Raw genomic sequence first — 72,089 nt, forward strand, 5'->3', positions numbered from 1 at the left:
CATGGTGTCTGCGGTGAACATGGCATCCCCCAAATAGCATGCAATCTGTGCTGTGTGTGGATTTGTCTCGGGACACCGCCCCCAGAAGGAACAGAAGTACCAAGAGTGAACTGCCAACGTGGTTAGACATGGCATGAACAGCGGAGTGAATGGGATGTCACGCGGCAAGCAACACACATGCAAAAACTGCAAGCAATCACTCGCAAGACTCCCATCACCATGTGTCCCAACACCCATGCAGCTAGACCAGCCACCCTCATGACAACTCACCAATAAATGCCCTACATTGACAGCTTCTTGTTGGGTGTCCTGACCCACGTTTGGACTATTAAGCTGCAACACTTGGTGCGGTGGGCTTAGAAAATCCAAGATGGTGGAAAAGCCCACAGTTGAGCCAGAATCTGGGAAAACCGCGCAGTTTGTGCGCACATCAAAACAGTTGCGTAACGTGCCACCCACCAGTGCAAGCATGATGGGCCAGGAGTGCCATGAGTGAAATGTGTGCCAACGGAAAAACAGCAGTGCCGGTTGGCTAAAAAAGCGCTTTAAAATCAGCTTTGTTTCCCTGAATGCAAGCTCAAAATGCCTATTTCAAACATTGCAGGATATTTAAAAATCTTACTGAACACCAGCAGACATCTGGCAGAATGAAGTTTTGTGTGCATACAAAATCTGGAAAGATGAAGAGCCCAAAACAATGTTTATAACAAAACTGGCTGAGCTGTGGATGCCAGCAGCTTAACTGAAATTGGATTTAAAACCACTAAAATCGAAATGTTTAAATTAAATTGGTGACCTACTTTTGAGTGTCACATAGTTTGCAACTGTTAAATGTCATAGTTTTGAACTTAGAATCAGCGTTCTAGCTGCATGTGTAAAAATTGTGAGTTTGATTTGAATGAAGAAAAACTAGGAACAAAAGTGACATTTAGCTGAAGCCTGGCTTAATGAAACTGGATTCTACCTGACAACTACCCCCGACAGGAGAGGGAATTCAGCAGCTGTGTTCCCAGGCCTGGCTACATCCTGCTGCCCCTGCCAAAAGGAGATGACACCTCTCTGATTGAATTAGGGGAGTGGTACTTGCAGACTGCAGGAAATTGAACAAAGCCCTGTCCTGGACTCAGGCAAATGTTATATTGGGGGGGTCGTAAAATGGCTTCCTCTTGGGAGAAATAAGGAGGGGCACTGCATCTGTGAGCAAGCTGAGCTTGGGGGAAGTGGATAAACCAGAAATTCCACCATGTGCTTTGGAAAACCACACCCCTTTGGGGCCAGAGCATCATTTTTAAAAAAGATGGATAATTCATAGTGCGGACTTGTAAAAATTATATAAATAACATCATCATTCTTGTTATTTTTCTGTGCACCTTTTACGAGGTGCTAGGACCCTGTGGTATGTTCTTGGGGATAGTAGCGGGTTGTTACTCCAAATGTATGCATGTTAAAAATCTGACACTTTATCATCTGAAACCCATATCCCTGGTGCACATTTGTGTAAAATCTGGAAAGGTTTAGAGGTCGCGATCTGGATGAAAAGGGCAGAATTCTGTCATAAGTGGACACAACATCTTACAAAGACAGGGATCGGATGGTTTGGTGCTACAGAAAATATGCTAACTGGACGTATAATGTTAGAAAAATGTTTCATAGATAAATATGTATTTGGATCAGAAATAGATTTGTGTGCAATTTGACAAGGGGAGGATCCTCTGACCATAAACCTACCTCATCACTCTGACTCACAACCCAGCTCCCCAATCAAGGGAGAGAGGAGGACGTGGCCAATGATAGATTGCGAGGGGCCGGCTCAGTTATGTCCATTCACACACCCACTTGTGGAAGACATAAAAAGAGACTGCTGGGACAGGTAGAGACACTCAATTCCCATTTTCTGTGGAGCACGCTGACGGATGAATTCACATCCAGAACTCCAGAGACCTAGACTGACACCAGCTAAACAGAGACCAGAACTTAGAACTCTGACTCCACAATTTAAAGCAAAGGCTTAAACCACAAGCTGAGTTCCCTTCAGCAGGCCGCAAAACCAACCAAACTATTCAACAGCCGGGCGAGCTGTTTGAATTCTTTGCCAAGAACTTTCCAAGAACCTGTAGCAGTATCCAGAAAGTAGTGCTGTATCCGGAACCAGAGAGAACCACAGACCAGACCGTTGTGAGCAGAACCGGTGCCTGACAGACCCAGAGAGCAGAGCTGACCCAGATAGCCGGGACTTCAGGACCACCCGCCGGAAGTCCCGTCCAACCTGACCAGACCTTGATGGCTTATTTCAAAAATATAGTGTGAGTACTCACTGTGCCAAAACCAATCTCTTAGTTTAAAATAATCTAATACAAACTATTTTAACCTATTTAGAACTGCTTCCTAGAATCGTGTCATTCTGTCATCTTTAAACCTGAAAACTGACATCTGTCATTCTGAGCTTTCAAATTTCAAATCTGAAAAACTACCTTTACTAAATCGGCAGTATCTCTGTAACCGTTTGTGATAGAAGCAAGATTTAACTTTTATTTTGAAGCGGAGATTCTAAGTTTTCCAACTAGCCCTAAACCGACTTGCTACTCCTCATACTCCCTCCGTAATTGCGCTCGACGCACATGACTAAATTGCCGTGATTTGACATTTTGCTTAATTTCAGCCACGTGTAAAAATATTTGTCCTTGCTTTCCTTTGCTGAAATTCGTTTGCAACCTGACAAGCATTCATAGAGCATTGCTAACATGATCCTGAATTAATTTAAAGTATCTATCACCTACCCTGAACCTCCTATAGGGAATTTAAAGCATTTTTAGCATATTTTTCACTTAATTGCAATCACATTCAAAGCATTTTGGGCCTGTGTTTAAAACTCCTACCTGTTTTCCGCTAAGCTTGCTAGGGGGGGAACTTAATTAGATTTGATTGCATTCCTGAGAACTGTGTGCTTTCCTCCCATCCCTTTACCTTGCATAAGGGGGGGTGAATTGTTAAAGAAAAGTGATTACATTGTCTTTTGTTGAAGTCATATCAAGTTTATTTTCTGTACTGCATTTTCATTCATCATTGCATTGTCCTTGAAGCCATAAAAGCATTCTCAGCTACTTTATCCTCTCTATATCACTTCTAAGCCATCAAAAAGAGTGTACCACTGTAACTTATCCCTTGTTGATCACTATCATCTTCATAAGTGTGATATCAAATATTAATCTATCATAAAAGTGTGATATATATATATATATATATTGTTTAATTTTCAAATAAACCTTTTAATTTGCAAAACAAACCTACTTCTTGGCTCAGTGGGGTCAGGGGGATTCTAAGAGAGGGGTGTTATATTAGGGTTGTCACCCAGAGTAAACAAACTGGACATAAAAATATATCAATAAGGGTTTCTCTCAGCATCCCAGACTAGGCATTGACTTAGCTGTAGTGTTGAATTGAATCCGCTTACAAAGTGGGGGCTCGCCCGGGATATTCTGGGTTAGATTTACCACTTGTGCAGCTTAATACAGTGTGCCAACTGACCGGATACACATATCCAGTTAGATCACCACGCTGTTTTACACTGTGAAAGCACCCCTCAAAGGAACGCTCTAAGGAAACGGTCTGTTTTGCAAAATAAAATACAAACTTCTGTAAGTCAGGAAGGAACTCAAATTCCAGAATGACGACACTGGTAGACATCAAAATAGCCAGAGAGCACTTCTTACATAAGCTATTTGTGAGAGGTGAATGGACTGAGCAGGGCCAGGATGCGTGGTCGCAGGCAATCACACAACAGGTCACTGCAACTGGGTTAGATATCTGGAGAGATCAGGGTCCCTTACATGTGGCCCTGAGTGAACTATACATGGCTCCTAAAGCTAAAGATGAACACGACAAGATGGTTAGGATAGCAGCATATTTGTATCTATATATGGGAGCCATGCAGGACAAATGTGCTGAAGGCCAAGATCTGGCAAATAGGCAACAGATCGCGTTAGAGAAGGCCCAATCTGACCTGGTTTCTTCGGAGCAGAGGATGCACAGAAGCCAGGAGTCAGAAAATGAGAGCAGACAGTACCTCATTAAAATCAAAGAGGACATGTGTATCCTGCAACAGGAAAAGTCTGACCAGGATACCAGATTTCTGGCCTTGCAGAAGGAGTACCAAGAAGGTTTGGACTCCCTACTGCCAGAAAAAGCTGGAGCAACAATTAGATTTCAATAGGGCATGTGCTGAGCAGGTAGTCACCCTGCAAAGCCACCTAGATAGGGAAAAGGCAGAGAGCAATAAACTGATCCTGAAAGACCTGGATACCCAGGCAGAGTTTGATCAGGAGCGCCAGAAAGCTGGTGCCTTTCAAAGGCAAAGGGACGACCTGGCGGCACAGAGGCAGACTCTTAGTCAGGAAAGGGACACCTTAGGCCAGGAAGTCTGCCATTTAAAAAGAAAAAAAGAAGAAAATCGCTTGGCCCTCCAGGGGCTGGGTGACCTCCAAAAAGAGCATCAGAACTTGTCAGAGCACACCAGGAGGGTGGAAGAGGCTCTGGCAAGAAAGGAGCAGGCCAGTCGGGATGGGACTCAGGAGGTAACCCTCCTGCAGCAAAGACTGGCCCAGTACTCCAGGACCAATCAGGAGGCACAGAGAGAGAATGAGGCTCCCTGCCAGCACAATGATAGGCTCCAGCAAAAGGTAGCCATGCAGGAGAGACTGATAGAGTCTAGTAAGGCCTTAACTGAAGAACTGAAAGCGCAGGCTCTTGCATTGCAACAGGGAGCAGGGGCTGATAGAGATGAGGTTCGCTGGGAAAGGGAAACGCTTGAGCATAACCTCAGGAGCCCTAGTACCAGAGGCCTTCATCTCTCCCAGTCCCTGGACTCTGCCACCCCCATGTCCTCTGGCGCACATGAGCACAGGGCCACAGGGATGGCAGATTACTATCCAGCCAAAAGGATGGGGCTCATAGGCCAGTACCACCCAGGAATGGATGGGAGGGCATCCGGGTATGGGCACCTAAGTACAGTGCAATTTAGTGGGGAACCCCAGGAGAGTAGACCCACTAAGGGCATCCTGAAAACCTCTGCCCAGTTAGGTCAGTGGGGGGGGGCACCCATCAAATCCTGGTAGCAAGGAGGGATCTGAAGACTCCTCTGAGCGTCACAGGACACAGGAGACCAGGTCCCCACATTCTGCCAGCTATTCCCAGGCTCGCAGAATCCGGGAAAACCTGGAAGATCGGACGGGTACCTCTGAGAGCAGTGCTTCTGAATCAGAGGATGAATGGACCAGGGTTACCCGAACCAAAAAGGCCAATAAGGTGAAAAGGGCCTTGCTTAAGGACCCCTTAAAACAGATTAAGGCAATCAGGAGTGTCATCACGCCTTATCATAAGAACGCCAAGTATTCTGTTTGGGAACACTTGGAGCTCTATGAGCAAATGATGGAGACTTTCCATTTGAAGGACAGCAGTAGCTGCATCCAGTACGTCAAATGGACATTCTCCCCTGAATACTCCAGTTTCTTTGCGAGGCTGGAGGACCGAAACCCTTCAAGATGGTCCACATATAGGGCGCCCATCTTGAAACATTTTTCTGTACATAGAAATCCCCAAGAGGCTCGCAAGGCAGCCTACAATTTGCAATGTGGGGAGGATCAGGCCCCAAAAGAATTCATGCAAGAATTGAAGCATGCCTTTGCGCAGACCACCAGAAGGGTGCGCACAGACAGCAGATAATTCATCAACACATTTTTCCATGCTCTTGCCAAGTACATAATGACCCAGCTTGTGAGAGATTTTCACGAGAAAAGATCTTTAGACTGGGTCATTGAGCAAGCCACCCGGATCTATGAGGTGCAGAAGCCCATAGAAAATAAAAGTTATGCGCAGAAAAACCCAAAAACCAACAGCACCACTGCTGCTGCCAAGGTGTTAGAGGTAAAGTTTGCCCCCGTTTTAGATTTGGAGATGGGGGGACCTAAAAACCTGCCTGCACCAAATAATTCACAGCCCAGAAGGCCCTCGGGCCAGTCACAGACAGGGAGTCAAGGAGGTAGTCCCACAAATGGGGTCCCCCGCTCCCCTGACTATGTAAGTCCCCGCTACAAGGGAAACTGACCCATCCTGGGTTATGTGTGGACTCCTCCAGCCCAAGGGGGGGATCCAGCCAAGCACCTAACCCGGGGAACTTCCCTCCTAACTTCCCACAGGAGGGCAGAAATTCACCAAACCCTGGGCTGAACTTTTTTCCCAGGTATCCACAAGGTTTCCAACCCCAAAACCATCCATCCTTCTTTCCCCAATTCCCTTATCCCAGACAACCTAATCCGGGAGAGGGGAGGCCAAGGGTGGAGGGGTATCCAAATCTTCCCAACCAGGGTATTACCAGAGAAGGGATAGCTACTGTTCCCGGGATCAGCCCAGGGGAGAAAACCGGACCCCGTATCAGCCTGAGCGGGTTTCCCAGTTAGAGCGCCAGGTTCAGAACATGGCACAGGATTTGGGCCGCATGCTGAGGGTCCAACAGAACCCTCAGATGGGCATTTCGGCACAGAATGCCCCAAACTCTGGACCTAGTGCTCCAGAACAATGACAGGGGCAGCAACCCGATAACACACCGGTTCCCAGGGAGGAGGCACAAGGGGAAGGGGGTGTAAAGACTTGGAGGAAGCTTCTCTCCTAACTTGTAAACAGCCTCTGGAAAACCAGGAACCGGAAACAAAATCTCCTACCCCTGAAAGTCTGCCTCCCAAGGAGCAGAGGGGGGGTAGGAGAAACAAAGTACCCAAAGAGACCCACTTTGTGGAGGAGGTAAAGGTCTTCCAATTTGAGGGAGAGGGATCCCAAGAGGATCCTGGGGAAAGGATCTTCTCCTTCAGAGATGGGGGAACTCCCCCCAAGGAAAAATGGGTCCCAAGAGATTCCAATCCAGACTGGGTAGATGTGGGCATTGAGCTGTTGCCGCCCATCATCCTATCCCAGAACCAACAATACCAAAATCCCATGGGTCAAACCCATCCTGATGACTGCCTCCAAAAAGGGGGGGGGCGGCCCAGAACCCGAAACCACTTCCAGTTGCCAACTTTTTCTTTCGGATTCCCCAGGCTCTCCACAGAATTCTGCCCAAATCTCTTCAATAGCAATGTCCAAAACCAGAAGATTAGCCCACAAGTTGTCCAAAAATGTGCATTATCTGTGCCCCCTTGAGGAGAAGGAGGGAAGATGCTATGCCCCGGTAAAAGTACAGGGGCAGGGAACAATTTCGGCACTGGTGGACACTGGATCCCAAGCTATCCTTCTGTCCAGAAGGGCCTTTGATGCACTAAATGTAGGAAGGGGGGAGAATTACCGTATTCCTCTCACCCCTCTTCCTGGACAACTGCAGAACTTTGACGGGAAGTACATTCCCGTCGAGGGGACTGCAGATTTGGACATCAAAATTGGGCGACACAGTGTGAAACGCCCGGTCATAGTAGTGACTCCAGCGGGCACCCCTTGTTTACTAGGGAATGACCTCCTGAGAAGGTTGTCACCCCTAATAGATTGCGTAAACAAGGTCCACTGGAACCAGACTAGCCGACCAATAAAATTAAAATAGAGTGTCAACCATGTTAGTTTAAATGGCAACTGCCACATGGTTGAACAAAAATCTGACCAAGTAGAATTTCACTTCCAGAACAACCAAATTCCAGACGTGACAGTAATAGCAGTAGGACAACATACTGGTGATGGGGGGTCCTCTCTATTTCTGAAAATCAACCTTCCTTCCAGTTTAAGGTGGTATTCCACACTGGAAGGAAATACTCTGAAATTCTTTACCAATCCACAATTAGACACCCCCACTCCTATAGTCCAGAAAGATGTGAAATCAGCTCAGCGCCTGGCTGATATTCAGCAAATTGGAGAGCAGTTGTTCATCCCTGTTCAGTTAAATGTTGGGAAGGACTCTGTTCTCGCTCGAGTGTGTGTGAACAACGGTAAGAGCTTCATCAGCGAAGCCATGTTCCGCCAACTCCCAAAAGATACAGCCATTCCCACATTCAAACTGATAGACAAATGGTAAATGGACCTGGAAGCACCTAATTCCAAACATCTCCTGCCAAGCAGGTGTATGCTCAAAATCTCCATTGGCAACAGGAGCATAGTCCATAATTGTTGGGTCGTGCGAGACGTCACTGCCGCCTTTTACTTAGGCAGTGACATTCTCAATCGCTTTGCCATTAGTTTTGACCTAATAAACTTCAAAGCTTGGTCCCGATTAGCAGATAATCCCACCGGCTTTGATGATCCAGAAAAAGCATTTAGGTCAGCTCAATTGCTACCTTAAGCAGTTGAAATTCAGCTTAAAGAGAAAGTCACCATCCCAGAAAGGACCCGACAATTCTCCCTGGAAGTGAAAGTTAAAAGAGGACAAAAATTGAAAAGCCCTGATGCTTATATTCATCTAAATGCTTCTCTCCAACAGCAAGGGTTGGGGGTAAACCCAACACCATTAGTCAACATAGAACATGACACCATTCCAATAGAGGTGGATAACAGCTACTTAAAGAGTATTACTCTATCCGCAGGCACCATTATGGGATTGCGGTTGATGACCGACATTTCTCCATTGATTTAGGAAATTAACTGTTAGGACCCATCCCCAAGGACTGTTTTGACAGTGACAGTGATGACAATACAACACCAGACAGGATCTTTACCCGGCATGGGGGGAACTTCCTGGTGTACACGTCTTGCCCTTATGGTAAGGAAGACATGACTTGTGACTTCAGAAGGGATGAGGTGATTTTGCAGGTCCATGAGGGCTGCCTTTCCCACCTGAAGCCTCCAGTCCAAATCAGCACTCTGACCAGGGACTTCTCCACCCAGCTGGAGGAGGCCGCTGAGATAACAAAACCAGAAGTCTTTCCGGGCTTCAGGCAGATGGTGGAAGAGAGAGTCAACCTGGCTGATGCCTGTGTGACTCTGGAACAGAAGCAAAAGTTGAAACAAGTTTTCTTGGATTTCCAAGATCTCTTTGCGGTAGACTCATATGACTGTGGTCACACCGACATCCACACAACAACAATTCCCACGGACCCTGGAATGACTCCAGTGTTTGTGAAGAAATATCGTTTGCCTCTCGCATCCATGGAGTACCTTACTGAAATAATTAAGAACCTTGAGTCCCGGGGAATAATCCGTCCAGTACACAGCACCTTCAATAATCCGGTGCTGGGAATATTGAAGCCAAACGGCCAGTGGAGACTCTGTGCCGACCTTAGGGAGCTCAACAAATGGGTCCATACTTCCCGATGCCCTACATTGACCAAGGGCTGGCCCAGATTCAGGGGTCACAGGTATTCACAGCAATAGACCTGACCAATGGATACTGGACAGTGCCTGTCAGTAGGGAGGACAATACAAACTGGCTTTTACCTTTGGGGGCCAGCAGTACACATGGACCCGAACTCTGTTCGGATACCTCAACTCTGGCAATGAATTCAACATTTTCCTACATAAGGCCATGCCCGACCTGGATGCGAGGGGTAACCTGGCTTATGTAGATGATGTCCTCATCAAAAGTTCATCTGTGGAAGAACACATAGCAGAGATCCGTTATGTTCTGACACAGTTGAGGGCCGCCAGAGCAAAACTTTCCTTTCAGAAAGCACAGTGGTGTAGAACCCGTGTTAATTTCTTGGGGCATGAGATTACTCCTCAGGGTCTCTGTCCCCAGGAAAAGAAAGTGGAAGCACTTCAGAAACTGAAGGATCCCACAACTCTGCGGGAACTAAGGAGCCTCCTTGGACTGACTAATTACAGCAGAAAGTTCATTGAAGGCTACGCAGAGATCACTAGACCCCTGATTCATCTCTTGAAGGGGGGGTCAAGTGGGAATGGGGTCCAGAACAATCCGAGGCAGTAAGACAACTCAAGAGAAGCCTCTCACAAGCGCCTTGCCTAGCTTACCCTGTCAGAAACAAGGAGTTCTTCCTGGAGACAGGGTTCTCTAATACGTGCTTGATGGCAGTATTATACCAAAAGCATGACAAGGTCAATAAAGTAATCTCCTATGCGAGCAAAACTTTATCCTCTTTGGAGGAAAAATTCAACGATTGTGAGAAGGCACTCCTGGCAACGGTGTGGGCATTGAAGAATTACCGCCCGTTTTTCCAGGGGGAACACGTCATAGTGGAGACTCCACACCAGCCTCTGCAATATCTCCAAAGTGACAGAATCCGGGCCGGAAATGTGAGTAATTCCCGAATTAATTCCTGGGTTCTGTCAATGCAAGGCTTTCCTGTGGAGGTCAGATATGGCCAAAACAAGAAGAGTCCCCTCGCGCAAGGTCTGGCTGACTTGCATGATTGTGCCAGAGAAAACTGTCTCAAGGACGAAAGTCTAAAAATCAAGGACAACATGGAGGCATACCTTAATTCCCCACACAAAGTCTTTGAAGAAGACAAGTGTGAGGGAATGCCCACTGTCTATGTGGATGGATGCTCTTACCATGTTGACAACAACGGGGAGAAAGAACTGGTGGCCGGCGTAGGGAATGCATGGGTGAAGGAGTTTCCAGAACCCTCTGCTGGATACAAAATTGGTCCCCGAAGTAGTCAGGTGGCAGAATTGATGGCTGTGCATCAAGCCATCCTCACTGCTGTCCAACATCAACTCCACGAACTGGTCATAATCACAGATTCGGATTATGTACGGAACGGGTTCGTGGAGCACCTGGTTAACTGGAAAACCAGAGGCATGCTATGTGCTAATAACAAACCTTTGAAACATGGGAAGTTAATCCAAAACATTGATGATCTGGTCACCTCGAATGGGATGACCATCTACTGGAAAAAGATCAAGGGTCATTCCAAAGTAGAGGGACCAGACAAAACTGGAAATGACTTAGCTGATCAGCTGGCCAAAACCAGGGCCATCCAAGGGGATCTAATAGAAATAGAGTCCCTGTTGGGGGAAATCCAGGTCACTGCTATCACTAGGTCCCATACAAATGCTCACTATGACCTTTCAACTGCACAATGGAGTAAGGAGACCCCTGATGCTGATTTAATTACGGCTCAAAAGGGGGATCCAATAATTGGTAAGTTTTACCAACACATTGAGGACCCTGAGAACTTTCCCCTGACGGATACCGATTAGATGGGTAAGGAGGACCTTAGAGTGTTGATGAAATGTCCAAAGATATTCCAAATTCAAGACGCTTTGTTGGTAAGGAGATCCCAAGCTGGCCCTGATCAGTGGTGGTCCCTACCTCATTCCGAAGCCTGATGTTAAGTCACGCCCATGATGCGGCCACGTGCCGGTCATAAGGGGTTTCACACAACACTGGAAATCTTAAGAGAGGTTGCATACTGGCCACACATGGGGCAGGACCTCAACCAATACTTGAAGGGGTGTCTGGTGTGTGCACAACTTCAGCCATCATCCCTCACACACCGTGCACCTCTCCAAAAGAGGGGGATGTCACTGCCATGGTCAGATTTGCAAATCGACTTCGTAGGCCCTGTAATTCGCTCGTCTAGAGGAAACAAGTACATGTTGACTGTCACGTGCTTGTTTACCAAGTGGGTGGAATGTCTCCCGGCCCCAAATTGCAAGGCAGAAACAGCAGCTGCCCTGATGATTAACTACATCTTTTCCCGTTTTGGTCTACCTCAAAGGATTGAGTCAGACAGAGGTAGCCACTTCACCAGTGAAGTAATGACAAAGATGTGGGAGATACTGGGGGTTAAAAGGAAGCTACACATTGCTTACAGGCCAGCTTCTTCTGGGGCAGTGGAACGCTACAACCGGACCATTGTGAGCATCTTAAAAAAGTTTGTGGCAGATTCTGGGCCAAGTTGGGATATTCGATTACCTCTGGTCCTAATGGCCATCAGATCTACAACTTCATCTGCAACTAAAATGTCACCATTTGAGTTGATGATGGGACGCAAGATGGTGCTTACCCAGCATTTGCTCTACTGGACCCAAGAGCAGACACTGATAAATGCCTCCACAACTCATGAGTATGTGGAGAATTTAAGGAAACACCTTCAGCATGCTTTTGCCTATGGTCAGCGGAATCTAGAAAGATCAGCCGAGAGCATGAAGACCCACTATGACCTGAAAACTTCCAGAAAAGAATATGATGTGGGAGACCGGGTCTATCTATACAATTTCCAAAGGAACCAGGCCAAACAGCGACATTTTTTGCCTACATGGAAGGGACCATTTGAAATTATAGACACAATCTCCCCTGTAGCCTACAAGATCCGCATCCCCAAAGGCAGTTTGGCAGAGGGGGAAGATAAGTGGGTCCATATAAATCAGCTAAAGTGTTGCCATCCTAGGCACACTCTGCAACAACTGGAGGAATCCTCTGGAAACCCAGAGGGGGCCGCCCCAGATCAATAAAAGCTCCAACTCTAAAATATTCCACATACCAAAAATATAGTAACCTAATGTCAATATTTCCTGTTATATCTTGTTTTTTAAAAATAATACTGCAAAATGTATTTGGATGCATAAAATGTATATGTTCGCCACACCATTAATAGTGGTGTAAAAATGTCTAGGAATGTGTATTGCCGCTTTGCTTTATCATCCTAGGAGAGATGAAACCATGGACACCGACCAAGGAGGATGACCCGGGAGCAAAGATCTGAGGGGCCCGGGGTACCGCCCAATATTCCCATCAGGACCGGCGAGGAGAACCGATCGATCCAACTGGATGGAGGAAAAGATGCTGAACTGTGCCATCTACGGAATTGGAAGAAGATGATGCGGACATACCAGCGCGTTGATCAAAACATCCTTTGCACCCGACTCCTCCTCGACTCGAAATCAAAGTGCAGTCGGGCAGAGGGGCTTGTTGGATGTCCTGACCCACGTATGGTCTATTAAGCTGCAACATTTGGTGCTGTGGGCTTAGAAAATCCAAGATGGCTGAAAAGCCCACAGTTGCGCCAGAATCTGGGAAAACCGTGCAGTTTGTGCACACACCAAAATGGTTGCCTAACCTGCCACCCACCAGTGCAAGCATGATGGGCCAGGAGTGCCATGAGTGAAATGTGTGCCAAAGGAAAAACAGCAGTGCCGGTTGGCTAAAAAAGCGCTTTAAAATTAGCTTTGTTTCCCTGAATGCAAGCTCAAAATGCCTATTTCAAACATTGCAGGATATTCAAAAATCTTACTGAACACCAGCAGACATCTGGCAGAATGAAGTTTTGTGTGCATACAAAATCTGGAAAGATGAAGAGCCCAAAACAATGTTTATAACAAAACTGGCTGAGCTGTGGATGTCAGCAGCTTAACTGAAATTGGATTTAAAACCACTAAAATCAAAATGTTTAAATTAAATGAGTGTCCTACTTTTGAGTGTCACATAGTTTGCAACTGTTAAATGTCATAGTTTGAACTTAGAATCAGCATTCTAGCTGCATGTGTAAAAACTGTGAGTTTGATTTGAATGAAGAAAAATTGGGAACAAAAGTGACATTTAGCTGAAGCCTGGCTTAATGAAACTGCATTCTGCCTGACAACTACCCCCGACAGAAGAGGGAATTCAGCAGCTGTGTTCCCAGGCCTGGCTGCATCCTGCTGCCCCTGCCAAAAGGAGATGACACCTCTCTGATTGAATTAGGGGAGTGGTACCTGCAGACTGCAGGAAATTGAACAAAGTCCTGTCCTGGACTCAGGCAAATGTTATATTGGGGGGGTTGTAAAATGGCTTCCTCTTGGGAGAAACTGGGAGGGGCAGTGCATCTGTGAGCAAGCTGAGCTTGGGGGCAGTGGATAAACCAGAAATTCCACCATGTGCTTTGGAAAACCACACCCCTTGGGGCCAGAACGTAATTTTAAAAAGATGGATAATTCATAGTGCGGACTTGTAAAAATTATATAAATAACATCATCATTCTTGTGATTTTTCTGTGCACCTTTTAAGAGGTGTTAGGACCCTGTGGTATGTTCTTGGGGATAGTAGCGGAAAAAAAGGTTGTTACTCCAAATGTATGCATGTTAAAAATCTGACACTTTATCATCTGAAACCCATATCCCTGGTGCACATTTGTGTAAAATCTGGAAAGGTTTAGAGGTCGTGATCTGGATGAAAAGCTCAGAATTCTGTCATAAGTGGACACAACATCTTACAAAGACAGGGAACGGATGGTTTGGTGCTACAGAAAATATGTTAACTGGACGTATAATATTAGAAAAATGGTACATAGATAAATATGTATTTGGATCAGAAATAGATTTGTGTGCAATTTGACAAGGGGAGGATCCTCTGACCATAAACCTACCTCATCACTCTGACTCACAGCCCAGCTCCCCAATCAAGGGAGAGAGGAGGACGTGGCCAATGATAGATTGCGAGGGGCCGGCTCAGTTATGTCCATGCACACACCCACTTGTAGAACACATAAAAAGAGACTGCTGGGACAGGTAGAGACACTCAATTCCCATTTTCTGTGGAGCACGGTGACGGACGAATTCACATCCAGAACTCCAGAGACCTAGACTGACTCCAGCTAGACAGAGACCAGAACTTAGAACTCTGACTCCACAATTTAAAGCAAAGGCCTAAACCACAAGCTGAGTTCTCTTCAGCAGGCCTCAAAACCAACCAAACTATTCAACAGCCGGGCGAGCTGTTTGAATTCTTTGCCAAGAACGTTTGTATGAACCTGTAGCAGTATCCAGAAAGCAGTGCTGTATCCGGAACCAGAGAGAACCACAGACCAGACCGTTGTGGCCAGAACCGGTGCCTGACAGACCCAGAGAGCAGAGCTGACCCAGATAGCCGGGACTTCAGAACCACCCGCTGGAAGTCCCGTCCAACCTGGCCAGACCTTGACGGCTTATTTCAAAAATATAGTGTGAGTACTCACTGTGCCAAAACCAATCTCTTAGTTTAAAATAATCTAATCCAAACTATTTTAACCTATTTAGAACTGCCTCCTAGAATCATGTCATTCTGTCATCTTTAAACCTGAAAACTGTCATCTGTCATTCTGAGCTTTCAAATTTCAAATCCGAAAAACTACCTTTACTAAATCGGCCGTATCTCTGTAACCGTTTGTGATAGAAGCGAGATTTAACTTTTATTTTGAGACTGAGATTCTAAGCTTTCCAACAAGCTCTAGACTTGCTACTCCTCATATTCCCTCCGTAATTGCGCTCGACGCACACGACTAAATTGCTGTGATTTGACATTTTGCTTAATTTCAGCCACGTGTAAAAATATTTGTCCTTGCTTTCCTTTGCTGAAATTCGTTTGCAACCTGACAATCATTCATAGAGCATTGCTAAAGTGATCCTGAATTAATTTAAAGTATCTATCACCTACCCTGAACCTCCTATAGGGAATTAAAAGCATTTTTAGCATATTTTTCACTTAATTGCAATCACATTCAAAGCATTTTGGGCCTGTGTTTAAAACTCCTACCTGTTTTCCTCTAAGCTTGCTAGGGGGAACTGAATTATATTTGATTGCATTCCTGAGAACTGTCAGCTTTCCTCCCATCTCTTTACCTTGCATAAGGGGGGGGTGAATTGTTAAAGAAAAGTGATTACATTGTCGTTTGTTGAAGTCATATCAAGTTTATTTTCTGTACTGCATTTTCATTCATCATTGCATTGTCCTTGAAGCCATAAAAGCATTCTCAGCTACTTTATCCTCTCTATATCACTTCTAAGCCATCAAAAAGAGTGTACCACTGTAACATTATCCCTTGTTGATCACTATCATCTTCATAAGTGTGATATCAAATATGAATCTATTATAAAAGTGTGATATATATATATATATATATGTATATACATATATTGTTTAATTTTCAAATAAACCTTTTAATTTGCAAAACAAACCTACTTCTTGGCTTAGTGGTGTCAGGGGGATTCTAAGAGAGGGGTGTTATATAAGGGTTGTCATCCAGAGTAAACGAACTGGACATAAAAATATATCAATAAGGGTTTCTCTCAGCATCCCAGACTATGCATTGACTTAGCTGTAGTGTTGAATTGAATTCGCTTACATTCCCTCAGAACAATCCCCCACAACCAGTGCCCCACTGATTGCCATGCGAAAACAGCAAGCATAGACTCACCAGCCTAAAATCACCATTTGTTCCCACACACATGACGCCAGACTCGCTAACCTCAGAACAATGCCAAAAATTGAACAACCCACACAGTGGTCGACTCCCTGCCACCAACAACACCACAAGTGCAACCCTGAGTGCCTTTGGCTTACCTGCACAAGGTACCCAAGTGTCTTGCATCCACAGCATCCCAGCAGAAACAACATTCTGAAAATTGCAAAGACATGCATTGCATCAAAGTAAAGAAACTGGACAGCCTTGGCAACTCCCATATGGAACAAGGAAATAGCCATGGAGCACCCAGTGTCAAGGTCCAGAAGTACAAATGCCCAAGCGTGAGCAACTATCAACATCTCAACAGCAAAACCGAGAAATCACCTGCAGCAAAGCAAAGAGATTACAAGCACAGCATGACATGCACCATGGAAACAGGTGTCAGTCAGGCATGGGATGCTGGCCCGAGTTAAGACATTGATTGCAGGCATACAAAGTCTGCACACCTACTGTCAGGTGCCACGTCAGCCTTTGTGTCACCTATGGATGCAGGGGAGGAATAGGACACTGAGTGAGGAGGTGATGGTCTAAGGTGTGGAAGTACAAGTGTGGTAGCTGATGAGAAGGATGGCAGAGGGACAGAGGGAGACAGAACATAGATTGGTGAATGTATAGCAGTGGAGTGGAGAGAGGGAGAGAGCGAGAGAGAGAGGGAGAGGGATAGGGGAATCTTGGAGCAAGATAGAGACTGGCTAGTGGGGAGATGAGGAGAGATATGTTGGACATTACAGTGGGTGAGGTCAGAGAGAAGGTGGGCAAGCGAGGAAGACAGAAATAGAAACACTTGGAAAAAAGCGACATGCTTAGAGAGCCTAGAAGGCACATAGATGGAAAAGTAGCACATGTTGGAGTTGAGGTCGGACAAAATTGGGTGAGGGAGAAGGGCAGACTGGAAAAGAAAGGCCACCTGTGAAAGGATAAATTCTGTTAACCACATCCCCATACCCTGCACCAACCACCAACCACCCCTATTGGACCCATTGTAAATGGACAGGAGGATAATATGCAGCTGTACACTCACCCTCCAACAGACCACACAACCTGGACACAACTGTCCCAGTGTGTGTATAGGGATTACAGGGTGCACTAGCTACACCTACAGGGTCAACAGATGAACAGAAGGTGGCGGGAGTGGACGATGTACCACATGCATGTGCACACTGTTAGGAAAGATTTTATATTTGAATGTAATTTTCCCTCCATGTGTCAACTCCCAAACTTTTTTGCTGCTGTTTTACACCCTGATCTAACCTTTGCCAGAGAAGCACAGCCTTCCGCCGCACTCCTCTGGGCTTTCGCTCAATTCTTATGGGGAAACTGACATGCCCTTAAGACAGTCAGGACTGGGAGACTCCATTTCCCTTAGTCCTTTCCCCATTTTGCAGCTTTTGTGCAACATGTAACAAGAGTGCAATGTAACTTACTTTACCGCATCCTTCGGTCTCTAGTCATTCGAAAGGCCCTAGAAACTCTTGCTGGACTTATTATGAATTGTGCAGGTGTGTCACAGACAGGACTGGTGGCAGCTATCGTTTATATTATGTTTTGAACCTTTTTTTGCCATGTTATCCGCACTTACCACGTTTGGCACGAATAGGTGGCCTGGCTCCAAAATGGCCATGCCACGTGGTTCTTTGTCCTGTCCTTTGGCCACCGTGCCCCTCCACCTTCCCCAGGTCGAGCCGACCCGGGTCAGTCCTTATTTGGTCATGCATTTTCCCACGAAACCCAAAGCTTTTGCGGGCTTCTGCATGCCTTGTGTGTGTGCCTCCAGGATGTGAGCTGGGATGTCTGTTCCCAATACACATCCTGGGTGCCAGAGAGTCTGGAATGCCTGGGACCACTGTGGTCCGTGATTGGTCCACGTATGGAGTGAGTGTTTGTGAGCAGATCTCCCATTGGGTCCTCTCCGTTTTGGTGCGAAGGGAACTTTGGATAAGAGGAGGCCGAAAACACCACTACCATGTCGATCTCCTGATTTCACACAAACAAAGGATAAGGAGCCAAGTATCCTGCAACAAGAAGCCAAGTCGAGGAACCGCTGGTGACCCGCTGGAAGGTTTGGCACCCTGAGCCCCTGTCGCCCTGCGAGACCCCTCTGCATCTCATTGTCCTAGAGGGTCTGCAAAGGCGCTTTGACCCATTGGAATAGTGGGACCAACTATACTCCGCACCTTCATCAAACCCTGCAAGTAAGCCTCTTCGGAAGTGTCCCTGGGTCAACCAGTGGGCTGACCAGATTACACGGGACGTTTGCTCTGTCACCGCCACCGTTTCGAGGAAGCCCTCGAAACTTGGTACCCTGCTTGCTCTGTGTCCCCGGCACCCTCACACCGAATTTTGTACATTTGGCATTCCCATGTCTGAAGTGAGACGAGTGCGCCTGGACCGGAGTAAAGGTGGTTACTGTGTTGGCCTGCTGCGGCAATGACCTGTGCAAGTTTGCTGCACTTGTGATCCCCTTGACCCTGAATCCTGCTACCGCGGAAACTACACAGTGTCGAGACATCCTGATTGTTGCATCCGAACCTGCCAGCACAGTGAACTGAACTGGAGAAGTCTGGGTCTGCCTGCGTCGGGGACCAGTGAGTAGTCCATACCCCAACCAGTGGCCCCTAAGGCATGAACCCATTTCTTTTCTACCTCTGTTGCAAAATAGTGGCTCCATCCCGCACTCTCACCCTGTCTCTGCCCGCAAGTGGAGGTCTTGATTGAGTAGTGGAGACTTGTTCTTCATCGCCTCATCCACCTTCCTGAACTGTCAGAGACCCTTGAAGAGACCCTATTTTTGTCCATTGGCACAAGCACATGCATGTACTATTGGGCATAAGGCTCCTCTCTTCGTAGGGCTTGTAGTGCCTCTTAGTTAGGTGTATTTCTGATGTTGAACTGGGTCTAATGATTACTTGCACTGCCTGTTTTCCTCCCCATCTAGGTGGTCCACATATTTCATGCTTTTAACTCCTTAGACCCCTCAGTCTTGTATATATATTGTATTGATTGTGATGTGTTGGTTTACTTCAGTATTATTGTGATTCTTTGCTATCGTCAATGTTACAAAGGCCTTGTAATAAATGTGTCTATATTTTTAATATAACATCTTTCTGGAGTAATTTGTAAGTGCCCTTTCTTTGTGTGCTCATTGAGGTCTTTCAGTCACCCTCACCCCTCTTGAGACTTAGTCTTGACTGCCGCCATAGCTACCCTGATTGGTCTGGCTTGTCCAGAGGTTACCCTGTTCCAAGAAACTAGGTTGGCCTTCTGAACCTCTGCCCCTCCAGGACAGAGTTCAGAAATCCATCTTAACACACACACACTGTGCAGTCACCCAAAGTGCTGGATTGGAACAGCAAGTCATGGAAATAGAAGTCATGCAATACATCCAGGAGGAGAGAACATACTAGAAAAAACTATGAACAACAAGTGACCTGATTGGGGAACACAGGTACAGTCTGTCAGGGGTACACATGTGCATAGCTGTACAACCCTAGATGCAGCAAGTGTGATAAACCTGTCATGTGGAGTTAATGTAGACAAATGCCCAGATCTGGGTCACCAGAGACAAGACCGTGAAGTGGAAGCAGGCGAGGTTGTGTAGACCTGACAATGGACATGTGTGTTAGATGTGGAATTATAGCAGGGAAGGTCATGTGAGCGTATAAGTGTGTGAAGTGGGCACTGGCACAGGTTAAAGAGTAATGTGGATAGGGAGTACACCTGCAGAGACCCGTAGCACCCATGGGGCAGGGGGTGGAGAAGGGTGGCAGTTAGAAGACATCATAATGGTCAGTGAGGCAAGTGGTGAATGTTAGGAAGATTTCTCTTTACTGCTCCTTTCCTTCCATCTTTATGGAACCCTCAAACTTTTTGCTTTTATTTTTTAATCTGACGTACACTTTTTACAGTGCAATGAAGTGTAATGCTTCACTGTACTGGCTTTTGCTCATATTTCATGGGGAGACTGACATGTCCTTCAGGCTGTCAGTATTGGGAAACATTGTTTCCCTTAGTCGTGTTACTGTGTTACTACTTTTGGTTACTTTTGTATCACTTGTTGTAGCTTTTTATCATTGTACAATGCAGCTTAAACTGCAGTATAATGGGGTACATTTTTGTTTTGCCCTAGGCTAACACTCAGAGGATTTTTGGTTTCTCAGGGGCCTCATTACGAGTTTGGAGGCAGCCATGCCCTTAACAAGGGCATGGCTGCCTCCAAACTCAGGTCTGGGTTCCCTAAATGGGGAATTACCGGGCTATTCCGACCTAGGAGGGCCCGGTATTTCCCCATTCAGGGAACCCGGACCATCCCCATTCCCATTCGAGCCCCCAAAGGGCTTAATGGAAATGGGAATGATGCTAACAACGCTCTGACCAGACGTCCAGAGCGGGTCCCGCGAGGGAACCTCGTAATGAAGCGGTATGGGTTTAACGGTGCCGGCACCTTTACCGGTGCCGTTAAACCCATACCACCAGGGTCGTAATGAGGCCCTAGGTGTGCTTAAAGGATAGGCTAGTAACAGCAGTGACTTTTTTCCAATTTTTGGGAATTTTCGTTTTAGCCTTACTACGTTTACTGCGTTTGGCGACTAACTGTGGTTACTGGTCAAAAAGGGCCGTGCCACGAGATCTTTCACTTGTCCTTTTGCCATCTTGTTCTTAAGCTTTCTTCCTGGCCTGACAGTTCAGGAAAATCCTTATAAAGACTTCCTGTGCCCTGGAAAACAGGAGCTTTCAGCGGGCTATTGGAGGGCTGTGTGTGTTTGCTGGCAGGATGTGGGCTGGGACTGTCTGGTCCCAATCCACAAACTGGTTTCGGTGTGGTATGCATGAATGTTCCTATAGTGGTCCTGATTGGACCACTACTGGGGTGTGTGTGTGGGCTAGTCCTGCTTTGGGCTAGTGAGGGCAGCTGATCTTACCCGGCTTTTAGAATAAGAAGAGGATACCTGCACCCCTTCTTCAGAGATCCTGGAGAAACCTGAAGGAGCCAGGTATCCTGTCCAGTTGTAAGACACGCGAGGAAACCTGAGACCTGACTAAAGGAGGCCTGGTGACCAACTTCTGCTGCTGTCCTGGAGGAGCCCTGTCTTGCTCGTGATCTTTAGCAGTCCTACGAAGGAGCTGCGACCCTTTAAGTGGAGGGACCATCCATTCCTGACATCTGTACGGTGCCCTGCCAAAGGAAGCCTTCGGATTTGCCCTGGAACAGTCTTGGGGCTGACCAGCTTTGTTTTTGGGTTACTGTGCTGCCGGCAGCCTGAATTTTGGGGCATCCTCAACTGGCACTGCGAGGCAGACCTCTGCGTAATTTCGGCATGCTAGCATTGAGGGGACCCGAGATAGGTGGGAAATTCTGACCGTGGCTGCTGAGGCCCTTGCATTGCCATGCTGCAGAGATCACCATCCAAAATTGCTTACCTGACCCGAGTCCAGTCCTGAGTGGGGCCCTGCAGAGTTTTTCTGCATTCTTCAATCGAAAGTCCTTGCAACAGTGAAAGACACCAACGAGAGATCAGCTCAAACATGCAACCCCTGTATAGCGAGGACTGTGAACTTCGTGGGAAAAGCAACATCAGACCCTCTTCCTTTTTCCTGCCAAGTCTGGAGAAGAATCAGATTACGGGGGTAAGTTACAGAGCTTCTTGCCTACCCCTATACTACCATTATAAGTCAATGGGCTGATAATTACCCTTAATTTTACCATTTTTGGCTTTGCCATTGCTTGCTTGCACAAGACATCTGAACGTTGGGGCTACTTTTGGGCATTAGTATAACTTGTATCCTTACCATAAGAACCCTTCATTGGACCCCAGAGACCCGACCTACATTTTGTCCTGCTTCATAACTTCTGTGGGCAAAAGGCCGCAGACAATTTAGGGCTGGCCAATTTTAGTTAGGGATCATCTCTGTGGACCTGAAGTGCATAATACTAATCTAACCTTTCCTTTTCAGGAGTTTTTGATGTGTATTATGCTTTAAAAGAAGTGACTGTATATATGTTTTTATGTATAATAGTGTTGTGTGATAACTCTACTTGCTAGTAGTCCATTTTTCATAGTGTGTTTTGGCCAATAAATAATAACTGTATTTGTATACATCCTATCAAAGTGTAATTTGTGATTCTGAATGTGAGACCTCATTGTAGACCCTTTACAAGCTTCCCACTTCTGAAGAACTTAGCCTAGACCGCCTGCCACTGCTACCTGAACTGGTTTGGCTACAGCTCCCCAGAGTTGTCCCTGTCACAATATAGGTTGACCTTCTATACATCTGTCCACGAGGCCAGAGTATAGAAAATTAGTCCTAACAGATTGGTGTACACCAGTGGGATGACCCTTTCCACATAACATCTGGGTGTTTTGTGCAAAGGATATGTATTGGGTACCACAGTGTAGATTAATGGTGATGTGGCCAGAAAATACTTAAACAGAACATTATGATTTGTGATTGCCTTGTAGAACAAGTCACCTACTGTGCTAAATATATTGGAAACAATCACTTTCACCACTTTAAGTGCTCCCTAAGTGGATCAGTTAAGAAAGTTGTGTGCTGACGGGGCTTGATAGTCTCTGCCACAAAAGCAGTTAGTTGGATTTTTAAAGAAATAAGGTTGTGCCTATCTTAGCAAATGGTCCTGATAGCGCAGTGGCAGTAACTACATTACTGGGGCTGGACCCAGCACAGTAATGTAGTTACTGCCACTGCAGTTTCAAATGTAGGAGGAGGAGGCGGAGGCGGAAAGTGCATCCTCTGGAATTCTGGCTATGACCACCTCAGATGCTGAGGCATTTTCCAGTTTGAAAAGGAGAAACATAGGCTCAAAGAGAAAGAACCTGAGTTTAATGTGGCCACATTGGAATTTGAAAGAGTTGAAAAGCAGAAAGACAGGGATCACCATTTGTAGAATGCCAAGATTCAAGCTTCACAAGGTTCTTCCAGGGTATCTGGATATGGTTCTGGGTTCTCTTGACATCCTAGGTTTCCAAAAGTTCTCTTAAATTTGTATGAAGAGAAGAATGACATACTTGACTGGCTTGTAACTTTTGAGTATGAATGTGAGTTACACGGAGTGAGTGATGCTGACAGGATTGCATGGTTGATCAGCAGACTGTCCCATTCTGGCTGCAGTGCCATAATGGAAATGTCAAAGGCTGATAGATTAGACTTTGTAAAACTAAAGCAATCTCTCATCCTCAAGTTTGGGAAGACTCCTGCCCAATACTTGAGGAGGTTTAGGGAGCATAAAAGAAAATATTGTATCACTTATGTAACCTTTGTTGCAGATTCCTTAAAAAACTTGTGTGGCTGGATAGAGGGATATCAAGTAACCACCTTTGAGGGTATGTTCAATTTGTTCATGCTTGAACATATTTTTGCCTCTTGTTCCCCAGAGCTTAAGCAGCATTTGGTTGACTCAAAGGAGTTAAATCCAAAGAGGCTAGCCATTGCTGCTGACCTATGGGATCACATAGAGTGTCCCATAAGGACAAGCCTGCTTCAGATAAACAGGAGGAGGGAAAGAAGCAGAAAGAGAAAGAGGGTGGGGATACTGATTAAACAATGTCCAAGAAGGCCAACAAAACGTTCAATAAAGGGAATTCATCAGAATTAGGTCAGGGTAGTGGGACTAACCCTACCAAGCATGCAAGTGGTTTCTCTAAGCCTCCCTATGTGTCAAGTTCCAGTGGGACTTGTTACACTTGTGGAGCAAGTAACCACATGAAGGGGGACCCCAAATGTAAGGGTAAGACCTTGGGGGTCCACTCTGCCAGTCTGGCCTTCTCTAAGTATGAGGAAGAAGAGATGGCAGGGGTGTCCGTCCCTTTAGACTGCATTCCCTCAGAGGAAGAGTCTGAAGTTGTCCTGGGTATGGAGTAGAGCAATCACTGTACTCTGGAAGCCTTGCCACTCTGCCTACCCTCTAAACATATCAGGCCAGGCTACTAATACTAACGGGACTCACAACTGGTGTGATACGTGACTATTAATCAAGCCACTTTAAAACAGTACTGCGAATATTAGCCTGCGTCGCACTCTTAAGAATTGTTATTAGTACCCGGCAAGAGACAATCAGATTGTTACACACAATCTGATTGGCCCTCACCAGAGATTTACCCGATGCAGAATCCCTCGAAGCTTAAACTTCCTTCATATCCCTGGAGTTGGGGTGTGGCAGCCCCTCAGCCAATGAGGAGCCTAGGAAGGGGTAATTCCAGCTCCGAGCCACCACACAGCTGGAGGCTGCCATCATCCCCCGCCGGGGATTCAGGTAAGTGTTTTCTCTCTCCCCCTAAACCCTCCCCCTCCAAACAATCCCCCCCACCCTCCAAACCCCACTTGCCTTCTTTTTGGTCCTTTTTCGAGAGCGAACGTGCTGGGAACACTTCTATCCCTAGCGCGTCCACTCCCGATGGCCACCATGGAAAGCGTTTTGGAACAGAAAAACAATGCTATTAGTAGCCTGCTCTTGCGGGCCGTGCTACTTATAGCAATAAGCCCCTCGCCGAGGGCCTTGGTCCTTCCTTCCTGTAACTATGGGCCCTGGGGCATTACATGGCGCGGTAATGTCCCTGCGGCTCGGTGCTTATTGCTTAAATATTGACCTGTGCTGCATGCTTTGAAAATTGTTAATACTGCATTGAGTCACATCTATAGAGTACCACTTTAAGACAGCATTGTTAATACTAGCCCGTGCCACACTAGATCAGTACTGTGAATATCAGCCTGAATGGCATATTCTAGAAATTGGAAATTGTACTGTTGACTAGGTATCACAAATCTAGCTGCTCTAATTATTGCCTACTACTCTCTGAAACCTAGGCCTCTTTCGCATTGTCTATGTGTTCTAATTATTGCCTGTCATTCTTTGATTTAAGCTGTTCCCACTACTACCTGCTATTCTTTAAACCTAGGCCTCTGTCCCGTTGTCTAGGAGTCCCAATTCTAGGTGTTCTAACTAGTGCCTGCTACTGTTTGAAACTGTTGCCTATAAGTCTAGGAAATCTAGGTGTTCTAACTAGCGCCTGTCCAGGTATCCCAATTTAGGCGCTGCTATTACATCTAGCTTTTTACATTTACTGTAACATTTACTGTTATGCCCCCTGTGTTAGGCCCTTTCTCCCTCTATCCAGGTGTCCCAAATCTAGGCACTGCCGTTACATCTAGGGTTATTACGTTCTCTGTTGCTGCATTTACTGTTGTCCCCATGTTAAGCCTTTCTCCCTCTATCCAGGTTTCCCAAATCTAGGCACTGCTATTGCATCTAGAGTTACCGCATTTACTGTTGCCCCCTTGTTTGTCCCTCTCCCTCTGTCCTGGTGTCCAAAATCTAGATGCTGGTATTACATCTAGGGTCTCTGCATCTACTGTTAAAGGTACATAAAAATGTAGGTGCTGCCCTTGACCTCCCCCTGGGATGGAGATCGCCCATCAACAAAGACCACGTCTCTGACCCCTCCTCATTCCCGGCATCTCTGCACCATACCCTACCCCCATAACTCACCCCTCGAGGCACATAACCCGCACTCTAGCACCCAACTTCATGAAGCCCCTATACCTCACATCTAGATGCTACCCACAACCCCCTCCCCTGAACAACAATACACCCGGACCCCGCCTGCCCAACCCCCTACCATCATTCAGCCTCCATCTCTAAGATCAGAGGAGCACTCTGGCACGCCAAACACCTGTCTCTTCAAACGCTCATCCCCCACTCCTCAACCCGCCTGAACACATCAACATCCATCTTCCCCCTAGCATCTATTGAGAACAACCCCACACTCCCCATCCATACACCCCGTGCAATATCAAACTCACAAGCCAGAGGAGCTCTCTGGCGCTCCAAACATCACGAGTCCCCCTCAACACACCCGAACAGATCCACATCCATCTTCCCTCTAGCATCTATTGAGAACAGCCCCACACTCCTCGTCTATACACCCTGTGCAATATCAAACTCACAAGCCAGAGGAGCTCTCTGGCGCTCCAAACATCACGAGTCCCCCTCAACGCACCCAAACAGATCCACATCCATCTTCCCTCTAGCATCTATTGAGAACAGCCCCACACTCCTCGTCTATACACCCTGTGCAATATCAAACTCACAAGCCAGAAGAGCTTGCTGGTGCTCCAAACATCTTAGTTATCCCCTTCCAATACCACGCTATCCTTGTGCCCACTGAGGAACTCCCCACCCTCTCACCCTACCTCCCATGCCACCCTCTTGCTCCCCCTAAGCCCCTACTCGAACCTTGCCCACAGACCACCCTTCCTATCCTTCCCTTCTCTGAAAGCAGCTTGTCTCACCCTTTCTAGAACAGTAGCTTAATGCCCTTCCCCTTCTGACCCTCCTACCCTCTCTCACACTCCTTTGACACCAAAACCCACAAAATGCAGAATGAGTGACTAGTCCTCTCCCTCGACGCTTCATACCTCACCACTTCTACATCGGTCCAACCTCCCAGTCTTTCTCACCCCTACCTTTAGACCCTTCACTGCCCCCTCTCCCTGTCTCCACCTCCTTGCTCTTGACTTCTCACCCAGTACACCTAAACCCCCAGCGCCCTCCAAATTCGAACCAGAAACAACTTGCCTAACCCTCCACACCTCAAGTGCTCCACTCACCACCCTCCTAATCCCCCCTGATTCTCCCCACCTCATCTATCACATACCTACCACCGCCCACCTACTTTTCCCAGCCTCATTGATGTAACCCTCACACGTGCACATGCATTCAGTTCCCCCACTAACCCCCACAGCCAGTCTCAACCACCCAGAATGATCCTACCACACCCCTCATCTCACCGGGCACCCATGTCCACCGAGCACTCTAAAGCCACATGCATCCTTTCTAGTGCCCGCTCTGTAGCAAGAAACAGACATATCATCTTTGACCTCCTATCCTCTGGCAATCCCAACCTCATTTTCATCACCGAAAGCTGGTTCTCTGATGACTCTGCGCCAGTCGCGCATGAGACCTTCCCCCCTAGCTACTCACTTATCACCCACAACAGACCTTAAGGAGGTTGTAGAGTGGAAATCCTCTACAAGCCCCATTTCTCTGTCTCACTCGTTGAATACCAGACTTGCTATGCTTCCTGTGATTCCCTTCCCATAAAACTCTTGCTACCATTGACATTCACCCACAGCTTCCTACTCATCTACGGACCCCCTGGATACGACAGACATGTTGCTAACAATCTCTGTGACTCAATAGCTACCATTCAGGTAAATCACCCATCTCTTACACTCCTGGGAGATTTCAATATCTGGTTCGATATGCCTAAAAACCATATGACCCATCCTCTGGTCGACAGTCTTGATGCACTTAACCTCTCCCAACATACCACTGGTCCAACTCACTCAGGTGGCCACACCCTTGATGCGATTTTCAGCTCATCTGACCTTGTCTCCACATCCAGTCCCAAACCGCTTATCTAGACAGACCACTTTGTCATCCCTTTCTCTATCCACATACCAGCCCCTCCTCCTACAGCTGCGCCTGACCCCACCTCTGAACACAAATGCTGGAAGAAAGACAAGGTATTCCCCACCCTGCTATTCCATCCCCCAGCAACACTGTCCTGCAGTAGACCCTTAATCCTTGCATCCTTTAACTCCAGGCTTAAAGAATTACTAATTCCTATCACCCCCTCGCCCCCTGCAAACTCACGCAAAGGACCGTCCCCCAAATGGTTCACGCCCCACCTGAGCACATTCAAAATACAAAAAACTCTCTTGAATGCAAATGGCGAGCATCTAAAACTGATCTCAGCAGATCCATGTTCGCCCTCCACCACTTAATTACAAATCCGAAATCCAAAAGGCCAAAAAGTTTATTACAATAAACAAATTCTGAACTGTGGCAGCAGCAGCCAAGAACTCCACAAGATCATCTGCGAATTCGTGAAACATACTGCCCAATCCACTCCCACACAATCACTCTGCGACTCCCTCTCGCTACATTTCTACAATACCGCACTTGACAGGATGGCAACCCTTAACACCAAATTTTCCTCCCTCACCCCCTACCCTACACAGACCCCTCTTGATCACATTGCCCCGATGCCCATTTTACCAACCTTCGACTCTTTCAAACCCATCTCCAGAGATGAGTTCATTGACCTCCTAACAGGCAGCAGACCTTTCGGGTCACCCCTCGACCCCTGGCCCGCCTCTCTTCTGAAAGAAATATTGTCCTCTAACTGCGTAAGAGAACATGCAAGAGCCATACTAAATGACTTCCTCACCTCTGGTATCTTTGCAGACGCCTTTAAAATAGCGCATGTCAAGCTGCTTCTATACATTCCTCGACCCCTTGACCCTAAGAATTACAGGACGATCTACAACACCAGATTTCTCTTGAAACTCATTGACCGGACTGCATACTCCCAGCTCAACTGGTTCGTAGAATCCAACAAGCTCCTTGACACTGCACAATCAGGCTTCAGCCCTTGACATGGAACAGAAATCATTCTGATCTCGATCTGGGATGATCTCAAGGTTGCGGCAGACTCTGAGGGTTGCCCAGCGGTGATTCTCCTCGATCTCTCTGCAGCCTTTCACACTGTTAATCATTCATTCCTCCTTCACTGCCTCCACTCCCTCGGAATCCGTGGCTCAGCACTCAAATGGATTGCCTCCTACCTCAGCAACAGGAAACAAATCGCCTTCCTCTCCCCTTTTGTCTCAACTGCTTGCGCTGTGAACACTGGAGTTCCACAAGGCGCATGCCTCTCTGCTCTTCTTTTCAACCTCTATATGACCATTCTCCAGGAATCATCCACGCTCACAACCTCTCCTGCTACAACTATGCTGATGATACCCAAATTATCCTAAGAATTCCCAAGACGAGCACCAACCCACATCCCAACCTTAAAGCTTGTCTCAGTGATATTGACTGATGGATGACAAGTAACCACCTCCTTTTGAACCCTGAAAAAACTGAAATCATGGTGTGCTGCAATACTGCCCTTCTCCCACAACTGCACCAATGGCCCCCCTCCCTGTGCCCGCCCCCCCTTCCAATATAGTCAAAAACCTAGGCTGCTCTATGGACTCAGGCCTAACCCTCTCCTGTCAGATGAATAATGTTTAAAAATCCTGTCACTACCACCTCAAGCTCCTTACACGCCTTTTCCCTTACCTCTCCTACCCTTACAGACTTGCCACTGTTATGTCTATTTTTATGTCGAGACTGGACTATGCCAACTCCTTATACCTAGGATGAATTTCAGCCTAGCTTCTCACATACGAACAATACACCGTGAACACCTCAACATTCTGCTAGAATGCAGCTAAACCCCACAAAAATCAGTTTAGCTGCACACATAAGTATCCTACACAGACCTAATGCAGCCAGAACCTAGTCTTGGTGACCAACCTCCAGACTGCACATATTCAACTGATCTCAAATACCACACTTAATGCTAGGATGCAACTGCCATTAGGCAATCGCATCAGCCGTGCACATAATCGGTGCACCCAACACCCTATAACACCTTACTCTCTCTACTGACCTGGACTATGGTCCCCGAGGGCGTTCAACCCACTAGCGCTTTGAGGTCATGCCAATGATATATAGAACACTACATAAATTCCAAATAGCATAACATATCATAACATAACATAACATAGATTCCTTGGAAACTAGTCATGCTGGAGCATTGCCTCATATCTCAGTCCTGTTGCATAGTAATAATTCCTATGAGGATAGTGTTCAGGTAGGAGGTGTAAATACCTCTACTGGTAGGAACACTGGGCCCAGTCCTACTGTTGTAGCTTCCTTCATGGTAAACCCACAGGTTCTTGCCAAAGTTATTGTGGCGGATACTCAGTTGGCTAGTAGGCCCTCACTTAATGTTCCAGTAGCACCTGTCATTCAAGCTGTGAATACAGAAATGGTCAGGGCATCTGTCAATATGAGGGGAGTGGTTCCTAGAAGAGTACTGGGTGAGTTGAGGCTTCAAGACTTAGGTCCTGATAAGCCCTCACCAGACCCTTCAAGCACTAGGTCTCAGAATCAGGCTGTCTTAGCCAAGCCTAAGAAGAAGCCTAGGCCTAGGGGGAAACCAATGGCCAGAGGAGTCAGAAACAAAGGCAGAGGGAAGGAGAATATTCCCCCTGCCTTACCTACAACTTATGTTGAGGTAGTTAGAAGAGTCCCAATTCCTAGTTTGGAAGAAGGACCACCAAAAAAACTTGAATTCTATGGGCCTACTCAGCTGCCTAATATGCATATAGACGAGAGTCCCAGGAGAGAAAGAAGTATGGGCCAATAGAAATGGAAACCATCATGGTTAGGCCTATGGAGAATGCCCGTTTCCAATGGGAGGATTCTCCTCCAGTGAAGCAAAGGATTTACAAGGAAGGTGTGTTACTGCAAAGTAAACCCACAGAGCCCAGCAGAGAAAGCCTTGTGAGGTTGGAGGTTGCTCAGGTTGTGATGCCCTTCCTCTTACAGCTGATGTGTGAAATTCCCCTGGTGACACATCCTAGTGTCAGGATATCACATGTGTGGTCTAACACACATTCCTGGTGGCCCATTATGGGGGTCCCAGAAGAAAACCACTGTAGGAGTGTCACTTTCTGACACCAGGTTGACAAGGGTGAGGCAGGAATTCAATTACTCCAGAGTTTACTTTTAGGAGTGAACTCATTGCTACCAGAGACAAGGCCTAATTTGACTAGCCCTTTGACTCTGGAGACCTCAGGCAATAGGTTACAATTGGTGATTGCTTATCCCATATGCCCTTTTGCCACCCCTCAGAGAATGACTGCCAAGTCAGTCATTGACACCCGACTGTATGACTAGTCCAGAGGTAGTTCTTCTACTGTGCTCACTAGTGGTCAGAGCCAGTGGAGGGATGGTGGAGTGACTGTCAGATTTCTCATGAGTTTGAGTGGAGCCTTCAGTGAGCCCCAAAGAAGGAGGCAGGACCTTCTCCTGTCAAACTTATGTAACCCCCCCCCCCTGACACTTGTCAGTGGTCTGGGCATTGCCATGTTTCACAGCTTGGCAGGATAAAATATTCTCAAGGCTTTGGTGAACCTGGACAGGTTGCCATGCAGTTTCCTAGGAACAGTATGGAGGATTTTATCTTGAGGGATAAAATTGGAGCCCTGCCTATGGCAATAGAGTGGGAGCCAGAGAAGCCAGAGAAATCTATGTGTCTCCTTACCCTGTACCAAAGCAGCCCTTCTAATGGCTTCAGTGAGGGTTACCTAGTGTCCCCTCACCCGACCCCACATCATCAGGGTGAGCTGGAGATTTTGCTGAAAGGGCAACCTCACCCTTCTTGTCACTAACACCGCTTATAACAGATTGATGTAAACCAGACTGTATTCTGGTAGTACATGAACCTACCAAGTTTGAGTATTATGGTGACTCAGAACCAAGAAAAAGTTCTGATAGTTGGTGCGAGTTCCACCCTGTGTTGGAACACAGAGCGTTTGAGCATTCTAGCTGTCAAGAGTCCAGTTCAGAGGAGCTGGAAGGAAATACATGTAAAACTAGTTTTGGATTCTGTATGGACACTAGCGCTCTGTGTTCTGTCCCCAAGACAGATGCACTCTCTTCACTAAGAGGTAACAGCTTAGTGGATCTGCTCTGTACTGAAAAGTACAGCTGCCGTCATGATCTCTCTGCAGGGTATGGTAACATATCCCTTGCAGTCTATGCTGAGAAGGTGACAGCAGTTTCCCCCTTTCCAGATCATTATTTCAGTGTATGGATGTCTGGATTGGTGGCTGCAACTGACACCTTTCAAATGAGCTCAGCCGCTCTTCTGAATTGGAAAATGGATCTCAGCAATACATGCCTGGATGACATGGAAGAATAAACCCCCATTTGGAAGGAACTGGGTATAACTCACTAGACTGGGTGTCAGGGCCTTCATCATGCCAACTTGTTCAGGTTGACAACCAAGTGTCAAACTGAACCGGAGCCATTGGCCTTCCTCAAGCATGAAGTTGATGTATGTGGGGACAAGATGCAACATCTTGTCATTGAAGTACGTTGTGTACAGAACTGGTCAACCCTCACTACCCAAGCACAAGTGAGGACTTTCCTGGGCCTAATTGAGAAATACAGGAAGAAAGTGGCAGCCTATAGCAATATAGCTGTCCCTCTGACTGCCCTCAGTACTTAGGGGACCTAAAGAGTTTTTATGGACCCTTGAGTGTGAGAAGGCCTTCACTGGCCTGAAGGAATCCTTAGGGCAGGTCCCTGGTTTAAGGACACCTGATTGGAATAGACCTTTCTTAATGCAGACAGATGCCTATGACACTGGGATAGTTGGAAGACTTTCACAGTTTAATGACAAAGATAAGGAACACCCTAAATGTCTAATCAGCTACCAGTTTAGGAGTGGAGATCTCAGTTGGCCCCAGGTGGAGAATAGTTGTTTTTCCATTGTATGGTGCCTTGGGAAGTTGAGAACCTACCTCCATGGGACTCACTTCACTGTGTATGCTCACCCTAAGCCTTTGAAGTGGTTGCTGGATGTTAAGGGAGATAATCCAAAGTGGCTCAAGTGGTGCATGAGTCTGCAGGCCTTGAACTTCACTATTGGACATAGGCCAGATCTCAAATGTAGCAATTTTGATGGTCTGTCTAACATTGATAACCGACTGGAACAGAGGGCCCATTCAGGGGTGGTTTAGTTCACCCTGTCCCTTAGGCTGGGGGGGGCATGCCATGAGATACGAGATGTTTGACTTGACCTTTTGGCATCTTGTTCTTTAGCCTTCTTCCTGGCCTGAAAGGCCAGGAAATTGCTTATAAGGACTTCCAGTGCATGGGAAAGCAGGAGCTTTTGGCAGGCTACTGGAGGAATGTGTGTGTTTGCTGGCAGAATGTGGGCCTGGTCCCAATTCACAAACTGGTTTCAGTGTGTCTGAGTGGTATACATGAATGTTGCTGCCAGTGGTCCTGATTGGACCACTGTTGGGGTGTGTGTGTGGGATAGTCCTGCTATGGCTAGTGAGGGCAGCTGCTCTTGCCTGGCTTTTAGGATAAGAAGAGGACCCCTGCACCCATGCTTCAGAGATCCTGGAGAAACCTGAAGGGAACAAGTATCTTGTCCAGCCGTGACACCCATAAAGAAACCTGAGACCAGACTGAAGGAGGCCTGGCGACCAACTTCTGATGCTGTCCTGGAGGAGCCCTGTCTATGTCGTGATCTTTAGCAGTCCTGCGAATGAACTGCGACCCTTGGAGTGGAGGGACCATCCATTCCAATTGTCAGCTCGGTGCCCTGGCAAAGGAAGCCTTCAGAAGTGCCCTGGAACTGTCCTGAGGCTGACCAGCTTCGTTTTTGGGCTACCGTGCTGCTGACGCCAAACTGCTGAGTTTTGGCTTGATACTTGGAGGATCCTCCGCTGGCACTACACGGCTGACTTCTGTAGAATTTCGGCGTCTTAGCTTCGAGGGGATCCGAGATAGGAGGGAAAGTCCAACTGTGGCTGTTGAGTGCTTTTGTGTAACAGTGGAGTGGTGATCACCGTCCAAAATTGCTTACCTGACCCAAGTCCAGTCTTGAAGGGAGTACTGCATTGAGTTTTGCTGCATTCTTCAATTGAGAGTTCTTGCAACAGTGAAAGACACCAACCGGAGATCAGCTCGAACCTGCAACCCCTGTTGAATTGACTACTGTGACTTTCGTTGGCACAAAGCAACGTCAGACCCTCTTCCTTTGTCCTGCCATGTCTGGGGAAGAATCAGAGTATGGGGGTAAGATACACAGCTTCTTACCTGCCCCTATACTCCCATTATAAATTAAAGGGATTATAATAAACCTTAATTCTAACATTCTTGGCTTTGCCAATGCTTGCTTGCGCAAGACATCTGAATGTTGGAACTACTTTTGGGCATTAGTGTTACTTGTATCCTAACCAGAAGGACCCTTCACTGGACCCCAGAGACCCTACCAGCATTTTTTACTGCTTCATAACTTCTGTGGAACCTTTACCTGAACTATTGGGCAAAAGGCCCCAGGCAACGTAGGGCTGGACAATTTTAGTTAGGGATTATCTCTGTGTACCTGAAGTGCATACTACTAATCTAATCTTTCCTTTGCAGGAGTTTCTGATGTGTATTATGCCCTAAAAGGAGTGACTATATATATGTGTCTGTATAATAGTGCTGTGTGATGACTCTACTTGCTAGTAGTAATTTTTTCATAGTGTATTTTGGCCAATAAATAATAACTGTATTTTTATACATCCTGTCTAAGTGTAATTTGTGATTCCCGTGGTGTGATCTCATTGTGGACCCTTTACAAGCTCACCTCCTCTGAAGATGTTAGCCTAGATCGCTTTTCACTGCTACCTAAACTGGTTTGGCCACAGCTCCCCAGAGTTGACCCTGTCACAGTATAGGTTGGCCTTGTATACATCTGTCCACCAGGACGGAGTACAGAAAATCAGTGCTAACAGTGAACAACCAAAATACACATAGTTTAGCTGCACCTAAACATTAATGAGGATGCAGATCCAGAATGTGGCAAATACTGCAAATGGCTTAAGTCTTAGAAGTGCTGCACATTCCCATAATTGTTGTAGTCAATTGTGAAAGTGCAACTTCTGAAACAATACACACGCATTGAAATGGAAGGGCAGATACATGCACATGCAGGTGGACAGACACATCTGCACTGTCATTTACTGTGACTCACTGATAACACCCACATAAAGCAAATGTGTGTGAATACATGCAAAGATCTTGGTGCCCATTAACACAGATAAGAAGGCCTGAAGGAAAGGCCATCACCAGCAGTCTCTGCCAGTCTCTGAGATTACCCTGGCACCCAGAAGCCCTGCCCACCCAGATGCAACATTGCCGTCACCTTCAATCCAGCCAAGGTGTGTCCCAGCCCTGCTAAAATGGCCGCCGCCATCTCTGTATGTATAGTGGGCTTCCAGCCTGTTTATGGCTTCCTAGAGCCTGCTGATTGGCTACCAGGCGATGTAAAACCAGCCCTCTGAGCCGGGAGGTGCAGCGGGCCAGAACCAAAGGCCTGAAGCAAAGGCCATCACCAGCAGTCTCTGCCAGTCTCCGCTGGTGATGCCGTCAGAAACCTACCTGGCAACCAGTCCTTGCGAGCTCACGTACCCCCAACATCACAAAGGTAAGCCATACCTGCCACCAAAGGCTCATGTGCTTGATTGTGTACCCACTAGAAGGATCGCTAAGTAAACCCACTTGCCCCCCAACCATCATGTTGACACGTTTGCCACTGCACCCCATGTCCATACATTCCTCGCCCCACATGCCTGCCATGTACACCACCTCTCAACACCCCCCGACCCACTCACAGCTAAGTGCTCTGCCGGCAACTCACCAGCAGCTGGCTCCAATAAAGCCAATTGCACTTCCCGCCTGCTGTGCAAATGACTGACACACCTCACTGCCCGCACCACCAATCCCACTAACCTCTCCCCCGCCCCAGCTCAGAATGCAACATCTACCTCAAATCCTGCACCCTCCATAAACCACGATTCCCACAGGCCACCCTCAATCCCCACAACACTATGCATACTAATGACACCCCTCCCACCACAGCTCCCACTCTGCAATGTGCCATACTTAACATAAGATCTCTGGTAGGCCATGCAAGTGACATCCACAACCTAATCATCAACCACAATCTAGACACCCTCTCCCTCACGGAAACCTAACTCACACCCTCCTCTGGCCCAGCACTCTCCCTAGCTATCCTCAATAGCTACACCATCCTGCACTGTGACAGGACACCAAAAACGGAGCTGGTGTTGATATAATCTATAAAGACTAAATCACCCTACACCCTCAGACACCCGTCTCTCCCCCCAACTGCGAAAGCAATTCAGTCAAGATCAAATGCTTGGCCAACACCTCAATCAACCTACACCTTATTTATTGGCCCCCAGGCAGACCTCTCTCAGCTAGCCCTCAGCAACCATACACCCACCAACCAGTGACTCATCCTTGGAGACTTTAACCTCAGCAACAACAATGACACACTAGATACAGATACCACCATGCTGGCCAACTCCATGTCAGCCCTAAGCTACACACAAACCATCTCTGAACCCGGCCACGCCAAAGGCCGAACACTAGACTGGATTGTGGACCACACAAGGAACATCACTATCCTAGCCAACAACCCCGTCCCATGGTCCGACCATAACATCATACTCTTCTTGTTAAGATGGATTTCTGAACTCTGATCTGGAGGGCAGATTACAAAGGCCGGCCTAGTTTCTTGGAACAGGGTAACCTCTGGACAAGCCAGACCAATCAAGATAGCTATGGCAGGCGGTCAAGAATTAGTCTCAGGAGGGGTGAGGGTGACTGAAAGACCTCAATGAGCACATAGATCAAGGACACTTACATATTACTCCCAGACAGGTCTTATATCAAAAATATAGACACATTTATTACAAGGCCTTTTTAACTCAGACCATAGCAAAGAATCACAGCAATGCAAAGTAAACCAACACAGCAATATCAATACAATGTATATACAAGACCATTGTGGTCTAAAGGGTTAAATGCACAAAATATGTCGACAACCTAGATGGGAAGGAAACAGGCAGTGCAGGTAGTCTTTATGCCCCTTCGACATCAGCAACACACCTATCTAAGAGGAAGTCCAACCCCAGCGAAGAGAAGAGCCTTGTGCTCAATAGTACATGCAATGCACACACACGCGGTTGTCCCAATGGGCAAAACAGGGTCTCTTCAGAGGTCTCTAGCAGCTCAGGAAGTCAGGAAGGTGGATGAGGCGATGAAGAATAAGTTCCCACTATTCAGGGAGGACCTCCACTTGAAGGCAGAGGCAGTTCCAGCGTGCGGGATGGAGTCGCTAGTTCGCACTAGCAGTGGAAAGGAGAGGGACCCTCAGGGGCCACTTGTGCTTAAAAAGGGGCCCTGGTGCTAGGGGTCACTGGTTAGTGTTGGAAGTACTCACCGGTCCCAGGTGAACTCAGACCCAAACTTTGCCAGTTCAGTCCACTTTGCATGAAGGTTTGAACGCAACAAAAATGAAGTCTCTGCGGCTTTCAGTTCTTGAGATACAGTGATGATTCCCAAATGGGACCGTGGCAATTTCTCTGCTCGGGGTGGATGAATCAACAAGGTTTCACTGCAGCAGGCTTCAGGGGCAAGATGGTCACAAATGCAGTGCACTTGCAAAGGTTGTTGGAGCAGCAGGGCAACACGGTAAACGCTTATGCTCCGGTCCTGGCGCACTCGACTCACTTCAGACCTGGGAAAGCCAAGTGTACGAAAGTCAGTTACATTAATTCGACGAGAACTAAGTTTACTATCCCTGCAAGGAACTGTTGACTGCAACACACTCATGTTATGCCGGAAATGTGTTCTTCCAAATCCTTCTTTCCTAAAGGAGATGGACTGGATTCGTACCATAACTGCAGCATCTGGAAACAAAATCACATCTCATCTACCTCCAATATGGAAGAAACTAAATGTGCTTCAGTACTACATCAAAAAGTTCCCAAGCCGTGCAGCTCAAAATCTAATAATGCGAGCAAGACTGAATCTTCTTGAGTCAAACGAAATCCGTCACGTCAGAGGTCTGGTGCTGACTAACATCTGTAGATTCTGTGATAAGGATAAGGAGACAATTCGCCATCTAATTCTGCCCTGCCCTGGAACCAACGAGGTTAGGCTTCCTTATATGAAACATCTTCTCTGACAATCACGTATCTTCAATGAAGATGTATGGTGGGCAAGGATGATCAGTGGAGACAGAACATCATGGCAACTAGCCACCTTTAAGATCCTGAAACAAATAATGGAAAAACTGGAACTTAAACAAAATGAAATCAACTGAGACTTTTTCTTCTTCTTCTATGGTTTTTCTGTTCCTTTAAGTAACTCTACATGTGGTTTAATGAGACTATCTTTTATCAGAGTTATACATCTGGAGAAAATATAGATTTTTTTTTAAGATGTAAATATCAATTATTTGATTAAATTCAACAATAAAAAAAAATAAAAAAAAATAGGGGGACAGGGCATCTCCCATCCATCCTTGACTATGGCCAAGGGTCCCCTTAAAGGGTGACCAAACAGAAGTTCAAAGGGGCTGAAGGCAACACCCTCTTGTGGTACCTCTCTGTAGGCAAACAGTAAGCGTAGTAGCAAAAGATCCCTTTTTCTTCTTTGGGGTTCTTTTAGAGCCCCAATCATGCTTTTCAAGGTTCTGTTAAACCTTTCCACTAGACCATTTGTTTGTGGTTGGTATGCAGATGAAAACGTATAGGTGACACCACATTCCTTTCACATGGCCTGCATATACTTTGACATAAAGTTGCTGCCCCTATCAGACACAACTTCTATAGGGAAACCAACTCTAGTAAATATGCCAAGTAAAGCTTTTGCAACTGACTTGGCAGTCACAGTCTTCAATGGGATGGCCTCAGGATACCTGGTGGCATGGTCAACCAGCACCAGAATAAACCTATTGCCTGAGGATGTTTGTGGGTCAAGGGAATGAACAATGTCGATTCCTACCATCTCAAATGGTACACCCACCACAGGGAGTGGTACCAATTGAGCTTGGATTGTTCAGTCAATCTTACCAGATAACTGGCAGGTGGCACAACTCCTGCAGTGACTTTCTACTTGCACCCCCATCTTGAGCCAGTGGAAGTGCATGGATAACCTTTGCTTGGTTCTCTTGATTCCAAGGTGACCAGAAAGGGGCACTTCATGCTCCAACAGCAAGGGGGATCACCAACCTCCTATGGCCTCCCTCTGTAGACTCTGTAGGCTCACTGTACAGGAGTCCACCTTCCCAATAAATCCTATGCTTCCCAGGAGGTTCACCCTCAAGCTGGGAGAAGGCCTGTTTCCTTAGGCCTTCCAGAGATGGGCACTCACTTTGGCCTTTACTGAATTCTTCTCTGTCAGGACCACCTTCTACTAATAAGCATATTAGTTCAGGATGGTCATTTGGATCAAATACTTCAGGCAACACCTCTACCTCATCAGGTTCTGGTGTTTGACTAACTACCTCTGCCACAGTGGTAGGTGAGTTAGGGGGAATATTCTCTTTCCCTCTTTTTGTTTTTCTGACTCCTTTATCCTTGGGTTTTCCCTTTGGCTGGGGCACTGCAGTGGTCTTGGTCAGTACTGCCCTTGTTTGAGACCTTGTGCAGGGTCTTTCAGCTGTATCTCCCACAAGCCCTAAAGCTCTGAGATCATTTCCCAGCAAGACCTTTCCTGGGACATCTCTCTGAATGCTCAATGGATTCCTGACTACTGTACCATTTATAGTAAGATTTAAAGGTATTACTGGGAACTGGGGAGTGGGCCATGAGCCAATTTAGTGGGCACCAGAGGAGCTCTGGCAACTTCCTCTGGTTCTAGCAAGGTAGAGTCCACTGCAGTTCGACAACACCCACTATCCCTAAGAGCTGGAGTATCTACTCCATTGATCAGCACACTTTCCTTAAAGTAGTGCTTGGTATTATCTGGAATTCTAGCATAAGCCTCTGAGACTTTAGGCTCCCAGCAACCCAGGGAAATTAAAACTACCTCAGAATCTATCCCACTGGGGAAGGAATCTGAGGAGAAGGATGCTCCTGTAATCTCTTCTTCCTCATAGGAGGAGAAGGCCAGATTAGCAGAGTGGACTACCAAGGTTTTGATCTTACATCTGGGATCCCCCTTCACATGGTCAGTTGCTCCACAAGCAAAACAAGATCCACTGGGTCTGTTTACATAGAGCGGATAACTATAACCAGAATTTTGTCTTGGAGGCTGACCTCCACTACCCTGTGAGTTCTCTTGTGACTTACCGTTATTTTTCTTTGTGTGGCCTTACTGGGAGTATGTTTTATAAGATGTTCCACCCTCCTTTGGACTTTTCCCCCTGCTCCTGCTTACCAGGATGAGTCATGTCCTTATGGGACACTCTATGTGACACCCACAAATCTGATGCTATGGCTAGCTTCTTAGGATCTATCACCTTTGAATCTGCTAAATGCTGCTTGAGCTCAGGGGAACACGATGCAAAAATATGTTCAAGCATGTCACGACATATCATACCTTCAAAGGTGGAGACCTTATAACCATCAACAGAGCCAATAAAGTTTTTTAAGGATTCAGTTACATAAGACACCCAGGTACCACCTTCCTTCTTTCTATACTCTCTGAATCTCTTTAAGTATTGGGCAGGAGTCTTTCCAAACTTTAGGATGAGAGTTTGCTTCAACATTGCAAAATCTGCTCTCTCAGCTTTTGACATTTCCATAATGGCACTGCAGCCAGAATGGGGCAGTCTGCTAAGTAACCAGGCAATTTTATTAGGATTGTCAACCTGTTGAACTTCACATGCATACTCAAAAGTATTAAGCCAGTCCATAATGTTATTCTTTTCATCATACACACTGAGCAGATCTTTAGGAAACCGTGGGTGAGAGGAGCACCCAGACCCAGGACCCTTAGATCCATTGGAAACTTGAAGCCTGGCCAGGTCCAACTGGTGATCCCTGTCCTTTTTTTTCTGCCTGTTCTATCTTCAGCTTGGTCATGTTAAATTCAAGCTCCTTCTGCATAAACAGCAGTTCTTGCTTCTTGAAATCGAGCATGGCCTCAGCATCAGCAGGGGCAGAAGAAACATTGGACATCACATCATCTAAATCCTCATGGGTCCCATTGATAAGTGCAGCGACAGAGTTGTTAGTTCTGCCAGTGAGAGCAGCCCCACCACCTTCTGCACTTTCCTCATGAGCTACGCAACTGAGTTGTGACTCTTGCCATCCATCATTCTTTGACTCATTTCTATTTTTGTGCCTTGAGCAGGTAAACCCCTCTCAGCTCACATCTTTCTTAATGTTTCAGTTTTAGAAGCATTCAAGGTCAACAAGATAATTTGTTTCCATATTGTTAGATAGGTCTATGGTCTTTTTCAGTTATGTTACAACAATTCACTATGTGTTCTGGGTAGGAATAACTTGAAATGCCTTCACTAGTGTGCAACACTGGGTACCTTCAGTCCTATCCCACTGCTGTACACCAATTTGTTAAAATGGATTTCTGAGCTCTGACCTGGCGGCAGAGGTTCAGAAAGCCAGCCTTGTTTCTTGGAACAGGGTAACCTCTGGACAAGCCAGACCAATCAAGGTAGCTATAGCAGGCTGTTAGGCAGAAACCTGTGCAGTTCCCTCTGGGACCACTGCAAAAGATTTAAGTCTACAGGTGTTGGCAGTAAACCCACTGGTAGCAGTCTGTACCACTTAGATTCACTGTGGTAGCTGTGGCTGAGCAGTCAGACTTCCCTCAAGAAGAGTTAGACAGTATATAGAGGATACAGGATAGGTACAGAGGCACAGTAGTATAAGCAAACACTGACCAGAGCTAGGTGTAAAAGTATATACTTATTTATTTTAAAGGCACACTCATAAATTACACTAGCACAGAAAAAGGTAAGTAAGTCAAAACACAGTCACTATTAATTATATGTACATCCCTAGTCATTTGTTGGACAAGTCTAAGTTAACACCACTTATTTCCAAACAGAGGTGAGCGCTTAACGTTAGATGGCACTCCAACAAGTTACTGAAAAGGGAGGGAAAAAAGGTAGGAGTAATGCAACCATCAAAGTAAAACACTTTTCACATAAGGTTAGAAAGACAATCAATTGTGGGACAAGGAGAATTGGTTCGGGGCCCGCTTTAGAGGGAGCCAGGCGAAAATATGCCCAAGATCACACAATGTCACAAGTCTTTACAGGTGAGTAGAAAAGGTTTTTCTGAGATTAGAAAAGTTTAGTTAGGGTGTTCCAGGCTTACCCAGGTTCGAGAGCCGAGGGCTAAATCTACCCCGTACAATCGGTGGCAAGGGAAGCCGGGCGGAACACAGTACCTTAAAAAGTGGAAAGGATCCTCCAGCGGTGGTAGTTGTTCCTGGTGGTGCGTGCAAGTCGTGGCGTCGTCCAGGGGAAGAGGTGATCCCGATGTGGAGGAAAGCTGCAGATCGTTGCACCAGCAGGGAAGAGACCAGCCGTGGAGTTTTCCGGTCACAAAGGATTTTACCCCTCTTTCGCGGTTGAGGTAAAAAGTGGTATCCTGGTTGCCGGGGTGCTTGGCACAGGCAAGGCGGCCATGAGATGCTTCGGGATGGCGAAAAGAAGGCAGCAACTGGTTGTCCCCACCAGTTAAGGGAAGAAGACCCTCCGGCGGGAGGTCTCCTCTGTCGTCGGGAAAAGTGGTGAGACGGTTCCGCAGGGCTCCACCGGTGGTGTTGTCTTGGCAGGTCGGCTCGGCTTCTCCCTCTTCGGCTTCTTAGGTCCTGTGGCGACTTCTGAAGAACCAGTCCCAAAAACCCTGCTTTTATGCAGCAAACCCCCATTCATACAGCCTAGCTGTCACTCAAACATGCTAAGTGGTGAGCGGGGTGGCTCACCACTTGGGCCAATCACACTAGAGTGCGACATGAGTTGGCAAGGCAACTCAGTCCAGGGTGCCTAAACCCCCTCCCGCACCCCCTGTGGTACCCAGACAGAATGGCACCACTTTGGAGGGCTTCTGTGCAGAAGCCCGCCAAAAGTGGAACAAAGGCTCGACTCGGGTTCAGGGTTACTGAAGTGAACCTAGATGCCATTTTGACGGCGAGTTCTGGCAAAAAATCCCAACCGGTGAATTTATATTAAATAAATAAACCGGCGGTATCTTTAACATTGCACCAAAAAGTGGTGCATCAAAAAACAATGGGAAATTCCCATTGGGAAATATTCCGGTGGAATATTTCCGTGGTATCCACTGCCACCAGCCAAAACTCGGCGAGGGGGGACGGGACAGTACCCCCTCGACAACAGACCCAGGGGCAATCTAATTGCCCCTACCAGTACTTCCACAGTAAGATGGTTTGTACTGGTTAAGTTCCTAAGTTAAGACTAGTAAAGTCAATGGTGACTTTACAGACCGAGGGAGACAGTAGTCAGTCCCAGGGTGTGGAGTCTATGTTTGGGGGTCTCTAGGACACCCCTGTGTTACTGCACTGAGGGTGCTGTGTAACACATATTCAAAAACCAATGATGGCCTATGGGGAAAATTACCCCCTAGCCCATAAGCACATAGCAAGTCACAGAAAACACTCTCAAGTCAAGTCCAAGAGTGAGGGTAAAAGAGTCTCACTCTTGGCAGGAGAAAAAAAATAAACCCCAAAAATCCAGCAAAGCTGCTGGGGGACGCACTAGGTTAGGAAATCCAGCCTAAACAGAGAATTCTCCCTAACACTCGCCCCCCCCAGACTAAGGGACAGGAGGATTTAATCCACTCCTGGATGAATCTCATACCTCTAGTCGATGACATACATCCTAGAGAGTCCATCAGCATTTTGATGGTGACACCCTGACCTGTGCTCAATGGTGAAATCAAACTCTTGAAGGCAGATTGACCATCTCAATAGTTTTGGATTTTCCCCTTTCATCTGCATTAACCATCTCAAGGGTTGGTGGTCAGTCTGAATGACAAAAGTAGAACCATACAAGTATGGCCTAAACCTCTTCAGTGCATTCTCTTTCTATTGTTGCCCACCTTGTTTCAGGATCCTTCAGTTTTCTACTGATGAAGCAGATGGGGTGTTCCCTACCTTTCTCATCCAGTTGGCTAAGAACTGCACCTATACCTACATTGGAAGCATCAGTTTGTACAATGAAAGTTTGGTGGTAGTCAGGAGCTCTGAGTACTGGAGCTTGGCAAAGAGCTTTCTTCAGGTTTTCAAAGGCCTGATTGCATTCCTCATTCCATTTGACTTTTTTAGGGAATTTTGGAGAGGAGATCACATTCAGGGGAGAAGCTATGGTCCCATAGTTCTCAATGAAATTCCTGTAGTACCCAGTGAGGCCTAAGAAGGCTCTCACCTGGGTCTGAGTAGTAGGTGTTGTCCAATTTTGCACAGCTTCAATCTTGCTGGGCAAAGGCCTTATTTCTCCACCTCCTACCTCATGCCCAAGGTAGACCACTTTACTCTGACCAATTTGGCATTTGCTTGCCTTTATGATCAGATTGGCCTGCTCAAGAGCCTGCAAAACATGTCCTAAGTGGTTCACATGTTCCTCCCAGGAGTGGCTGAAGACTGCAATGTCATCCAAGTATGCCATGCAGAAGTCCTCCATCCCAGCTAGAACTTGGTTCACCATCCTTTGGAATGTTGCAGGTGCATTTTTCAGTCCAAAAGGCATAACCTTGAATTGGTATATGCCAACTGGGGTACAAAATGCAGTTTTCTCCTTGGCATGGTCTGTCAGGACTATTTGCCAATAGCCTGACGTAAGGTCCAGTGTGCTGAGGTACTTGGCTGCACCAAGTTTATCCACCAACTCATCTGTCCTTGGCAAAGGGTGGGCATCAGTCTTGGTGACTGCATTAATAGCTCTATAGTCCACACAGAATCTCAACTCTTTGGATCCTGCCTTTGGTACTAACACCACTGGGCTAGACCATGGACTAGTAGAGGGCTCTATTACCCCGAGATCAAGCATTTTCTTGACCTCACCTTTGATGTGGGTTCTGACATGTTCTGACATTCTATATCCTCTGCTTTTGACTGGCAGACAGTCACCAGTGAGTATATCATGCTGTCCCCAAGGGGTCAAGCCTGGTGAAAGTGAGAACAGGGGGGCAAACTGATTTAACATAGCTTTGCACTCCTCCTGTTGCTCAGGGGTCAGATCTGAAGAGAGATTTACTCCTTCAACCTTTTCGTCCAAAGGTAAGCCTCTTAGGAGGTCAGGTAGAGCTTCACTCTCCTCCTCCTCTTCTGATGAAGCTAGAAGCAATGCTCCTACTTCTGGTCTAGAGACATAGGCTTTGAGGCGGTTGGTGTGGTAGACTCTGGGAGCTTCCCTGGGTTTGCCCAGATCCACCAGATAGTTGACCTCTCCAAGTTTTCCCACAACCTTGAAGGGTCCCATCCATTTGTCTTGCAAGGCCCTCTGCATTGTTGGAAGCATAACTAGAACTAGCTGGTCTTGAGTAAACTCAACCATGTTAGCCTTCTGATTGTGCCAATGTTTGATCAGAGCTTGGCCAGCTTTCAAGTTGTCACTTGCTTCTGCCATCATGTGTGACATTCTCCTTCGGAGACCTATCACATAGTCAGTCACTCTGACTGGCTTGGGGGAAGGAGCACTCTCCAACCCCTCCTTAATCAGGGCCAAGGGGCCTCTGACTGGATGGCCATAGAGAAGTTCAAAGGGAGAATAACCTACTCCCTCCTGAGGGACTTCTCTATAAGCAAAGAGAAGGCATGGCAATAGAAGGTCCCACTTCTTTTTAAGGGGTTTTCTAAAGCACCTATCATGCTCTTCATGGTTCTGTTAAACCTTTCTACCAACCCGTTTGTCTGGGGGTGGTATGCGGTTGAGAACTTGTAGGTGACTCCGCAGGTTTTCCACATGGCTTTCATGTAGTTGGACATAAAATTTGACCCCCTGTCAGAGATCACCTCCTTAGGAAACCCAACCCTGGTAAAGATACCAAGGAGGGCCTTAGCCACAGCCTGAGCTGTAACAGTCCTCATAGGAATTGCCTCAGGGTACCTAGTAGCATGGTCTACTACAACAAGGATAAACCTGTTGCCTGAGGAGGTTGGGGGATCAAGGGGACCAACAATTTCAATCCCTAACCTCTCAAATGGGACTCCCACAACTGGGAGAGGCACTAAAGGTGCCACATTCTTGGAACCAACCTTACCAGAAGTCTGGCAGGTATGGCAGCTCCTGCAATATCTATCTACTTCAGCCCCCATCTTTGGCCAATAAAAGTAGAGGGAGAGCCTTTCCTTGGTCTTCTTGAAACTCAAGTGACCAGCCAAAGGAATCTCGTGGGCTAGTTGCAAGAACTGTTGTCTGTTCTCTTGGGGCACTACCAGGCGTTGGTAGGCTCCAGGTTCAGATTCAGTTGGTTCACTGTAGAAGAGACCATCTTCCCAGTGTAACCTATACTTCCCAGGCTCTTGCCCATCAGCCTGAGAAGCTGCCTGTTGGCGAAGGCCCTCCAGAGTTGGACATTCTCTTTGTCCCTTCCGAAAAGCTGTCCTGCTGGGTCCACCTTCTGCCAGTAAAGACTGCAGCTCAGGATGGTCAGCCGGGTCCAGGTCTCCAATAAGTTCTGGGCCTCCTACTAGCTCTTCTTCAGAATCTAGTTCAACCAGACAGGGTTGTACCTCCCTCTCAGCCTCAGCTGGAGGTGGAGTTACAGGTGTAACTTTGGACAACCTCGGGGAAGTCCTTGTTGGAAGCACTGGAGTGCTTGCTGTAGGCTTTTTCCTAGGAGTCTTGGGTTGCCCCTTTGCTCCTGATCTGGTAGTTACTGCAGTAAGTTGCTCCAGTGGGAGAGGAGTGATTTCTGTCATCATCTCCTGAGATAAACCTCGCAGGGTTTTCTCTCTTGCAGGTTTGGTGAGCTCCTGTAATCTTTTACTAGGAGGTCTGGGGGTATGTGACACAACTCCAAGAGCTTTTAGGTCATTTCCCAACAGAACCCTTCCTGGCACTTCACATTGTATACTGACAGGTATCTTCACAGCCATATCATTACACTGGATGAGTACTGGTAACTGGGGACACATCTGCACAGGCCCTCCAGCTAACTTGGTGAGGCATTTGGGTGCCTTAGCAACATCCTCTGCCTTGAAAAAGGATTCATCCACCACAGTTATGCTGGCCCCAGTGTCCCTGATGGCAGGAGTCTCCTGACCATTCACGTGGACACTGTCCTTATAATACTCTTTAGTATTATCTGGGATAGAATTATACACATCTAAATTTTGTTGTTGCCACAACCCCAGAGAGACTAAAGAAACACTGGCTGAGACTCCAGTGGGTTCATCAGCCAGTAGTAGAAAGTTTCCACTTGCCATAGTGACTTCCTCCTCTGGAGCGAAGGCTAAGGAGACAAGCTGGACCCCTGAAGGTTTACCCTTACATCTGGGATCTCCTTTCACATGGTCAGTAGCCTTACAAACATAACAGGCCCCAAAGGTCCTTTGGAATGGAGGCTTGTTCTGACCTCCTTCTGGTTTAGCACCAGGAGGTATACTACTCTGCTGTGGTTTCCCAGGTGGCTTACCCTTATGGTTTGGTTTGGGGCCCTCTTTGGAATTAGAATTATTAGAATTCTCTTTGGAGTCTTTCTTAGGCTGTCTTCCCTCATCCTTCTTCTGAGTTACCCCAGAATCCTTGTGAGTAGCCCTGTTGGCAACCCACAAGTCAGCAGCCTTAGCTAGTTTCCTAGGATCTAATTCCTGTGAATCAGCCAAGTGCTGTCTGAGCTCAGGAGAGCAGGCATCATAAATTGACTCCATCATTACAAGATTTCTCATTCCTTCATAAGTGTTCACCTTGTAACCCTTAATCCATCCCTCTAAGTTTTTCAACCCTTCACACACCCAGGTAGCCCAAGGGGTACCATCATGCTTTTTGAGGCCTCTAAACCTCTTAAGATACTGGGAAGGGGTCTTCCCAAACCTAGCTATCAAAGCTAGTTTCACACATTCATACTCTTTCCTATCCTCCTCCCCCAACTCCATTACCGCATCAGTTGCAACAGGGGGAAGCCTAGAGAACAACCAGGTGAGTAACTCATTACCTGTGATGTTCTGGAGCCCATGATTATACTCAAACATAGACAACCAATCCAACACATCCAACTTAGGCTCATACATACCAATCAATTCTTTAGGCATCCGGGGTCTTTTAGGACTGGAACTTCAAGAGGAGCCAGAGAGGGAAGCATTCTCAACAGACAATTTCTTCAATTCTAGCTCATACTTGAGCTCCATTTCTCTTAGCCTTAGTTCTTTTTCAGTTTGAGCAGTAAGTTTCTTGTACTCTAATTCAAGTTTCATTTTCTCCAGTTCATAGTACTGAGGACCAAATGTGGGACCTGGCAAAGGTCCAGTAGGTACAGCTGGTAGAGCAGACAGAGGCCTAGAGGGAACATCTACAACAGTTTCATCCTCCTCTTCTGGTTCTGACCCAAGATCATCAATACTTTGTTCAATATCAATATCATTGCTGTTCTCTACATTTGCTGAAGTGATAGGTTCCTCTGAACCATCATCCAGACTTTGGTTTTCTAACAACCTTTCTATTAATTCCATTTTCTTTCCTTTAGTCATGAGATTCTTATGCTTACAGAGAAGTCTTAGACAATCAGCAGTTTTTGTAGCAAGGGATTCTTGACTATAACTTTCCATAGTAGACAGGTTAGAAAATGACTTTTTCTTCTTGTACTTAGCTTGGTGGTTAGTTGCACTAAGGTATCTCAAAAGTACACTAAAGTGTATACTCAATACAAATCCCACCGCTGTACACCAGTGTTAGGCAGAAACCTGTGCAGTTCCCTCTGGGACCACTGCAAAAGATTTAAGTCTACAGGTGTTGGCAGTAAACCCACTTGGTAGCAGTCTGTACCACACAGATTCACTGTGGTAGCTGTGGCTGAGCAGTCAGACTTCCCTCAAGAAGAGTTAGACAGTATATAGAGGATACAGGATAGGTACAGAGGCACAGTAGTATAAGCAAACACTGACCAGAGCTAGGTGTAAAAGTATATACTTATTTATTTTAAAGGCACACTCATAAATTACACTAGCACAGAAAAAGGTAAGTAAGTCAAAGCACAGTCACTATTAATTATATGTACATCCCTAGTCATTTGTTGGACAAGTCTAAGTTAACACCACTTATTTCCAAACAGAGGTGAGCGCTTAACGTTAGATGGCACTCCAACAAGTTACTGAAAAGGGAGGGAAAAAAGGTAGGAGTAATGCAACCATCAAAGTAAAACACTTTTCACATAAGGTTAGAAAGACAATCAATTGTGGGACAAGGAGAATTGGTTCGGGGCCCGCTTTAGAGGGAGCCAGGCGAAAATATGCCCAAGATCACACAATGTCACAAGTCTTTACAGGTGAGTAGAAAAGGTTTTTCTGAGATTAGAAAAGTTTAGTTAGGGTGTCCCAGGCTTAACCAGGTTCGAGAGCCGAGGGCTAAATCTACCCCGTACAATCGGTGGCAAGGGAAGCCGGGCGGAACACAGTACCTTAAAAAGTGGAAAGGATCCTCCAGCGGTGGTAGTTGTTCCTGGTGGTGCGTGCAAGTCGCGGCGTCGTCCAGGGGAAGAGGTGATCCCGACGTGGAGGAAAGCTGCAGATCGTTGCACCACCAGGGAAGAGACCAGCCGTGGAGTTTTCCGGTCACAAAGGATTTTACCCCTCTTTCGCGGTTGAGGTAAAAAGTGGTATCCCGGTTGCCGGGGTGCTTGGCACAGGCAAGGCGGCCACGAGATGCTTCGGGACGGCTAAAAGAAGGCAGCAACTGGTTGTCCCCACCAGTTAAGGGAAGAAGACCCTCCGGCGGGAGGTCTCCTCTGTCGTCGGGAAAAGTGGTGAGACGGTTCCGCAGGGCTCCACCGGTGGTGTTGTCTTGGCAGGTCGGCTCGGCTTCTCCCTCTTCGGCTTCTTAGGTCCTGTGGCGACTTCTGAAGAACCAGTCCCAAAAACCCTGCTTTTATGCAGCAAACCCCCATTCATACAGCCTAGCTGTCACTCAAACATGCTAAGTGGTGAGCGGGGTGGCTCACCACTTGGGCCAATCACACTAGAGTGCGACATGAGTTGGCAAGGCAACTCAGTCCAGGGTGCCTAAACCCCCTCCCACACCCCCTGTGGTACCCAGACAGAATGGCACCACGTTGGAGGGCTTCTGTGCAGAAGCCCGCCAAAAGTGGAACAAAGGCTCGACTCGGGTTCAGGGTTACTGAAGTGAACCTAGACGCCATTTTGGCGGCGAGTTCTGGCAAAAAATCCCAACCGGTGAATTTATATTAAATAAATAAACCGGCGGTATCTTTAACATTGCACCAAAAAGTGGTGCATCAAAAAAACAATGGGAAATTCTCATTGGGAAATATTCCGGTGGAATATTTCCGTGGTATCCACTGCCACCAGCCAGAACTCGGCAAGGGGGGACGGGACAGTACCCCCTCGACAACAGACCCAGGGGCAATCTAATTGCCCCTACCAGTACTTCCACAGTAAGATGGTTTGTACTGGTTAAGTTCCTAAATTAAGACTAGTAAAGTCAATGGTGACTTTACAGACCCAGGGAGACAGTAGTCAGTCCCAGGGTGTGGAGTCTATGTTTGGGGGTCTCTAGGACAGCCCTGTGTTACTGCACTGAGGGTGCTGTGTAACACATATTCAAAAACCAATGATGGCCTATGGGGAAAATTACCCCCTAGCCCATAAGCACATAGCAAGTCACAGAAAACACTCTCAAGTCATGTCCAAGAGTGAGGGTAAAAGAGTCTCACTCTTGGCAGGAGAAAAAAAATAAACCCCAAAAATCCAGCAAAGCTGCTGGGGGACTCACTAGGTTAGGAAATTCAGCCTAAACAGAGAATTCTCCCTAACACAGGCGGGCAAAACTAAGTCTCAGGAGGGGTGAGGGTAACTGAAAGACCTCAATGAGCACACAGATCAAGAACACTTACAAATGACTCCCAGAAAGGTGTTATATCAAAAATATAGACAAATGTATTACAAGGCCTTTGTAACTCAGACCATGGCAAAAGAATCATAGCAATACTAAGTAAACTAACACAACAATATCAATACAATGCATAAACAAGACTTTTGGGGTCTAAATGGTTAAATGCACAAAATATGTCCACAACCTAGATGGGAAGGAAACAGGCAGTGCAGGTAGTCTTTATGCCCCTTCAACATCAGCAAAACACCTAACTAAGAGGCAGTCCAAGCCCTACAATGAGATAGTACATGCAATGCAAGCACACACAGTTGTTCCAATAGGCAATACGGGTCTGTTCAGGGGTCTCTAGCAGCTCAGGAAGGTGGATGAGGCAATTAAGAATAAGTTCCCACTTTTCAGGGAGGACCTCCACTTGAAGGTAGAGGCAGTTTCAGAGTGCGGGATGGAGTTGCTAGTTGGCACTAGCAGTGGAAAGGAGAGGGACCCTCAGGGGCCACTCGTGCGTAAAAAAGGAGCCCGGGCACTAGGGGTCACCGGTTAGTGTTGGAAGTACTCTCCGGTCCCAGGTGCACTCGGACCCAAACTTTGCCAGTTCAATCCACTTCGCTTGCAGGTTCGAACGCGAAAAAAAGGAAGTCTCTGCGGCTTTCAGTTCCTGATATACAGTGATGATTCCCAAATGGGACAGTGGCGATTTCTCTGCTCCGGGTGGATGAATCGACCTGGTTTCACTGCAGCAGGCTTCAGGGGCAAGAGGGTCACAACTGCAGCACACTTGCAAAGGTTGTTGCCACAGCAGGGCAACACGGTAATCGCGTATGCTCCGGTCCTGGTGCACTCGTCTCACTTCAGACCTGGGAATACCAAGTGTACGAAAGTCTGCGTGAGGGTGCTTTGGACATAAAGCTAACCGTACACCATATCTTGAGGGCCTCCTCGAAACGGCGGCAGTGACAGAGCAAAGCATCTGGGTTCGCTGGTCAGTCCACCTGTTGGTCCAGGGACACTTCCGTAAAAGGTTACTTGCAGATTTTGATGAAGGTGCCGAGAATAGTTGGTCCCACTATTCCAATGGGTCGAAGCGTCTTCGCAGACCTTCTAGGACAACCAGATGCAGAGGGGTCCCACGGGACGACAGCGGGTTTAGGGTGCCAAACCTTCCAGTGGGTCACCAGCGGTTCCTCGACTCAGCTTCTTAGTTTCAGGATACTTGGATCCTATCCTTCATTCAGTGAGAACTCCAGAGATCGACATGGTATGGATGTTTTCAGCCTCCTCTTATTCAAAGTTCCCTTTGCACCAAAATGGAGAGGACCCAGTGGGAGATCTGCTCACAAACACACACTACATACATGGACCAATCATGGACTACAGTGGTCCCAGTCATTTACTGCACTCCAGACTATCTGGCATCCAGGATGTGTATTGGGACAGACACCCCAGACCACATCATGTAGGCACATACGCAAGGCTTGCAGAGGCCCGCAAAAGCCTTGCGTTTCATGGGAAAATGCATGACCAAATAAGAATTGACCTGGGTCAACTCGACCTGGGGAAGTGAAGGGGCAAGATGGCCAAAGGACAGGACAAAGAACCTTGTGGCATGGCCATTTTGGAGCCAGGCCATCTATTCGTGCCAAAAGCGGTTAACGTGGTTAACATGGCAGGAAAGGGTTAAAAATAATGGGAAAAGATAGCTGCCACCATCCCTGTCCATAATACATCTGCACCTCTCACAAAAGTCCATTGGGAGTATCTAGGGCCTTTGGAAAATGACTACAGACCCAAGTACACTGTACTGGAAGTTGCATTGTGTACTTGTTACATGTTGCAGAAAAGTTGCAACATTGGAAAAGGACTAAGGGAAACCACGTCCCCCAGTACTGACTGTCTTAAGGGCATGTCAGTTTCCCCATTAAATGTGAGTGAAAGCCCAGAGGAGTGCAGCTGAAGGCTGTGCTTCTCTGGCAAAGTCAGAGTCTATGGTGTCTAAACAGCAGCAAAATGTTTGGGGGTGTACACATGGAGGGAAAATTACATACAATTATGAAATCTTTCCTAACACTTCCCCATCCCCATGCCCCTCCACCATGCCAGCCCTTCCTCCCACCACCCCCAAACCTGCCACCATCCTAGCCTGCTGCTCCTGCAACCTCACTAACGACCACAACATCTCCCTCCTTAGGCAGACCCTACCCAACACCAACACCCTGGTACAGCACTGCAACAAACTATTTACCAACACCCTCAACATCCTAGCCCCCCTCCCAACTAGGAAATGAAAGAATGCCTAAAATGTCAACTCCTGGTTCACACCAGAACTCAAGGCCATACGAATGAAGAAAAGCCCAGCCCAACAAACAAATCCCTCTGTGCAAACATCTGTCGCCTCTCAGACAATCCATCCACAAAGCCAAGGAATCTCCATACAATGAAAGAATCTCTATAGTTTCCACCAGCTCACACAAGGTCTCTGCTATCCTCCGGGAGCTAGAAACATCCTCCGTCCTCCCTCCACCATCTACAAAGACAAAGCATGGTGCAACACCATCCAAGACACCCTCACTAACAAAATCACACTCCTACAACAAAAGATAGCCTCTAAGAAAGTCAAATCCACAGGCCTCTAGCAACCATGACACCTGCAGAACCCAGTCAATTCTGCACTTTGCATTCTACTCAATTAGTGATCTCACCCTGGGAAACATCATTAAAGTTCTCAAACCGTCCCAATGCAAATTGTACTCATGCCCTGCTCGTTTTGTGAAGGACTGTGCTGAACCCCTTCTCCCCCTTATCACTGCCATCGTCAACTCCTCCTTCACCTTCTGGATGGTCCGTGCAGCCCTCAAAGAATCGTGGGTATTGGCCCTCCTCAAGAAGCCCTCCCTCGACCCTGCCATCTCCACCAACTACCGCCCCATCACCACCGTTCCCTTCCTGCTAAAGGTCATTGACAGGGTTGTCTACCAGCAAATCCAGGAATTCTTAGGATCTCACCACATCCTAGGCCCACGTCAATCTGGGTTCCGAGCCAAATATGGAACTGAAACAGCATTACTAGACCTAAAATATCAACTCGATGATGCCATCAACCAAATACACATCTCCTTACTCCTGCTCTTGGATCTCTCCACCACGTTTGACCTAGTCAACCACAACATACTCTGCGACCACCTCACACCCTTAGCACACATCTCATCAGACGCAGCCAAAATGGATTGCCTCGTACCTCGCTAAAAGGACCATCAGACGTTTCGCTGACAAAGCTTCAGCACAACCCAACCCCACTGCATGCTGAGTGCCAAAAGGCTCCTGCGTCTCCCCCACACTATACAACATGTATACCAAGACCCTCTTCAACCACCTCAATTCACTAGACATCTCATACAGCAACCATGCAGACGACACCCATATCCTCATCCCTCTTTCTGGCAACCATGCACAAGACACTGTGGGATGTACTGACCCACTAGGCTCTGCCCTGTGACATCACTGTGTGCTGGTGGCACCAGAACCAGCAAAATGGCCACAAAAAGCCCTATGTGCGCTAAATGTATGAAAATTGCGCTGTGAACCCGGAAAAGATGGCTGCCAATCTACGTTGCCTGTGTCAGTGGTGGAACAGGAGAACACACTGCTGAAATCTGTCACTGGGCTGCCCACAGAGTGAAAATGGAAACTACATGAAAGGCACTGCTTTATTACAAGGAAACCCAGAAGTGCTCTGAAATCCTTTTTCCTTGGTTGCTGAAATTACAAAATAATGGTCACAAACATCAGAAAATATCCAACATTATTTAAGGAATCCACATGAGCACACAATGTCAGGAAAAGCAGAATCCATCATAAAAATATCCACATCAAAAAATGTGCTCGCCTGGGAAAATCTGTAAAATATGGGTGCCTGTATGACAGCTGTCATTTAATTGTATTAGATTGTGTACAATTGTATTAGAAGCTTAAACTTGTGCAGTTAAAATCAAATGGTTGGAATTAAGTGACTTGCCATCACAAGCAATATAGGTTGCAACTATTTAATCTCTATGTTTAAAAAGACTAGAATTAGAGTTCTATTTGCCTGTTTTGAAATTATAAGTTTACTTTAATCAAGGAAAAATGTAAACAAAGTGGATTTTTAAAGTCAGCCTGATGCCAGCCAAAGAACTCCAAAGCCAATTCCACAGCTTGCGCCAACAAAAGGCACCTCCCTTCTGCTCTCTGGCCCAGGAACTCACATTCAGGTGTTAATGAAGAGGGGGGGGGATTTGAGCTGCTGCTCCTGGGAGAGACAAAGGACTTCCTTGATTGAAAAGATATGCAGATGCAAGAGTAAACAGAAGCCCCTGCCAAAGGAAAGAGGTGGGGATTGATCTTGAGCCACCAGAAACTTTGGGGGCGGGATCAGACAGTTTTGTTTATTCTCAAAGCACAGAAAAGTATATTTTTAAAAAGGACTGACAAAGGACTGTGCGAATTTGTAAAAATTGGAAAATTACAGTATTGTTAATGTGAAATTTTTGGTCACGTTTTAAAAGTACTCAGAACACTGTGCTATGTTCAGGGACATAACTGCAGAAATTGTGGTTTTGTAGCAATTGTATTGATGCCAGAAACATGAAACTTCATATGATTATGCCCAAATATCATGCGTACATATGTGTAAAATTGTGGACAAATCTGACATTGGGTACCAGACCAAAAGCGCGAAAAATTGGCAAATCTATACCCAAGCTCTCACCGCGACGGGGCTTGGATGAATACTTTCTCCACAAAATCTGTGATATAAATATGCTATTGCTATCAAGTTGGTAAAATTGTAAATATGCATTATAGGAAAAGTAGATTTCATGTGCAAAAACAAGGGGAGGTTTTCCCTGGACATAAAACACATCGTCATGATGACACTCTGTTTTCTTTCTTCTCAAATCAAGGGAGAGGAAAAACCCTAGCCAATAGAATACCAGGGAGGGTGCTTAGTATAATTCAGCATACCCACCCCTTTAGGAAATACATAAATAGAGACAGTTTAGGACCTAGAAGGACACACACATTCACCCACCAACCGATTGCTGGCGGAGTACTTTACAAGAGAAATCCATATTCCAGACTCCAGGCTCCAGAACTTTGAAAGCAGAAAGGCCCATTTCCAAAGCTGAACCTTTCTCAGCTTGGCCTTTAAAAATCCAGAAACCAGATTTTACCCCAGACCTCTAAGGGGAACAAAGAACAGCCTGGCTGTGCTGTTGCTGCTTTCTTGCTAATAATTCTTGCCAGAATCCAAAGATCCAACCCAGTACAGCTGAGCGGTGACCAGATAGCTGCGAACCAGAACCAGAACCCGTCAGATCCAGTCCAGTCCCACTGTGCGGTGTCCAGAGTGCCTTGTTGATTGCAGAACCAGAGTGCTTTGAGTCCAGTCCAGTGTGCTAGCAGAATTCCTGTCCAGAAAGTATCCCTGACCAGATCCCTGACGGGTCCATTCCAAACATTGGTAGTGAGTATCCATAGCATAGGATTGTCACTAGCATATGTATTGTCCATAAGTCATCCTATCCAAACCCATTGTCTTATATCCAGAACTGTATTTCTAGAAATCTTTTTTTCTTGCCTGAACTCTTTCTCTTACCCTATAGTCCTTTGTAATAGCAGTGTTAAAATCATCTTTGCGCTGATATACTGCTGAAGAAAGGCGAGTGTCTCGGCAGGCCAAACCAACTAGTGATATCCTGGGCTGGTGGCTATGCTGTCGTGTAGTTTTCATCTTCATAGTCTCCCCTAGTGTAAATAAACCTTGTTTGTTAATTTTAAAAAGTGCATTCTTGTTTTGCTATTTTGACTCTCTCTAAAAAATGACCTCCACAAAAACCTTCATAACTTCTTCACTTTTTATGCTAGAAATTTAAAGTGTCTAATTGAAGCTAACACCCTCAGCTTTCCAACGAACCCAAAGCTGCATCCCAACTTCTTATAGTTATTCCGCAATCGCGCTTACCGCACGCGGATATGTTTGCCGCTAATTTTTTGGCTCAAATCTATCACGTATGAAATAGCTGTTCATTGCATTCGACCTCAGAATTAAGTTTTCAACTTGCAAGTTACTCAATAATCATTGCTAGTGTTTGTCTGATACCATACAAAGGGACTCCCACTAGTATAGAAACAACTTTAGTGAATTAAATCCATTTTCGGTGTTTTTACCATTCATGCAAAGCCAACTTTAAACCATTTTTGACAAGTTGCAATCATTCCTGTATCTCTCTCTGCGTTTGCTGGGGGGAAATTGGGATTGATACTATTTGTTGAATTCTGTATTCCTGAAACCTGTTTTCTCTCCTTCCATCTCTTTATATTGCATATTGGGGGGATTGAGTAGTGTGCAGGGGGAAAGAGTAATCACATTGTATTTTGATTTAACCCACACCAAAGTTTTATTCTATGCTGCATTATTTTTCCTATCATTACTCTGTGTGATTAAAGAGATTTATTGTGACATCACCCAATTGGTGATCATTGTGTAACCATTAAAATAGCGTGACATATATATTGTGCAAATACATAAAATAAAGATTTTTAACTTTGCAAAACAGCCTGCTTCCTGGTTCAGTGTGACCGGGGGGGATTCAAAGGGAGGGGCGTGGTATAAGGGTACATCATTCAGAAATAAAAGAACTTATAGACGTAAATAAATAATTAAGGGTTTCAATTTTGCCTCCCACGCTAGGCATTGATTTAGGAGAAGTGCCGGGTTGAAATCACTTACAACACACTCAAGATCAATCGCCTTCACGAAATGATCCAAACCTGGATGGCTACACACTCACTCTGCTCAATGATGAGAAGACAGAGCTTCTCCTTGTGTGCCCCTGGTCAAGACTAGCTAAGCTCCAACAGGAATCCAAATTTGTCAACATAGATGGCCACATCACCCTTGTCACCACCACTGTCAAAACTCTCTGCGTCTACCTGGACTCGAACCTCAACATGACTCGAGACACTAACCACATTACCTCCACCGCAGGATATGCCACCAAACTCATCACCACCAGCAGACCCTTCCTGTCCTCCAAAAAACAACTTGAAGTCGTCCAAGGTTTAATCTGCTCAAAACTTAAGTTCTACAACTCTCTGTTTTGCGGCACCTCCAACAAAAGTCTCTGTTAATTCCAATCGATCCAAAACAACCTGCTGAGAGCAGCTCTTGACATTGGAAAGTGTGAACACTAATCACCACCTAGGAAAGGTGCTTACTGGCTTCCGGTCAAGGACAGGATCAACATCAAATTTGTATCCATCACTCACCGGTGCCTTTCGACCAATGCCCCCTCCTACCTGACAACCAGAATCTCCAGATGTAAAACAACTAGGCCACAACGCACGACCTACAAAAACTGCCTGGTCACCCCCAGATTCAACTGCATGAGAGGAGGGCGGGCAGCTTTCTAGCCTCTGCCCCCGCCCTCTGGAACAAGCTCCCTGACCACCTTTGTGATGAACCCTCCTATGGCTGCTTCAGAAAGAAACTGAAAACTCACCTCTTCAAGTAAGACTCCTTGCATATCCCTGTTTGTCCACTCGACTATCCCTTTCAGACTTTAACCAGCGCCCAGATGCCCTCGGGATAGGTCGCTTTTATAAATGCCTAAATAAATAAATGAATAAATAACTCAAGAGACAGTGCTCATCCATACCTGCTGACAGAGCTGCCCTGATGTGATTCCCTCATCACCTCCACTGGAAATTGTACCTCCACATTTGTGAAAGAAGTCCAGTGCCTCGCAGAGGGAAATGGTACTAGGGAGGTGAAAGGGTGCAGGGTGGTCCCTCAATGAAGTAGATGGTATGTCACCAGCCATAGTAGCAAATCATCCATACAGCACATATGTGGAAAAAGGCCATCAACCCATTGTTACCTGCACATGTCATCCTGTTGTTCTCAAGGCAACCATGACAGTTGACATCACTGTGCATGGCTGTATCTCCAGTACTGCATTCATTATTCATTTGAGAGGGCAACAGCACATCTGTCAAAGAAAAAAAAAATCATCTTGGATGGAGGGAATAACAACACATGCCTCCATCATGGACAGGGGTATGAACAAATAGGAATAATGGGTCCATCCCAATCAAGTGGTAAAAAAAGAAATTCAGACAACACTGGTCAGGTAAAAAAAGAAATGTCCCTCCTGGATGGATTGGATCTTTGAGATGCCAAAATCTCACACCTCAGGGCCTATATTTGTGCCCTAGCATCTACATGCGGGGACTCCTGCTGACTCCTCAGGTCAGCCTGTTGGCCCTTGATGTTGGCCTCCAGTTTATGGGAGCAGCTTGAGGACCGCATGATCTGCAGCTGTTGTGATTCCCGGGTTGCTGGTGGGGTCATGTTCTCAGCCAGTCTATCCATGCCCTGTGCAATTCTGTCCAACATATTGCCATGCTGGGTGGCGGTATGCAACATTTGCTGCTCCTACACTGTCTTTCCAGCATGCACACATCCACCAGGTGTGCAGGGTCAGTGTCTGTGTAATAAAAGGGACCAGGCCCATTGCTGCAGTGCATGCCCCTGTCGTTGACTGCAGGTCAGCAACCCTCCATTGGACATCAGTCCTAGAACCTGACACCAACTCATGGGAGGCTGGCCTTGCAGCCGTAACCACCATGGACCTGGGGCTCACCAATGACTGGCTTTGTGAAGCCAGCTGCACCACCGCAGACCCAACAGCCCCATCTGAGCTGCCTGTTGGGCCACTCACCTTCTCCCTGAGCGAGTCCTCCACGTCTGGTTCTGCATCTGAATAAGCAGAGTCCGAAGAGTCCGAAGAGGCCAGAGTATGACTTATAATGGCCTGTAGCACCTGTGGGTTTTCATGGTGCAGTACACGAAGGCCTCCATCGGTGGACTGACATATCATAAAATCCTCTGTATCCGTTGCATCATCACATGCACAGAGATTGACATTTTGAGTTATGTGTGTCATCACAAACATGCACATGTGCATCAAAGGGCAGACAGACACAACATGGCAGAACACCAGTGCATCTGACATTGTGACTTGGAACACCGTGAGCTGTACGCCACTGATATATGGCATTTGCTGACATTAAGCACCACTCCACCCCTGGTCCTGTCCATGCCGTTAGTGGACACATAGACATACTAAAGTGGCAGACACAATGATGCAAGGGCGAAGGAATGTGTCTGTCATGCATCGACTGATGGACACATACAGGGCTATCATGTCAGACAGGTGGTACTATTTTGAACTGTATTTACACATGTGTAATTCTACCCTGCACCTACATGACATGCAATGCAGACAGGGACTCTCATTGGGATTGTTCATGCCCCTAACGTTTTGCATGGGCTGTCTAAAGACATTTCATATGGAGAATACCAGATTGGCCACCTTGCCAGGATGACCCGCCATCAGCATGTTTTCTGTAGTGTTGCCCCTTGCAGTACACAAGTCAAGTTACAATTACAGAACACATGCTGCACAGGGCAGTCGTCTTTGGCCATGGCAGGAAACTCGAATATGCATCCTGACAACGCATCCCGTAAGAGCAGGTGACAATACAAACAAGAAACTCTGCAGCAAATGAAGTGTGTGGTCGACGTATATCGCATGCACTTGATGTTCAATGCAAAGAGACAGGCCCCAAAAAAGTGGAAATTAATGATGCATTTGGATCTGTCATTGTTAAGCGTGACACAGAGGTGCACAATGCGGGTGATGTGTGCCTGTCAGGGGCGCACGTTATGGGGTGTTGCAAATTGCACAGGCTCTGAATATTGAAACCCTGCATGCAGGTTCTGGCACGGCCGTGTGGGCCAGAAGAGAGTGATGTGAACAGTCAAGCTGACGTGTGCCAGACATGTGGATCGCACAGGAAAATCACTGAATGCAGACCATTTGACAGAACTGTACATGGTAGCAAACATGTTATGTAATGTCTTTTATGTTATGGTTATTTATAGAGAGCGCGCTCACCCGAGGGCATCTTGTCACTAAAAGATAAAAAAAAGTCACAAGCAAGAGGACATGGAGAGCCAAGAGGAGCGAAATATTTAAAAAAGATAGGTCTTGAGAGCCTTCCGAAAGGCTAGATGATTAGACAGTGACTTCAAAGCCAGTGGAAGCCTATTCTATAATTGTGCCGCTGTGATAGTGAAGGTACGTCCTCCCAGCCAAGAACAGCGAAAGGGCGGGGCAGATAGCATGCCTGCTGATGATGAGTGTAGTGGGCGGTTTGGAATGTAACGTTCAAATTTGACACAGAGGTACTATGCCCCATGGCCTTGCAAGGCCCGGTGAACAATGCACAGTGCCTTGAATTGAACACAGTGTTCCATAGAAATCCAGTGGAGGGAACGGTGTACTGGAGATATGTGTGACCCATACGGGGTGCCCATTGCCAACCTGGCTGCCAGATTCTGGAGGCACTGTAATCTGCCAATCAGCCCCTTAGGCTTTGCCAGGTACAGGGAATTACAGTTATCCAGCCTGCTCAGAATCATAGCTGCCACTACAGGAGGACGTAGCAAGTATGGAATCAGGTGAAGCACTTTCCTAAGGATTTTCAGCTGGAAGTGCCCCTGCTGGCATACCGAGGAGACTTGGAGCACCAAAGACAGATTGGCCGACATACTCACGGCAAGATTTTTTACCTTTGTAGAAGGAGCCGGGAGCGGGCTCAAAGAAGGAGGACAAAAGAAGGTGATCCACAGTGAAGGATTGTGGGGGGAACCCACCACCAACACCTCAGTTTTGTCCCCATTCAATTTCAACCAATTTTGCCCCATCCATTGTCCCGCCACAGTCAGGCACTTGCGCAGGCACGCAGACACCTCCGCCTGATCCAGATCTAAGCAGATCAGTAACTGGGTGTTGTCCGCTTACGAGTAGCACCTGATGCCGTAGGAGTGGATGAGGCAAATCAGCAGAAACATGTAGATGTTAAAGAGGATTAGGGACAAAGCAGAACCCTGAGGGACACCACAGTACCTGACCCGTGACACCAATCTGGCCCAGACAGACGTGCAGGGTGGCATGATCCACGGTGTCAAACACAGCTGAGAGAACTAAAAAAATCAGGGCGCCGACACCCCCAACACAACATGCATTGTCCAAGGATGGCTGACAACTGCAGACAGCTTTACTCTTACTCAAATATGGTTAGGTCAACCATAGGTGTCCAACATATGATGCACACAAATGCCACTCACAAGATGCATTCTCATGAGACTCCATGCCTCCCACGCCTTGCACCTGATCAAAGCTGATGATATGACTCATGGCCTCTTTGATTATAGTCAGCTCCTCCTCCTCTGATGGCCTCCCGCCAGTGGCCAATGCAGAGGCCAGTTTGACACTGGGTTTATGCTTGGTCTTCCGCATGAGATCATTCTGGACCTGTTCAGCAGTGCAGATCTCCACGCCTAAGGCGTTCATGAGGTCTGTGACATGGCGCCAATGCACCATTCATTGTGCGTGTAGTTGTTTGGACTGATTTTCTATTCTCTGGCCTTGTGGACAGATGTACAGAAGGCTAACCTATATTGTGACAGGGACAACTCTCGTATGCTTAGCCAAACCAGTTTAGGTAGCAGTGACAGGCGGTCTAGGCTAGGTTCTTCAGAGGAGGTGAGATTGTAATGGGCCCACAATGAGGTCACACAATGGGAATCACAGATTACACTTAGGATGTATAAAAATACAGTTATTTATTTATGGCCGAAGCACACTATAGGAAAATGACTACAAGCAAGTAGACATATCACACAACACTATCAAACTAAATACATATATATATATACATTCACTTGGTTATAGGGCACAATACATATCAGAAACTCCTACAAAGGAAAGTTTAGACAGGTATTATGCACAAAAAGGTCCACAGAGATGATCCCTTACTAAAATTGTCCAGCCCTAAGTTGCCTGGGGCCTTTTGCCTAATAGTTCAGATTTCAGTTCCACAGAATTTAGGATGCAGGAAAAATGCAAGTAGGGTCTCTGGGGTACAGTGAAGGGTTCTTAGGGTTAGGGTTAAAGTCAGACTAATGCACAAAAGTAGCCCCAACAGGCAGATGGCTTGCACAAGCAATCACTGGCAAAGCCAAAACTGTTATAAATAGGCTTTATTATAAGCCAATTGATTTATGATGGGAGTATAGGAGTAGGTTAGAAACTCTGTAACTTACCCCCCATACTCGATTCTTCCCCAGACTTGGCAGAACAAAGGAAGTGTGTCTGATGTTGCTTTTCCCACCAAATGTCGTAGTCCTCGATTCCCAGGGGTTGCAGGTTCGAGCTGATCTCCAGTTGGTGTCTTTTACTGTTGCAAGGACTCTCAGTCGAAGAATGCAGAACAACTCGATGTAGCATCCTTTGTTAAAACGTAATTATATAGTGCCTCCTTATATTTAATATTGGCCTAAGCCCAATCACGTTACACGGAAAACTGCTTTGCAAAGTTCTGATTTTTTAGTTTAAGTTTCCCGCTATTTTAAGATTCGTCCGCCATTTTGATTTTCACTTGTGTTCCATATCCTAAAATGGTGGTCTGCGTTTTTCATCTTGCAGTCGAGCTGACCAACCTTTGAGTTCTATTAATGTTTAGGTTGTCTGCAAGCCGACGGTTTAAGCAAAGCAAAGAAACCTTGTGCTTCATATGAACTGCTATTCGAGTGTTGTCTGCGCTCACAAGCCTCAGCCATGTATAAACACTGAAACAATGAAGAGTAAACGACGATCGTATGTTTTAGCTGAACTACATTGTAAGAGATTCTTGAAACAAGGCTTACCGCAGATCTGAGAACCTACACCACCATTGTATAGTTATGGAAATGTAAATTCATGTAATCCTTTGCATAATATTGTAAAAATCTGTCATACGAACTAGGCACAAACTCTAGACATGAATTATTAACATGAAGAGAGGCTGGACAATATTGTAGGAAATGTATAAAAATGCCAGTGTTTAGATGCCCAGTACCTCACTCTCCTCACTGTGTCGGCTGGTACACATGGCGAGGTGTTGGGGCCAGATAGCTATCTGTTTTTCTTTGTAACCTGTACAGAAATAAAAGATACTTGTATCTTTTCAGCCGTGATTGGTGTATTTCATTTGTGGTACTCAGACTCGATATTTATTTGTTCTTTCAGATGGCGCCCGAATAGGGACCCTCAAGATTGATGCCACCTCGTTGTTAGGCAGAATCCTGTGCAGTGCCCTTAGGGACCACTACACACAATTAAGACCACAGGTGGCAATACAAGTTTTACCTTTGGTACAAGCCTGTACTACTATGTCAGAGTGGTTGCAGTGGCGGATAAGCCAGGCTTATCTATAGAGTATATGAGCAGTAGCAGAGATTACACAAAGGGACCACTATTGTGTGCTTAAGCAAACACTGACTCAAGGTTTCAGGTAAAAAAATGTAAGTACATTTATTTTTAAACCATTCGTTATAAACACAACACTTCTATTAAACTCAAATAAAAACCATATGTTAAATATACTACAACTAACCAATTCACTTTGTACAGTAAGTCTCAAGGTAAGTACCCTGTGTTGAATGAACCGGTGTTACGAACAAAACACGTTACCGCGAATACGATTGTTATCACTTTTTGACAGTTCGGTCTACTAAATAAACGCGTATCCGTGACATGATATGCTACTGGGGAAAAAACACACTTAGCACCTGAGATACCCAGAGGGAGTTGGTGCCAAAAATCACAGGCAATATTTTGGCTAGGCAGGCAGAATCAAGAAACACTCAGAGACAGAAGTTCAAAAGTCAAAGGGCCGGAGCCAGAGTCGAAAGACACAGGGACGGTGTCCAGTCATTTAGTCGACTACAAACTGGTCGACTGCAATTTGGTCGACGTCATTTGGTCGAAAACCAAATGGTCGAATTTTTTTTTTTTATTTATATATGTGTTTTGTGGGTTTTCGTGTAGAAAAAAAAAAGAAAGAAAAAAAGGGGGTTGGGGGGGACCCCCCCCCAAAAAAAAGGGGTAAAAATAAAAAAAAATAAAAAATTCAACCATTTGGTTTTCGACCAAATTGATTCGACCAGTTGTCCAGTCGACCAATTGTTTTCGACCAAATGACTGGCAACCCACCGGGACCTGTTGCCGAAGATCACACAGTCAGACAGTTCACAATTCAACGTAGCCAAAAGTACTTCGATATTGTCAATGTTCGGAAGCAAAAGTTATAAGAAGGACGGAAGACAAGGGCAAGCCTTGGAAATGAAGAAAAGGGATTCACCCAGTTTCCTCAAGTAGAACACAGTACCTTGTTCCAATGGTGCAGCTGGTGCCCTGGCAGTTGTTCCTGTTGGTTTCCCACAGACCCACGATTCCTGGAGCTTCGGTGTGAAGGAGGACGTCTGATGGGGGTCTGCACCACACAGGGATGAAGCCGGTGGCAGTGACGAGGAATAAAAGGTGCGCTCCTTAAAAACAGGAGAGGCTCTTCAGGTGGCTATCCGGACCACTAAAGCAGTGTGCAGCGATTTCGACCAAGGAAGAGGATCCTCTGGCTGTGGAAGATGAGCTGGTCATCCCCACCAACCTCAAGGGAAGAAGACTCCGGACTGGATCTTCTCTCTGTCGTTGAAGGGAAGATAGCTCAGGACTGCAGCAGGGCTTCACCGGGATGGGGTAGTTGCAGCAGCCATCGTTCTCTCTGCTTCTCTTCGGTTCCTTGTAGTTCCAGTGGTGACTCTCCAACTTCTAGCCCAAGAGACCTGCCTTTTATGCGAAAAACCCCCATTCACACAGCCTGGCTGTCAATCACCCAGCAGGGGGGTTGTCCAGCCCGGACAACTACCCTGGCCAATCATGACAAAGTGCGACTTGGGTTTCCTAGGATACCCTGTGCAGGGGGTGACTACACCCCTCCCTCACATTCAGCCCACCTAGACACCCAGGCACCTTGAGGAGGGCTTTTGAGCAGAAGCCCGCCAAAAGACAGTGAACAAAGAAGGCAAACCTAGTTTGCTGCGCAAAGTAAAACACAAGAAGGACTTTATCAAAAAGAAATGGTGAATAAACCCAACCAGAGCCAAAAGAAAGACGATTTGGTCAAGCGGGTTTATGTTCAAGGCTAATATAATAGCCAAGAACAGTAACACGTTTATCTAATATAATCGTGGTAGAAAAGTTAGGGTAGATACCACTGCCACCAGCCAAGTCTAAATGTTAAAAGAGCGAAACAATGCTCTAGGAGGTACAGATAAAAAGGGATACAAATTAACCCATTCCAGTACTCCATGGAAGATTGGGTGTACTGGATCTGTGGTAGATTGACGAAGTACAGTTAATGGTAACTTTACCCTTTTCTGGAGGACGGTAGTTGCCTCAGAAATGGAGTTGAGGGAAGTCTCAAAGACAACCCTTTGCCACAGCACTGAAGGTGCTGTGTGACACACAAATAGAAGAGGGCTACTGAAGTGGTGTACTTCAGAGTCCACAATCACAAAAACAGGTAGAAACACATAGCAAAACACAGGTAAGAGGGGGGAAAAAGCTCTCACTCTTACCAAGTGGCAAAAAATTAACTCCAGAAGTCCAGCAAAGCTGCTGGGGGACTCACTAGGTGTGGGAAATTAGCCATAGATGAGAATTCTCCCTAACACTCGTTGAAGGAAAGACGCGGCTATCGGACCAGGAATGGACGGTGAGAAAAAGGGGGCCCCTTTTGGATGAGATGCAATACCTCAACAGTACTGCGCAATCCAATCCCTGGACGGTGAGCACGCGGTACGAGACGGCATCTTGACAAGGGTCCACATATTGAGGCAGGCAGATTTGCCGAAATCACCAACCGCGAGGGTCCTTAGTCCTTTGTAATCAGGTGAGTCGTGCCCTGATTCCTAAGTATCGTGATGTTTGATTGCAGATCTGTACTCGCGAGCACAGACGACGCCAGGTAACACCAGTAATCTGACATGCCTGGAAAATTGTCTGCCTGTTTCAGGGCGTTATTCTGCAGGGATAGACAATCTTTGGAATTTGGCAGATCGGCGCCACAGGAGGGGTCACCGACATGTTCTATCTACTGTAAGTACGGCATTAGTAGTATAGTATTCAACGATATTTGGCACAGACAAACTAGACATGCTTCAGAATTTCAGTGACCAGTCAATGGTAGCTTTGAGATTGCCCAAATAGAGTATTTAGAATCTATATTGTTAAAGAGAAAAACTAGACCTACAGCATTTGATGTAATTCAGAATTGGAAAAGAGAAGCTATGCAGCAACTTAAGAGTAAAGAGAAGCATACACGTCGTCATATGTCAAATTCAGAAAAAGCATTATTGTATGATCAACAAAAACATAGTCTGTTAGAAACATGGATAGGGCTTTTCAACTTGGTATACAGAAAATATACCTGTGTAAAGATTTTCATGTCTCAGATGAACTAATTAATAAACTCCTAAATGAACATAGGCCTGGTGCCACTGCACCACCTCCTTATGTACCTATTCCTGTTGTCTCACCTCTTCCCGCTGTCGCACCTCCTCCCGTAGCAATTCCTGTTCCTCCCGTTGCTCCTCCGCTGCCAGTTATTGCTCCTCTTCCTATTGGTGTTCCTCCAGTTATTGCTCCTCCTCCTATTGTTGTTCCTCTGCCTGTATCTCAACCTTTACCGATTGCTACTGTTCCAGTAATTCTGTCTTTGTTACCAGCAGTAGTGTCTCCACTGCCTGTTGTACAGGATCTTTCTACTCTCTCTTTCCCAAGCGGTTCTGCTCTGCTTGTAACTGATGAAGGGGCGAGTGCTGAACCAAAGGTAGTGACCCGAAGTACAGTTTCCAGAGATAAGAAGAGAGAATTGAATGTACTGGCTAAACAATGTATTAAGAAAGGTGAAAAATCAACTGTCTTAGCTACAATTCTTGATCTAGTCAGTATTCCCGAACAGAATGTCTTTATTGAGGCGATGGGAATACATTCGGCTGTAATGAGGAATAATCTGACAGACATAGATGTCCCACAAGGGTTGAGGGATTTGAATGTTTTAGCCTATTCAAGGGATTCTGTGGAGAAAGTAAATGAGCGTGTCGAGAGGGCTTTTGAGTTAAGAAGGGAGTTAGAACGGTTACAGAACAATGAAATAGATGGTGATGGTTTGGACACTTTGTATGTGCAGAAACGCTTCCTTCCTCTTTGTAAGTCAATGAGTGAAGAAACACAAATTTTCACAAGGGATGCACTTAGATGGATTTCGGATATGTTGATATCTCCCATAGAAGTATATGATACATATAGTCAGTATACTCCAGAAATCCTTAGGAAAGTATTACAGGTAATGGTAGAATACCTGCAGGATGAGTGTATGAAGAAAAGGATTTGTTGTCCTGCAGAATTGATGATTATTTATACGAGAGCCTTTGCGCCCGATACTGTTTCTGCCACTTTAGCCCTTGATCTGGCTTTATTTCTTAACAAACGTTCGGAGTCGCCTACTACTCAATTGCCTATGAGGGAGCTTCCTCTGACATTCGTTCCTAAAGTTGAGATTCCAGCTAATGTCGCAACAGGTGCAGCAGCCATCAATATTGAAGCTCACTATGTATCGCAATTTGTTCACGTCCTATTCTCTAGACAGGAAGTGAACGAAAAATCCAACAGGGTTTTACAAAGAAATAGAATCTGTCTTGCATTCGTCAGTTTTCACTTTGGGTGATATAGACTTGTTGTTTACTGTGATCCTACCTGATGATTTATGGAAACAAATTAGGACTGTAGATGATCAAGCAGGATTGGGTGACACATGGGTTAATTTGGTGAGAATAGATGGAGAAAGAAGAGCTGGTGAGAGACAACCGAAAGTGATACTGACTTTACCAGAATAGTAGTGAAATTAAAAACTTTGGTTCCTGAGAGAAGGATTGTTTGGGACAAACTCACTGCTTGTACCCAAGGAAAATCTGAAGGTGCTACTGAATTCTTTAATCGGTTCGAACAAGTATTTTCAGATTTTAGCAGACAGGATTTAAGTACCGAGTCAGGGAAAAGATTGTTTGTGGATAAGTTTGTGTGTGGATTGGTGACTGATATTCAGTCACAAATCATGACTTCTGAGAGTGCTTGCAAGCTAAATCGCAGTCCGAAGTATTGCATATGGCTTAATACTATGAAAATAGGGCCAATAATGAAAAAGAGAGGATTAAAAGAAAAAGGGAGACCTGAAAACCAGAGTATTATTGCAACAGATAGTTAGAGGGACTAGAGGTGGGAATACACAGTTTCGAGGTCAGTTTGTTCCACAAAGTAATGCGCAGTTGGGTCCTGCAAAGATGAACCAATGTGCTTATTGCAGACAAGAGGATCATTGGAGAGCACAATCCCCGATCCTTTAGCAGAGGTCAAATAACACATATGGTGTCATGGGTAGACGATCCAGAGGCCGCCTTGGGGTAGGGGGTCCTAGTAGAAGCTAGTTCACTCAAAATCCACAGTCATTCTCGCAGGATAATCATCAACCTAGTATAGATAGCAGAAATATTTTCGATAATCCTTCAACTGCCTATCTTTCTGAAGATCTTGTCTTTGACGATATAATGTGTCGTTAGGACAGCTCGAAGCAGGGTCTGTAACCAATGCCTATTCCCGTTAATCAGAGTGGTCCCTATGTTGAAATGATGGTGGGGAATAGGAAGCATCTATTTTTAATAGATACAGGAGCACAGAAGTGTTCCATTGATCATACACAGGCTCCAGACATCCCACTGTCAGGGCAGAATAACGTTTCTGTAGGGTTTTCTGGTACGACAGTGGTTAGTCCGCTTTCTCTGCCGGTACCGATTTCACTGGGGCCATTTATAAATCATTGTCCATTTCTTCTGACAATGAACTGTGGAGAGAATTTGTTGGGGTTGAATCTGTTGAAGGAATTAAATGCGGTAATTAATTGTTCTTCAGATGAAGTATGTTTGACGAATTCATCCCAGCGATCTTCTATCTCACAATTTTTGACTAGACCTTTGCAGCCTGAATTTAGTAAAGTTCCAACGTGTTTATGGGCAGGTGATGACAATGATGTTGGTGTTTTGCAAACTGAGCCTGTTAAAATTGTTTTGAAACTAGGAGTTAAATTGCCACATATTCCACAATATAAAATTTCAGTTGATGGTGAGAAAGCTTTGAAGAGTATAGTTTCCGATTTTTTACACCGTGGAGTAATTGAAGAAATTGCAGGAAGTTTGTGCAATAGCCCGATTTGACCAGTGTACAGGAAAGGGGATAATGCGATTCCTTTTCGCTTCATTATCGATTTACGCGCTATCAATAAGGTCGTTGCTCCGCAATTTCCAATTGTGCCTGCTGTAACTATGATATTAACAATGATCCCAGCTTCTGCTACTCATTTTAGTGTGGTGGATCTTAAGAATGCCTTCTTTAGCATTCCCGTACGCAGGGATAGTAGATATTTGTTTGCGTTGACCGTAAGGGATGCTCGTTTACATTTACCAGTGCACCACAAGGATACACAGAGTGTCCGAGCAGTTATAGTAGAGCTTTGAAAGAGCAGCTCGACACACTTGAGTTGCCTTCCACTTGTACATTGGTTCAGTACGTTGATGACCTTCTCTTAGCTGCAGAATCAGAAAGTGCTTTTAAAGAGGGTACTGTGTTATTGCTTATTCATCTGGCAGAGCATGGGCATAAGGCTTCATTAAACAAGTTTCAGTAGTGTCTACAGGAGGTCGCCTACTTAGGCTATCTCCTGTCAAAGGAGGGAAGAAGGTTGACACCTGAGTGGATAAGAAGCATTTCTAGCATGTCTAGCATGTCTGTCCCAAATACACAGAAAGAAGTTAGAGCCTTAATAGGAATGGCTTATTACTGTACACAGTGGATCCCAAACTTTTCACTAGTGATAAAACCAATGTTGGCATTGACAAAGAAGGCCATTTCTTCGCCACTACCCTGGAACTTGGAACTTGGAACACCAGAAAGCTTTTGATCTACTCAAGACTGCACTGTGTTTGGCACCAGTTTTGGGCACACCAAATGATGATAAGGCCTTTGTGTTGTATGTGCATGAATGTGATGGATGTTCTTTGGCTGTGTTAATGCAGGAACCTGGAGAGAAGAATAGACTGTGCGGTTATTCTTCCTCCACACTTGATCCTGTTGCATGCGCTTTGCCGAGATGTCTGAGAGCTGACGCTGCTGCTGCTGCGTCTGCGAAGCAAAGTGAGGCTATGGTTTTAGGTCACACTTTTACCGTAATGGTACCCCACTCTGTAGATGTTCTATTAAAAAAAACGCAAAAGCAGCACGATTAACGAGATACAAACTAATCCTATTTGCACCGCATATCCAAATTAAGAGGTATTGCGTATTGAATCCGGCTGAATTGTTACCTCTTCCGCAAGATATTGCTTGCAGTGACAAAATGTCACATGACTGCCTCTATACCACAGAGCAAGAAACTAAAGGCAGGATAGATTTAAATTATACACCTCTGAATGATCCAGCAGGGGAGCTGTTTTGTGACGGCTCTGGCTTAAAACTTCCGGATGATACATCCACTTCTGCTTATGCCATCATTACACTAAGCACGATTGTGGAAACCAAGAGAATTTTGCATAACTCTGTGCAGGCCGCAGAGATTATCGCACTGACTCGAGCTTGTGAACTTTCCGAAGGGCTTAGAGTAAACATATTTACAGATAGCCAGTATGCCTTTGGGGTGGTCCACAACTTCGGCAGACTATGGGCAGAACGAGTTTTCTTGATCTCACACGGAACAAAAATCCAACATGGCACCTTGATAGTTCAGCTACTCTCAGCACTTGCGCTTCCTACTCAACTAGCAATCATGAAGTACGCCCCACATCAAAAGGTAGTAGATGATGTAGGGAGAGGAAACGCTTTTGCTGAAAGGATAGCTAAATTGACCGCTACTGATTTATACTCAGAAATGTATGTCAGGAAAGAAACTATAAATATCTGTACAGTAGATGAAGGGATTGATTCGATAAAGAATATTCAAGTTGATGCCACTCCAAAAGAACTTAAACACTGGGCTGAGGGTTTAGCAAATTTGGATGAGGAAGGTTGTTGGGTGGACAACAAAAGGAAAAGATGGATGCTACCCGATGCATATGTCACTGCTATGATCACAATGGCTCATGGTCCTACTCACATATGTGCTAGGAAAATGTGTAAATTGTTAGAAACTGTCTGGGTGAACGTAAACATCTCAAAGACTGCTGAGCGTTTTGTTCAAAGCTGTATGGTATGCTTACAGCATAATGTGGGGAAGGGTACAACAACACCAAGGGGTAGTTTTGGTCCCCCCTCTGTGCCTTTTGAGGTGATTCATTTCAACTTCATTGAGATGGAGTGCTGCTATAAAAACAAATATGTCTTAGTGGTGATTTGTGCCTTTAACAAGTGGGTTGAAGCCTTCC

This window comes from Ambystoma mexicanum, chromosome 6q (assembly GCF_040938575.1).
Source record: "Ambystoma mexicanum isolate Mex_15411 chromosome 6q, UKY_AmexF1_1, whole genome shotgun sequence".
Lineage (NCBI taxonomy): Eukaryota > Metazoa > Chordata > Amphibia > Caudata > Ambystomatidae > Ambystoma > Ambystoma mexicanum.